General features: G+C 31.0%; 1 protein-coding gene across 1 annotated transcript; it reads left to right on the top strand.

Annotated features, from left to right (window-relative positions):
• Nucleotides 1-25,970: 25,970 nt before the first annotated feature.
• LOC114337702 (lysozyme-like) lies at nucleotides 25,971-38,048 on the top strand. The gene is made up of 2 exons (XM_028288215.2): nucleotides 25,971-26,283; nucleotides 37,623-38,048. Exons 1-2 carry the CDS (start codon nucleotides 26,057-26,059, stop codon nucleotides 37,834-37,836), a joined length of 441 nt encoding a protein of 146 aa, XP_028144016.1. The 5' UTR covers nucleotides 25,971-26,056; the 3' UTR covers nucleotides 37,837-38,048.
• The last annotated feature ends 34,041 nt before the right edge of the window (nucleotides 38,049-72,089 follow it).

Raw genomic sequence — 72,089 nt, forward strand, 5'->3', positions numbered from 1 at the left:
TCGCTTGTTTTTTACAATGTAGAAACTTGAAACTTTTACGGATTGTAGCTAATGATATGAACTATACATAATTTCACATTTTACGTTAATTGTTTACGTTATGCATCATAAATAAATAATAAAATTTAAAATTTTGAACGCTCATATATTTGTTTATACAGTAAGAGTATACAGTAAGAGCCACCTTACTAGACACATGGGCATGTACTTAATTGCTATGCTTATGGGCTAATCCGGTCCGTTCTCAGTTGTGACTTTCATCCCTGTCATGTTACTGTCAAGAAACTATTCAAAATAATTGTTTTTTCATACAAAAAAATATTTAATTAATAGTATTATTATTACTCTGCTTTTAAATAATTTTATTCAAACACCAAGAATATTACAATACTTTAAAACTTTTACAACTTTAACAAAATCACAACTATAAATGTCAAAATTAGATCAGCTGTATTTAATATAGCTGATCTATAGTTTGTCAACTTTATAATTTAATATTGAGTTTATATATATTTTCTGACGTTCTAAACGTCACTATACATAAAAGTAAACATTGCAACAAGTGAAGGATCCAGGACTGTAATAGCTCAATATTCCTATGTGTCTAGTACGGTGACGGCTACTGTATACAGTATTTCTCATGATCATCTTTCAGTGCGTCACAGTTTTTCGATTTCTTTCTAACGCATTAAATTGTATGTGACAAAAAAAAGGCACGTCGGTGATTACATTTCGTCGGTGACATTTTTATAACATTTATTCTAGCTATTCTAGTTGTCGATAGATGGCGCCATATTAAAAAAATATTTTTTTTTAATTAGATAATAATATTACAAATATAATCTGTATAATTTATCAGACTATACAAATAAAGAAAATACCATTTTATAAATGCAAGAAACACATTTGATTGGTTTTTATTCCAAATTGAAAATAAAATGTGACAACTGTCAGATTTAACTAAAATGGCATGTTAGAATAAATGTCATAAATGTGTATTATCACGAACTTACCCTTTTTCCTATCATTTGTTACGCACTGAAAAATGATCATGAAAAGGACAATACGTACTCGACACATGGCTAGGTACCTAATTGCTATGCTTATGAGCTAATCCGGTCCGTTCTCAGATGTGACTTTCATCCCTGTCATGTTACTGTCAAGAGATTATTCAAAATAATTGTTTTTAGATACAAAAAATACATGAGTTAATAGTATGATTACCCTGTTTTAAAATAACTTTATTCAAACACCAAGAATAGTATAATACTTTAAAACTTTTACACCTTTAACAAAATGACAACAGTAAACGTCAAAATAAGATCAGCTGAACTTAATAGAGCTGATCTATTATTTCTCAACTTTCTATGTTAATATGTGTTAATATTCAGTTTCTATACATTTTCTGGCGTTCTAAACGTCACTTGACATAAAAATAAACATTGCAACAAGTGAAGGGTCCAGGACTGTAATAGCCAAAGATCTTATACAGATAGATTTGGCCAACTCCGAAAAATAGCGTAACGCGGAGCAGTTCGGGTCGTTGGTCTATCTATCTCTCTCTACTGGCGCTTAGCTTTCTCTCTCTAGCATATGATGGCTGCCGCTTCTATGTAACTGTCTTTCCATTACTCCCACCTCTTGGTAGATATGCTCACACTCGCACGACAGACAAAGATAACTAGACCACTGTACTTGATATTGGCGTTAAACCCCGATGCATTGAGTGGCATATAACTAGCCAGATCTATTCTTGACATATCTCTGGTAACAGCTCAATGTTCCTATGTGTCTAGTATGGTGGCTCTTACTGTATATTAATCGGCGTTTATTCGTGTAAAATTTCAATACGATACGAAACAAAATTTGAACAAATACTCGAATTCAAAAAATTCGTGTTTTATCGTAGTCTTAGAAAAACCACCGGTAGAGACGATTTGTGCTACAATTAACATTAGAATTTTGCTTTTCTTCAATGCAAATGACTAAAAACTTGCAGACATATGCATTCGCGGAAACAATACACGAATAATCAATAAAACATTTTTTGTTTATTAATTGTTTAAATAAAAAAACAATTTTAACGGATAATGCTTAAATTCTCTTATTTTTTACAATGAAGAAACTTGAAACTTTTACAGATTGTAGCTAATTATATGAACTATACATAATTTCAATTTTACGTTAATTGTTTACGTTATGCCTCATAAATTAACAATAAAGTTTCAAATTTTTTGCCGATTCCGACTACTTTTCATGTTTGTTCATCGTTATGTTTTATACATATTTTAATAAATATGACGATATATTTTAATGTTTGAAAAGTGTAAGATTAAAAAGTAAAAAATAAAGAAAAATTGAAAAAAAATTTTTTATGAAACGCTTTTCTTTAGTTACGAGTGATTAAAATTAAACATATTATAAAAAACGCTGGACGGAAGGGCCGCCCGAGAACTTTATCGTACCGATCTATTATCGTTATGGTACTAGATACTGGAATTCTATAAAAATAACAAAGTTACTCGTTATTTTGATATTTTAGAAACACCTACTGTACTTAAAAGTATTTTATGGTTCTACGCATCATTAATTCCTGCATTTGAGAAAATGTTCGATGCCATATTTCGGGGACACACTATAGATGTGTAGATTATTGCATAAATCAATAGAATATTATAGTCATACTTTCATTTCAAATTAGTTCATTTTTCTGAGAAATTAATAGTTTACAATATTTGCATTTCATTCTATTTCGATTACGCCAGTCAATGCGCGAAATTAAGAACAAGATATTATCTCCAAATTCTATCCTACTGCATGGATTTTAATGAAATTTTGGGAGTAGCCCAATCTCCTAATTCAAAGTTTATCCTATATACTATGGCGCTTTTATCATGGAAGAAGTTCCCACCACTTCTCAGGGGTGAAATATTTTTTGGAGAAAAAGGAAGATTTTTAAGAAAATTTAAAAATTCATTCTATAATTTGATCACATTTTTTACAAAAACCATTCATTTTAAACTTCAACTTTTTGAAACCGTTCAACTTTTTGAAAGTAGAAATAACACTATATATATATTAAAAGGTTTTGTAGAAGGAAAACAATGCATTTCAATTATGGTGGATGGGGAGTTAAATGTATATACTTTTCATTTTTCCTTAAAGTACATTAGTCATATATTTTTTTGCACAATATCTCGCTTAGTTTGTAAGTTACCGACATTTAACGGTGCTCGTTTTAAAGGCCTTTTCAAACACTACAAAAGGTGTTGGTAGCATTATACACCTAAAACCTACCGTTCCTGTGTTATTTCAAGTTGAATACACCAATTTGAGCATGCACCAAAAAACAAACTATTTTCACCTACCATATCTCTTTTTGTATTATAAATCGAACATTTACGAAGGAACGAATCTCTTTATTATTTATAATCTAAAAAATGTTTTATATAGTGTTTTTAGTTCGATGCATAGTTTTTAAGGTATTCACAAAAAATCCGTCCGAAAAGGTGTAATTTTTCAATGAAAATGGCCAATTTTCAACTACGCATAACTCAAAAAGTATTGAGTTCTCAAAAAAAAAGTATAGACCAGTATTTGCTTAGAAATAGGTTCTTTAGCCACTTCCGTGCTTATTTTGACCAACAAATTTTCCACCCCCTTGAAGAAGTGGGAACCGCCCCAAGATAAAAGCGCCATAGTATATAGGGTAGATTTTGTTTCTTGAGCTATTCCCTACTTACTGTGAAAATATCAAGTACATCAATGTAGTAGGATGGCATTCGGAGCCAAATACCCTCATTGACTGCCCTACAATAATGCTCTGCTATGAACGCGTGAGAGAGGACACACATAAGATTATAGCAAAATTTCTATTTACCGTAACTTTTCGAGTTTTTGAGCTAAAGCAATGAATTTTATGTCATTGGAAAGGTAATTTTGCATTCTTTCAAATTATATTAAAATATACAGGGCATATCTAAAAAAATTAAGATTTTTTATTCATTTCCGGTTCAACCGGAAGCCATATTTTTGGTAAAATTTATTGTAATAATAGATAATAAAGTACCATATATGTCTGCAAAATTTCAAAGTTTAGTTTCTATTAAGAAGGAAGTTACGGGCACTCGAATATTTTTTTATAAAAAATTCATAATTCCCCTCCTATGGGGAGTTAAGATATATGACTAATGTCATTCAATTTACTGATAGGATATCAAAAATATGTCAAAAAATAAAAAAATTCCTTGGAGCCATTTTTGAGAAAATCTAGTTCAAATTTATGTCAAAATTTGACCCCTTAAATATAGGCAACCCGTAACTTTTTCTGAAAAACGATAACATCCTTCTTATAGCCCCATCTTTCAGCTATATAACGACTTTTTCAAATTAAACTTATCTTAAACAAGTTTTTAGATAGATAGGGAAATGTGTCGGGTGGGCGGTCGGCCATGTTGGCCGCCATTTTGAATTTGGAAATGTCAAATTCCGTATTTTTATTTACCTATCGATGAGTTTACTTTGAGTTGAATTTCATTCATTTCGATCAAAATTTGCAAAAATGGGCCCTAAATAACCCCCCTATTTCGGCCCCCCTTTGAGAGGTTTTTTTTAAAAGCTTAGTTTCTCGACAAAATTCTCTTAAACTTACTCATACCGAATTTCATCAAAATCGGTCCAGTAGTTTTTGCTGGGCGGTGGCGACATACGTACGTACATACGTACGTACGTACGTACGTACGTACGTACGTACATACTTCCGACATGTTTTTTTTATTTGCTTTTTAGACACAGGGGGACTCAAAACGTCGAAAAAAAGTGAAATCTGAAAAAAATTTTTTTGCACGATCCTATAACTTTATCTATTATACTATACTACGTATATAGTACGATAAAGTAAAAATCAACTAAAAAGCAAAAAATAAAAAAAATTGAAGAAATTTAACACATTCGTTAAAGAAAAGCGTGTTGCGAAAACCGTTTATTCGATGAAGACGTGCCACGCTTTTGTTTGACGAATGTGTTAGATTTTTACAATTTTTTTTATTTTTTGTTTTTCAATTGATTTTTTTATAATATGGTTAATTTTAGTCACCCGTAACTAAAGAAAACCGTTTGTTAAAAATAGTTTTTGCATATTTTTTTATACAAAATTTATTTTTTATATTTTTAGTTTAATAAAATCATTTTTAATAAAAATAATAATAAACAAATCGTGTTTAATTAATACCTTTTCGGTATCACTTCTTTAGATTTGATACTTTCAATATTTCGCCACTTGAATGGCCTTATTATTAGCTACCTTTATGTCAAGGTAAAATAATGGCCCGGGGTTTCCGAGCATCCAATAGATGTATGGGATTTTACACTTCAAAGCAGTCTCACTTGTCGTCTTTGGTATACCCCCATATTTTTAAGATGGACCTACATCGTGACGTGCCGGTTATGAGATATTAAGCCTTAATCAGTCATGTCTTGAAACTATTTTTAAGAATTTGCAACAGAATACATATGAAAATGAACAAATAGGTACGTGAGTAATACACAAAACACAAATGGGTATTAGGAATGGTATGAAGATTATTTGAAAAACCAAGGCAAATAAAAGAGGAAAAATATAAGGATTTAGAAGAGTTGTGCAATAAAGGCATTAGTCCTTTAGTCCTTTCCACGATCATATCTTCTATAAGTCGTTGCTCACCATCAATAAGAACAATCAATCAAATATGCAAAATGGTTGACATAATTATTAAAATTAATGTTTAAAAATGTTTTCAAAGTTTATGTTAAAAAAAAAACAAACGAAAGACTGTTTATTACGGTCGATTACCTTTCTTTTGTCATTTTATATAAAGTTATAAAATAAATTACTATTTTTCCAAAGGACATCGCACACATTTTATGGAAAATATAATGTCACTCAAATTCAATAAAATCTATACGAATAGATTCGTTTTAAATTAACGGTCAAATCTTATCATTGCGCCAACTCTATATTTTCAATAATAAGAGCAGAAATTGATATAAATAAATCTGAAATCAAATGGGTACGTACATAAGTTAGAGAGAGACAAAATATTTTAAAATACCCAAATTGTCGGTACTCCATAAATCAGCGGATTAGTTTCACTAATCTGCTTAGGCCCAGCAGGGTTTAAGCTCTTTTGAATAGCACCCAGAGCAATAGTGATTGTAACTGACACTTTTACTGACTCCAAAAATGTGATTTTGATAAACTTTAATTGCAATTTGCTCCGTAATTAATCATAATTAAGAGTTGGCACAATGTTAAGATTTGACCGTTAATTTAAAACGAATCTATTCGTACAAATTTTATTGAATTTGAGTGACATTATATTTTCCATAAGATGTGTGCGATGTCCTTTAGCCATACGGCTCACACTTTCTCTAAGGGGAAAATTAACTCATCCCAGATACCTATCTTATCAAAAGGATTGAGCCCTAGGTGACTTGGTATGCTGGAGTATCGCCAGAAATTATTATTATCCTAGATTTAGCCATACGGCTCACACTCCCTAAGGGGAAAATTGACTCATCCCAGATACCTACGCTATCAAAAGGATTGAGCTCTGGTGGGACCCTTTCCGTGTTGTCGAGCCCTAGGAAATATTACTTTTATTATTATTATTAGTAAAATATGTAAAATAATTAGCAAATTGGGTAAATCCACGAGGAAAAAGGTTTCCTGTAGTTGGCTGTATACCATATATTACAAAAACGAATAAAATCTTTTATAAAAGGTACCTATATTTGTTAAAATCCCTAAAAAGGGCTACATCACAGAACTATAATTTTCAGTGCTTACGTGATTCTAACATGCTAACCACCAAAATACAAAAATATGCGGGTAAAAACTCTTTACAATTGATCCGTCATGGAAACATAGATAAAATATGTGAACTTAAACATGGATGTATAAAATGTCCAATGTATTATGTTCCAGGTACCATTTGAGCCCAAAATTACTTAACACAAGTACTTGCCACCATATAGTCAACATGTGAACAAGTCAATTTTGGGCTCAAATGGTACCTGGAGCATAATACCTTGGATATTTTATACATCCATGATTAAGTTCATATATTTTATCTATATTTCCACGACGGATCAATTGTAAAGGGTTTTACATATTTTTATATTTAGGTGGTTAGCAAGTTAGAATCACGTGAGCACTGATGACTGATGACAATCGGTTATCCGATCGAAAACTAGTTCTGTGATGTAGCCCTTTTTAGGGATTTTAATAAATATACCTTTTATAAAGGATTTTATTCGTTTTCCTAATAACAGTCTTTTCAGTTAGGGACACAAAAATGTATCGTTGCTACTTGATCTAATTATTGTTAGTTTGAGAAAACAATTTATCCATTGTTTCATATGATTGTATTACCGTAAAGTAAAAATTTCTAAGATTAATAACTCGGAAAAAAAATTTGAGAATAGAGTAGTGTCATTACAAAATGCAAATCATTTTTTTAAAAGCTCTACTGAAACTCTATGACGAACTGCAGCACTTTACTCGGCAACTCCAAATGACTTTTAACAATTATGGATTAAAAATAAATCAGGAGAAACCTAAGTCCGTGGTAATTACGAAAGCACAAAATATTGGACATAAAATGAAAGAAATTAGGTGCGGTATATTAGTCTCACGGTCAAATTTTAATAGAATGAATAAGCTTTTTTGTAATCCTAATATTTACACATAATATTATACGTACCTATTTATGCGAAAAATGGACCACAAATGTCCAGATTATGAGACCGCTCTCATATGAAAAATGTTTCTGTCTGGATCCCTGTTCAAAAATGTAAATTTTATACAAATCTGAAGGGTACTGAGCGAAATTTTCGGGAGGAAATTTCTTAAACAAAGGACACTGCACACATGTTATGGAAAATATAATGTCACTCAAATGAAATAAAATTTACATGAATAGATGCGTCCGGAAATTTTAAGAATTTGATACCATTGCGCCAACTCTGAATTTTGCTTAATTAGGGCGTTAATTGTAATTAAAGTTTATCGAAGTCCATAAAACTGGCATGCATAAATAATATTAGTCTAGAGGCTATTGAAAACAGTCTATTCACTACTAGCTTAATCAGATTAGAGGCGGTACAACTAACCAAATTATACCTACTTTATTATCAATATCAATAGGAAAAGATGAGTGTAAGCCGCCTTAATCGCTCAGATAGATTTATGGAGTAAGCAAGTCACAAGATCTTTTTTCTCTCTTTGACACACGTACATTCCTATTTGATTTTAGATTTATTTTTATCAATTTATGCTCTTGTTAATCAAAATACAGAGTTGGCGCAATGGTATCAAATTATTGAAATTTCAGGACGCATCTATTCATGTAAATTTTATTTCATTTGAGTGAGTTATTATATCTTCCATAAGATGTGTGCGGTGTCCTTTCAACAATCACCTTGTTTGATCCAGTAAACATTTTTTTAAATTTTTGGGCTATTTTAAACAAAAAATTCCTCTTTTTTTAAAAGTTGACAGTTCTCGAGTTGTAATCTATTGTAACGGTACCAAAGTTATTTGAAATTTCGATCTAGTTTACATTTGTAACACTTTCGTTACACCCTATATGTCATAATTATTGAATTCATATTTGTTTTCAGAGATTGTTAAGTCTCTCAAATATATCGCTTTGGCGTGTGTAGGTATGATGTAGTTTGTTTCTCACAGTATTGAATCGATAAATTCTTATTTCCTCGATTCTCATGCGTGTCCGTATCTCTATTTTCTTAATTTATCTAACAATTGACAAAGGAATTTTGGTCATAATTCTTTGGTAAGTAGTCTTAAAGTCGGGGTTTTATTTATGTTAGAGCTAGAATTTTGATATAATAAATTCCATAGGCTCTGAGTGTGTTTATGTAATCCAACAAGTTTTCTTATAGCTGACTTAAGCATTTTCCATAAGAAAGGGCCTCAGTTGCGAATATGTCTAAGTCAGCGTTTTTTTTGTGAGAAGAATAGGCGGTACGAAATATTGAGATCTGCTTGTTTGTTTTTTTTTTTGTGATTGGTCGAGCTGTTTTGGTATACGCCAGAGCGTATTTGGTATTGCAACTTGAAGCGTAAGTTGCAACTTCTTATTGGCAAAGATTTAATTGATTGAGTGTTTTGAATCTGTAATTGGTCGTTGGATTGTCGATGGGAAAGATCGTGTGATGATTTTGGATAGGTCGTTTTGGTTAGAGTCTGAGGAGAGAAGATTGAGTTCCATCTGGGCCGTCTTCAAGTTCAGTCCTGTTAGGTCCGTCTTCAGGTTCAGTTCTGTTAGGTCCGTCTTCAAGTTCAGTTTTGTTTATAGTCGCCATGAAGTGAAGTTCCAGTTAGTTTCCAGTGAAGTTAAAATGTAGTTACAAGTTTTTCCGACCGGCTGGCTAAAGCTCTGAGAGTTTGGCTCAGCCCGGCGACACATGGCGGACAGAGTACGTGAACTCCGGCAATTTTAGCTGTTGTTAGGCTATTGTCGATATTTGTTTACCACTTTTGGTATCATTTTTTTACATGCAGTCAGATCCAGGAATTATGCAGAAGAAGTTTTCGTTTTGTGTTACTAGATTCAACACCCTAGTTAAAGCATGAAGTTTGCTTCCATTCTAATATTTTTTGATTCCGTTTCATAAACTATAAAACAAATCACTTTTAATATTTTTGTTCTAGTAGAACTAATTTGTTTGTGAGAATGCAGAATGCATACAATGCTGAATTTTTCTATAAAGATTTTTTTATGAACTATGGTTTCATCAATTATGTACTGTTGCTGTATCAATAATTTATAAAGTGACTTTATAGTGAAGTGAAATCGCGCCTTGGACTTAACAACCACCAGGAAGAACCAGGACAATGATTGTAACACAAGGTATAATTTTTTGTTATGTAGAACTTTTCTTTCATTTTTTTGTGTTTGGTAATCTCGATCTCAATTTGTAACACCATGAGATCACAGATTCATAAATTCACTTTTTGTTCTAATAAATAAGGTTTGATTTTCAAAACAAAAATTTATTATTCCTCTTTTCCTTCTCTCTTGTATCGTAAGAACAATAAAGAATTGGCTGAGTATAGTATAGAGTAGATAAGGTAAGTCACGATATATTTGTTTTCACGATATATTTGTTTTTACGATATATTTATTTTCACACCATATTTGTTTTCATATAAAAGTATTTTACATATTTTTTATTTGACTATGATTTTCTTTTATTTTGATTTATCTATCTTTCCTTGATTTCTATTTTTTGTATAATTTTTGGTTCCCCTTAAGTAACCAGTGGCGCCCAATATTTTATTTTTTAATTTGACACACCTATTTTGATTTTTCTATGTTTTTTTTCATTTCTAAGCTAATAAGAGTATACTGACAACATTCCTTAAAAACCCTCCCCACATCTCTTCCGATTCTGAGCTACGAGGCCATGTCCTTCATGATACACAAATGTCACCCTCTTTTGGGTCATGATACACTATTTATACCTGAAAAGTGTGAAAACTCGCATTTCCGAGGTTTGCCAACTTATAGGTAAATTATTAGTTTTGAAGTTAATAAGTACCTAAATTGAAGTTTAATCATTTTTAATTTCAACTTTCTGGCGAGTAATCGGGGCTTATTTAATAAATATCGTTATTTTAATTGTCTATATTATTTACTAGACTTTTAAGGAGCTCCGCCTGTAATATCATTAGGACAATCTATATAGAATAATATGTTTTAAGTTAATTTTAAATAACCTTATAAGATATGTATTAGTGAAGTGACATTGAACTCAGGTGAACCCATAAGACGTGTTGTTTTGAGTTAAAAATAAAATATAAAATAGACGACAAAACACGAGAGAATGAATTATATTATTGTACGTAGAATTGCGAAATGGTTTGGCTGATATAATGTTATTGTTTATAATACACTTCAAAGACTTGTAAATAAAGTATGTTGTAGCAGATGAAGCAGTAATTATTTAAATAAGGACTATAAGGGTTAATTGTATACCAACCCTTCAATTTTCCTTACATGGCGCTCCTGTAAATTAATTGGGAGAATCTTCTGAAAATGGGCGACAAAAATTGGAAACACAGACGGCGAAGATGGACAGGAAACCCAGTGAGCGACAGTGTAAAGACAAAGTGGAAATAAAATGTAAGTAAGAATATCTATCTTTATTAAAAATGCTTCCCTCGTTTTATATTATTATTGAACATTGAATATTTATCTTTGCTGATTTTTGAATAATTTATGAAGTATCGATTTTTTTTTAAGAATATCTATAAATTTTGAAATATGAAGTGATTTTTGAATTGAATATTTTTATCAAAGTTTATTATATATGCTATTATTGAATTTTTATTGAATTTTGAATTTTTATTGAATTTATTTGAAAAATCTCTATCCGATTTCGATTTTTAGTACGGTTATTTTTAAATATTGTATGGAATATCGAATTTTTTCCAAAAAAAATTCTATCGAATTTTGAGATTTGCACTGATTTTGAATATTTTTAACTTTTATGTTTTTTTTTATTGACGAATATGTATACTATTATTGAATTTTTATTAGCCATTTTGTTTTTATTATTGATATTTATTGATTCTATAGATACATTTTAATCGACTTTGTGTTAAATTTTGTATGATATGAACCTGAATTAATATTTTTTGAGTGATAAATGATATTTTTTTAATAAATAATGATTACTGATGACATACGATAAACATTGCTATAAGCAAGATATATATTTTTAACGAACCGACCTGATGCGTCGAGATAAGGAATTTGGAGAAGAACTATATAGATAAGAAGAATAACTAACAATATTATAAGCTAAATATTATGAGGCAACTAGAGACAATAAGAAACCCACTGCTCTTGTCAAATTAGGAAGGTACTAAGTGATTTATAGAAGCTTGAAAGCTTATTAGAGACCCACTCTGTGTTTTGAGAGTACCTATTTTATTCATGATTATTCGTTAATAAACAACGGCCTCAAAGCAAGGGATTGAGGTTGTGATATTTTTAGAAGAATTTGAACCGCATAAAATACCTATTTCGTGTTTTGAGTTAACTATACCACCTTAATGGTGCGTACAGATCAGGGCGAAAATTCGGGTTAATATTGGCGGAGAACTAAGACATCCGAGTGAAACCTCTTTTATTAAGGTAAAACGAAGGTATCGGAGCTAGTATATGAAGTGATGATTATGATGTTATATGAAATGATATATGAGATAAATGATATATGATTGTTATATGAAATATGTATATGAAGATGAATTATATACACTGTAGAAGTGCTATTATATGAAGAAAAATGAATTATATGAGTTGTAGTACCAGACAAGAAGAAGAAGAGAAAAAAAGATAATTTTTTTTATTAAAATATGTGGGAAAAATGAAAGAAGACACATAAAAATTGCAAGAAAAGAAGCAAAATTAAGAAGATACTAAGCAAATAAGTAGCTAATCATTGAATTGTGGTTAAGAATTAAAGTTGTAAATTTTTTTTCTCTAAAGTAACGTAAATTATAAATAACTTATTTTTAAACGTAGATAATGAATTCAGGTTAAATTTTCGCGGAAAATGGAAGTATTTGAATTAAGGATAGACAATATCTTACAATAAGTGTTAGTAGATAGTACGCAAAGGGACACAAAAAGTGAAGTTCTTAGAGAGATTACATTTTTATTATAGGTACATTATTTTAAAGTTAGTAAGACATATATATAAATAAATCAAAAGAAGACTGAAATAGGAATTATTAATAGAGTAAAAGATACATTTTTTTTACTTATTCAAGTAATATTAGCTTAGCTTAGGACTTTTAGTTAGATACGAGATTTTTAGTTAGGTAGATTAGATTATTCCCCTGCTTATAGGAGATGCATATAGGCACTAAAAGACTATATTAAAAATCCCGATAGGTTTAGTCACTGTTTTTATGTGGACACTGTTTTTTTTGTGAATGGAGAAAAGACTAAAAAGCAAGACGGAACAGAAAGTGAATTAGTGATAATAATAAACAATTTTTTTAGTATTAGGAAAAACCGGTTTAAAATAGGAAAAATAATATACATGTTTAGGGTATTAGGATAGTTAGGAAATTTAATTTTTGAAAATAGGTATTGAATAATAGGGTTGAAGTATTAGGTAGTTTTAAAGAGAGAGAAAGAAAGTTTTAAAGAAATATAAAGAGTAAATTTCAAATACAATTTTTATTTCCATTTCTTCAAATATGTGATAAACACTATTTTATGAGTATAAATGGCACTATATACTACTGTATTTGATATTTTTATACCTCTTTAATTTTTTCAAAAAAGATGGAGTTAGTACTGTTTGGCATGAAAATAATTACCATGTTCGGGAGATAATATAATGATAAGTTGACACACATAAATAAATAATCTGGAGATAATACGATACATGAAACAAAATTTAGTCAAGAACACAAAACTAAAAAAAAGAAACTCAAAGGATCATGAGTGTTGTTTACTTACAATTATTTTGGAAAATATTATAAATCCTCATCTACTTTATCAGAGTGAGATAAATTTTTATAAAAATTATGAAATTCCTTTGGCTTATCGTTAATCACAGGTAAGGCCGCAGGAAACACAACACGCCTAGGATTTCTGTTAAGATCAACAAGTTGAAATGTTTGAATGCCCGAACTAAAATTAGTTTTGAAGAAAGTAATCCTAAATTATCGCTACATACTTCATATTGGACAACATCTGACATACGAAAGTCTGTATTGTGCTGAGTTTTTTTTTTCTTATAATAAAAGGTGTTGGAACATTTGTTGTTGTAGTCTTAAAATTCTTGAAGTAATTTAGTTTTACTTCCATTTATTTCCCACAGAATACTGACTACCAGTATCACACCGCGGTTTTACATCGTTCCATGGAGTTAATACTTTTTACATGTGCAATGTGCAAGTGATATTAACTCCACTAATATTACTGATTATTTCATTCATAGGAAATTCTGACCAATAGAAAGCTACCGAAATCTGAATTAAATCGATAATTTTTGATAATTGCCCGTCGTTAAGTATATTACGTCAGATGCCCTTCGTTGCTACGAAAAAATACATTCAGTGACATTAATGACAATTAATGTTTTAAAAATTATAAAAGTGATGACTTTCAATCGTCAAATATTTATAAAAACTTTGTGTTTAATTGTACTAATTTGTACTTACATAAATAAATTACAATATAATTTGGTTTTGAACAGTTTTATTCATGAAATAATCGCAACAAATTGCACTCGAACTCTAAAATTAATATAGAATTTTAGAGCTCTTGTGCAATTACTACTGATAATACTTTTATTTTGCTGGGTATTAAGTGTACACGACTGTTTAGCTCGGAACTACGGAGAGACTTAATACACTGTAACGTTGCCTATCTTTGGAACCATATTAAATAGGATTTAATATCATATCGCATATGAAATATGTGAAGTCTGTTACGTAGAAAGTGAAATTGTACAATTTTTCAAAAAAAAAATGGAGTTAATACAGTTTAGCTCTGAGGTACAGATATGCTAATAATAAATTACAGAATATTAAGTAATGTGAAGCAGTATGGTAAATATGGTAAATATGTGCAGGTTATGAGGTAGCTCCCGTATGCAAAATGTTTCTAGTTCAAAATGAATGAAGTAAAGAAACACAGACGTACTCACAATTTTTTAATTACTTCGACGGCCGGCTTCGATCTCTACAATATACAGATCATCTTCAGGTCGGCGTTACAAGTGATTAAATGCTACAAATGTCTGGTTGTATGAAAACTGATAGAAAGCCCAAAACTTTAAAAAATATGTAAATGTTGATATTTCAGAACAGCCAAACAAATACATACGTATGCACGCACATGAGCAAACAGATACTCATAAGCACGCACACGCACACAGTTGCTTGTGGTTTATGACTATTTGTTAAATTACATTAAACTTTAAAAAAATTTAAATTTTTAAAATTTTTTTTGGATTTTTGATCTATTTACATGCCGTTACAAGGGATGAGTTGTAAGTTCATCAGTAACATATTTAAACGTCCAGATTATGCTAGTAGGTTAGCTAGGTGAAGGATTGGGTAGGCCGACATGCTTCGCAGGTCAAAACACAGTGAAATTGGAATGGATCCTAAAGGCAGATGTGTTATGTGAAACAGAGATAGATGTGTTAGCTATGAGAAAGACAACGCTTGGATGGAAAGTTCGTAGATGCAGCTAAGGTGCAGATTGACTGTGTGTACGCACTTGTACGATCGTAAAGGTCTTTGCTCTTAGATGTTTTTGAGCTATGGGCAAAGATCGAAGTAAGGAGTCGAAGGACTGAGGGGTGGAGGATTCTTCTCAGTCGAAGGACTGAGGGTTGTCAGTTCGTTTATATCAATGTAGGTGCCTAGCACTAGAAGCTTTAAATGTAGAGAAATATAGAAAATTTTATTAATTTGATACAGAATGGTCAAGTTAAAATATTGGTTAAAAACTGTTGATTATTAAAGTTGCTCTGAGAAAGGGGGTTGGAGGTTTGGGGTTTGTTTAAGCTATTGTATGATGATGTATAGTCAGAAATAATGAATTAATAATTACAGGGTGTAGGCACTTACATTGAGAAATTTAAAATAATAAATAAATTAACATAACACAAGACACAAAACAAACAGAATTTATCACAACTACATAGAAAAATGGATAAAATTTTTTGGTAAGGAGTAGTACTACATTTGTTAAATTCACTGTAATATATTTAATAATGTAATATATTTATATATAATGTAATATATTAATATATATAATGTAATATGTTTAATGAATACATTGTAATATATTTAAATAATTAATCATTACAGTGAATTCAACAAATGTAGTGCTACTCCTTACCAAACAATTTTATCAATTTATTTTCTATGTAGTTGTGATAAATCCTGTTTGTTTTGTGTCTTGTGTTATGTTAATTTATTTATTATTTTAAATTTCTCAATGTAAGTGCCTACACCCTGTAATTATTAATTCATTATTTCCGACCATACATCATCATACAATAGCTTAAACAAACCCCAAACCTCCAACCCCCTTTCTCAGAGCAACTTTAATAATCACCGGTTTTTAACCAATATTTTAACTTGACCATTCTGTATTAAATTAATAAAATTTCCTATATTTCTCTACATTTAAAGTTTCTAGTGTTAGGCACCTACATTGACATAAACGAACTGACACCCCTCAGTCCTTCGACTGAGAAGAATACAATCTTGCAACTGATTCCTATTTGTCAATCTCCTTACTTCGACCTTTGCCCATAGCTCAAAAACATCTAAGAGCAAAGACCTTTACAATCGTACAAGTGCGTACACACAGTCAATCTGCACTTTAGCTGCATCTACGAACTTTCCATCCAAGCGTTGTCTTTCTCATAGTTTGAGAGATGTTTGAATTTGACTTGAGTTTGACTTAATTTCAAGTCAACTCCAGTCAATCCTTCTGACAAATATTTCAAGTCAAGTCAAACTGGTCAATCGTACAGGTTTGAAAACTCAAACTGTTTGTCAAACTAGTTTGAAAGAGTTCGAAAAATAATTTATTTAGTAGATATATTTTTTTGTCGAGATAGACATGTTAGTTGCCAATTAAGATAAGAAAATGAATAATACAATGAGTGCCACATAAAAGTCAAAATTTTCAATGAGTTTTAATTTACAACTTTTAAATGTAGACATTTATTTTTTTTTTCGAATATTGAGAAAACTAACAAGTATTTTTGAAAAATTGAGACGCAGAATGAAATATTGCGTTATTACCGAGGGCCGAAAATCTCTTAGAATAAATAAAATTTTCTTTTGAATGAAATATTTGCATTTAAAAATAACATTAAATTTTCCTTTTTATGTTCACCCCCGTAACTTATTAAAATAAACATTATAGAAATTTTCAGGGATGTTCGTCCCTCAGAAATAATGTAATATGTCATGCTGCGTTTAATTTTTTTTTAAATTCTTATTAGTTTTCTCAGGATTTGAAAAAAAAATTAATACATTTAAAACACATTGAACATTTTAATAAGCGACAGTTATGCCTATGCCCTTAAGGGTAACAATAAAATAAGACTATTTGGTTTTTCAATGGACAGCTCAAAATAAAATGATTTGGAATTTTTATGACTTCCTTTTATTAAAAAAGCATTTATTTATATTAGGGCCAGTTCGAAAAAACATGTGGTACCAAGCTGCTAGTTCACTCGAAAATATGTACCACAATACAAAAGTTAGTATTGCTGTATATTCGTTGGTATTTCTTTAAAATTCAAAACTAACCATAGGGTTATTAAACCTGGATCCCGCGTACCAAAAAAGAGTTGATAAATATCAAGCTGAAAATTTGTTAATAATAGCTTAACGGTGTCTAGTCGGACAAACTTTGATGTACGGGAACACTGGAACAGGGGAAGTTTTAATTGTGGAACAGTTTAAAAATTTGGAACGTCAGATTACGAAAACGTCCCATGTATTTTGTCGGTCAGAACATCCAATTGATTTGTTACCCTTCCATTAAACTCTCATGCAAAATCAGACTGCTATTACTAACCAACATGATTCCTGATGTTCTTCGTGTTCCACTCATTAAAATGCCCAGTTGGTGATGAACACCAGTCTGATTTTTGCATGAGAGTTTAATGAAATGGTAACAAATTAATTGGGAGTTCTGTCCGACAAAATACATGGAACGTTTACGTAGTCTGACGTTCCAAATTTTTAATCTTTTCCACAATTAAAACTTCTTCTGTTCCAGTGTTCCCATACATCAAAGTTTGTGTGACTAGACACCGTTAAGCTATTAACAAATTTTCAGCTTGCTATTAATCAACTTTTTATTGGTACGAGGGATCCAGATCTTATATGGTTTTATATCTACATTTTAATTTTTTTTCGCATACAGGCTACAAATGTTGGGTTTAAATTAAAAAAAAAATTAATGTAATATGCATTAAGCTTTCTTAATAATTATCCTAACTGGAGCTTTTATTGGGTTTTATAATTTGTCTGCGGTTTAAATATCGTACCAACCAATACATTTCTATGTTTATTGAAATTTGTCAAAAAAAATTTTTTGACCTTGTTGGGAGAGGGGGGAGGGGGAGGTGTAAGGGGGGGATTTCCCTTACACCTCCCCCTCCCCCGTTGATCCGCCGCTGAACAAATAAAGGAGTAGGCGGTCTCATTTAAAATTGAAAATAAACACGTTGCGTAATATTCAAACTTTTCAAACTGTTTGAAGATGTTTGAATTCAAGTCCTTACCTACAGATATCGAAATCAAGTCAAGTCAAACTTTTTGATACAAAAAGTTTGATTTTCAAGTCAAGTCAAGTTTGTTGAGTAAAATCAAACTAGTTTTACTTGATGCATCTCTATTCAAGATTCAAGAGTAATTGGCTCTTACTTCAATTTAGACCCCTGTTTTTTAATTGTCAATTATGGGCGACCACTGCGCGGTGCGGCGACGGCTTAAAATTCGAGTGGATGCGTATAATTAAAAAACAACGGTCGACATTGAGGTAAGCTCAGATTTCAGATTACTCATTAGTATCTTTAAAACCAATGTTTATACTTCAATTTAGGCTCTTGGCAATCTCAAAAATAATAAATTAAATCTGAGTTTTCAACCCTCGAAAATGCGCATTTTCGCATTTTTTAGATTTAAATCCCTTTAGCTTTGTATAACCACCCCTTTTTATAACTCAGAAAATATCAACTTTTGAGATAAATGACAAGAGACCTTTCTTATTTAAAATGATCCAAAAAACCTAAATAATTTTTTTCGGATCCAAAAAGTGATTCTTGAACTTTGTTTAAAAAATTGTTTAAACAATTTCTGCTCAAGAATGTCGCCTGTCACCCTTCAGATTTCTTTAAAGAGGACATTTTTGAATAGGAATCCGCAAAGAAACCGAATCAAAAATTTCAGACGGAAGCGACCTCACAACATGGACTAAGTAGCCTAAAGTTTAAGTTATTTATTATCATTTATAGGGCAGTCAATGAGAGCAAGAACAGGTTATTACCTCCGAATTCTATCCTACTGCATGGATTTTAATGCAATTTTAGGAATAGCCTGAAAATATCTCCTTATTCAAAGTCTACCCTATGCCGATGTGTGCTTTTGTCTTGGGGGCGGTTCCCAACCCTTCTCGGGGGTGGAAAATTTTTTGGTTAAACAACTACGGAAGTTGCTAGAGAACTTTACTAAGCAAAAACTGTTCTATAATTTTTTTTTCGAAAACTAAATACTTTTTGAGTTATTCGTGGTTGAAAATTGGCCATTTTCATTGAAATATAACACCTTTTCAAACGGTTTTTTGCGAATACCTTAAAAACAATGCATCTAACTAAAAAAATTATATAAAACATTTTTGTAGCTCATAAAAAACAAAGAGATTTCTTCCTTCTTCAATCTTCTGGTTATAACACAAAAAGAGATATGGTAGTTAAAAAGAGTTTTTTTTTTGGTGCATGCTCAAATCAGTGTATCCAACTTGAAATAACAGAGAAACGGTCGATTTTAGGTGTATAATGCTACCAATACCTTTTATTGTGCTTGAAAAGTCCTTTCAAATAAGCAATATTAAATGTCGATTACATTCAAACTAAGCGAGATATGCTGCAAAAAATTGATGACTAACGAATTTTAAGAAAAAAATTGAGAAGTATATTTAACCCCTCATCCACAAGAATTTAAATGCATCGTTTTCCTTCCACAATACATTTTACTATAGTGTTATTTTTATGTTTAAAAAGTTGAGCGGGTTTAAAATGAATGATTTTTGAAAAAAAATAAGATCCAATTATAGAGCGCATATTTAAATTTTCTTAAAAATCTTTTTTTTTCCATGTTACTTAAAAATGATAAGAGATACTCTTATAAAAAAAAAACAAAATATTTACCTAGAAGAAACCTATATTTTTGTACTGCATCTTTTTTTGGCATCTTTTATCATTTTCGAGTTACATGGAGAAATAGGGGAAGATTTTTAAGTAAATTTAAAAATGCGCTCAATAATTTGATCTTATTTTTTTCAAAAACCATTTATTTTAAACCCGCTCAACTTTTTGAACATAAAAAGAACATTATAGTAAAATGTATTGTGGAAGAAAAACGATGCATTTAAATTGTTGTTGATGAGGGGTTAAATATACTTCTCATTTTTTTCTTAAAATACGTTAGTCATCAAATTTTTACAGTTTATCTCGCATAGTTTAAATGTAATCGACATTTAATATTGCTTATTTTAAAGGTATTTTCAAGCACAATAAAAGTTATTGGTGGCATTATACACCTAAAAGTGACCGTTTCTCTGTTATTTCAAGTTAAATACACTGATTTTAGCATGCACCAAGAAAACAAGTTTTTTTACTTACCATATCTCTTTTTGTGTTATAACTAGAATATTCATAAAGGAAAGAATCTCTTTGCTATTTTATAAGCTACAAAAATATTTAATATGGATTTTTTAGTTAGATACATAGTTTTTAAGGTATTCGCAGAAAACCGTTTGAAAAGGTGTTATGTTTCAATTAAAATGGCCAATTTTCAACAATGAATAACTCAAAAAATATTGAGTTTTCGAAAAAAATTATAGAACAGTTTTTGCTTAGTATTAGGTTTTCTAGCAACTTTCGTAGTTATTTAAGCAAAAAATGTTCCACCCCGAGAAGGGGTGGGAACCTCCCCCAAGACAAAAGCACACATCGGCATAGGGTAGACTTTGTTTCTTGGGCTATTCCCTACTTACTGTGAAAATATCACGTAAATCGATATAGTTGGATGGAATTCGGAGTCACATACCCTCATTGACTGCCCTATTAATAATATTCCACTAGATTTACATTCTACACGTCATAGTGGTATAGACACATACGTAGGTTTAGAAAGTCAAGTAGACGGTACAGGAAATTTGGTCAATTTATCATTTAGATGAGCGTTAAAAGTAAGTCACGAAATTAGAAAATTAGAAAAATTAGAAAATTAGAAAAATTAGTCACGAAATTAGAAAAGTAAATCTGATTTAATTTGTATAATAACATTACCTATAAAAAATAAATAAGATTTAATAATATTTTATGTCTTAAATGCATATCATATTGTCTTAAATATTACAAAAAAAACTCTACGTAAAATTTCATTTTCCTGGTATTCAAAATCCCAAATATTCTTCGAACTAACTGTTGCACTATTCAATGATGCTGCCTGCGTATAGATTTAAATAGATGCCTTTTTTAGATTTAAATCCCTTCAGCTTTGTATAACCACCCCTTTTTATAACTCAGAAAATATCAACTTTTGAGATAAATGACAAGAGACCTTTCTTATTTAAAATGATCCAAAAAACCTAAATAATTTTTTTTCGGAGCAAAAAAGTGATTTTTGAACTTTGTTTAAAGAATTGTTTAAACAATTTCTGCTCAAGAATTTCGCCTGTCACCGTTCAGATTTTTTAAAGGGACATTTTTGAATAGGAATCCGCAAAGAAACCGAATCAAAAATTTCAGACGGGAGCGGCCTCTCAACATGGACTAAGTAGCTTAAAATTTAAGTTACTTATTATCATTTAATAATATTCCACTAGATTTACATTGTAGACGTCATAGTGGTATAGACACATATGTACGTAGGCTTAGAAAGTCAAGCGGGCAGTACAGGAAATTTGGTCAATTTATCATTTAGATGAGCATTAAAAGCAGTGGCGTAACAAACTCCGTCGGGACCTCCCCGCACAATTGGAAATGGGGCCCTCTTTAAAAAGTTACTAAATACGACTTGTGTAACAAAAACGTGTATGTAATAGCCTAGTAAATGACCGTGAAAAACCAGCACCAAAGTGACCAAGTCAATACTTTTTAAATTATTTGCGAGTGAAAATGTTTATTGTTCAACAACAAAACTACGTTTTCAAGCGGTTTTTCGCAAATATCTCAAAAATAATTTGATCTAAAAAATATTCTTAGCAAAAATGTAGCTTATAAAAAAATGATTTTTATCGACCCAGTAACAAAGTTGTGACTTATAAAAAATTATTCTTATTCATCCTTCAAATTCCAATTCGAATACTTCAACGTGAAATAACCAAAAAATGAAGCACTTTTCGGGAAAAGCTCATTGCAACTTTTTTAGACAAAGCTTTATCTTTATTTTTTATAAAAGTTTCTAGCATCAAAACTAAGCAAGTTACACTCAAAATAAAGTTAACCCCTTGTTTTGGTAAATAATCGTGAAAGTCTCCCACTATTTAGCACTCCAAATTAAACTAATCATTACCGCTTTACAAATTACTTAACTTTTTTTATCTGATCTGTAAGTTTCACTGGTCCAAAGACCTTATTTTTGAACGAGTCACTAATCACGAGTGTATGGAAATTTTGAACAGCCATACCTTAAACAATTTTTGCGTTAATAAAAAAATAAAACCATAATATTTATAAAAGCAAAACCTACATTTCTTTACTATTTGAGATTTTTTGTATCTCTAATACTTTTTAAGTTATTTTGAAAAAGGGCATTTTTCCAAAATGAAAAACCCTTTCCTACTAGAAAACCATTTTTTTCAAAAATAAAAACTTTGAACCGGTTAAACTTACAGATCATGTAAACAATACATACAGTCGGAAAATGAAAGAATAGGGCTTTTCATTCAGAGTCATTTGTTTCGAGCTTCTGTCAAATGTCGTATAATCCGTGTATAACATTAATATATACGGATTATACAAAATATGACAGAAGCTCGAAACAAATGACAATCAATGAAAAGCACGCTATGAGCTTGTACGTAGAGGGGATATTTATAAAATCGCGAGCGCCAGTAGTGACAAGTCTGTAAACGTTTACCGGAAATTTGACACAAATGTCAAAGTGATTAATTTAAAATTAAAATTAAAAACATTAATTATAAAAAATATTAGTTCGCCAAAGCTGTGGTATATATTTTTACCTTAAATATACTTACGTTTTAAATACTGAAATTACGTTTTTTAATGTTCCGTAATATGTAGGTAATTATAAATTAATATTAGCGCCATCTACACGATATATGTGAAAGTAGCCGAAGTAAGAAATTAATATTTCATCAATAGAACGTCAAAATTATTAGCAAAATCTTTAAAAAATCTATTACAATTTAATTACTTTTTAGCGTTGTAAATATTAAGCGATAACAATTAAATAATAAATTTAAAAATTACCGGTGAAGGTTGAATAGTAATCCACTAGGATCGACACCAGCGAAGCTCAGAGCGTATACCCTGAACGATCACATCAATAACTTATTTTGTATTTTCTGTCTTTTTCTATAAATAACAAACGTTTGTTATAGAAATGATAGCATATACAAAATAAATGATTGATGTGATTGTTCATGGGTATTTCATTTTTCCGACTGTATATAAAGTAAATGGTAAAGCGCTAACTATTAATTTTATTTGAGGTGCTAAACAGGGGGAAATTTACACGATTTTTTTTAACAAAAAAAGTGGACTAACTTTATTTTGAGCTTAACTCGATTAGTTTTGATCCTAGATACTTTTATAAGAATGCAGCTTTTTTTAAACATTTAAACATTTTTTATTGAGTTTTCCCCGAAAAGTGCTTGTTTTGGTTATTTTACGTTGAAAATATTAGATTTGGAATTGGACGAATAAGAACAATTTTTCATGAGCCTTAACTTTGCTTTAACTGTGTCGATTGCCTTCATGAATAGACCATTATTTTTGTTTTTTATTAGCTACATTTTTGCTAAAAATATGTTTTTGATAATATTTTATTCGATAAAAATGTTTGAGTTATTTGCGAATGACCGCCTAAAAACGTGTTTTTTTTTGTTGAAAAATAAACAATTTCACTCGCAATAACTCAAAAAATATTCAACAAAAGTTGTAGTCCACTGTACACAGTCCTTTTTGGAAGATGATTACAAAAGTCTTAAAAATGATCTTAACAGTTTCGTTTGAGCGAGTCTACCACTCTCAGAAAAATTTCAGAGTTCAGGTTGGATGCGTTTCCGCGTCCCGCGTCATTAACATATTTCCGTTGTGGGACCAACGAAACGCGGCTTTAAATTTGTCGGACAAGAGACCGACAATCTTTAATAATTAAATGTGTATAAATACTTTAACTGAAAATTGACAGTTTTGTAATAACAAAACTACCGCACTAGAGTGATATCTTGCGGGTGTCGGACTTTAAGATTTTGTGATTACAAATCCATAATTTTCAATTTAAAGTAGGTACTTATATTTAAATAATAAAGATTGTCGATATCTTGTCCGACAAAATTACAGCAGCGTTTCGTAGTCCGACAACGTAAATATGTTAATGTCGCTGGACGCGGAAACGCGTCCAACATGCACTCTAAAATTGTTTAGAAAGTGGTAAACGAAGCAGTTAAAACCATTTTTAAGACTTTTGTAATCATCTTCCAAAACGGACAATGTACTGGACTATTGCTTATAATTAGTCAATTTAACCGTTTCCGGACTTATTTTAAACATATGTTTTCACTCCCGCAAGTGGAGGGTAAGTAGAACCAAAATCTAAATTGTCAAGCAAATCCGTCGTAAAACGGTCATTTACTGGGCTATAAGTGTATTCATACACTGTTTATGACAACTTACATTTTCCAAATTTGTTGGTATAGAATATAAAAGAACAAAAATTAATAAATGATTACAATATTTCATAGTATTATTGATGAGAGGAACAGTTTTCTTCGTGTACTACTATCAGCGAATATATCTACAATTTTATTAATACATATCTATCTGATGGACAACTTTATTTTCAATACTATGTACACTTGTACACTGCTTAAAAAACGTTGCGTATGTACTTATGCCTATAATAATTTAAAAATGACACATTTTTACATATCTTAGACGACAAGATGGTGCCCCTGACATATTGGGCCCCCCGCAAGCTTCAAGACTCAAACATGTAATCCATCTTCTGTATAATAGAATAGTTCCTGTAGACTAGATGGACAACTTACAGAATCTATAGACATTAGACATAGGCAACGGAATAAGGCAGGGGACTCATTGAGCCCAATTCTCTTCAATTTAATCATGAATGAAATCGCCAACAGCATCAACAAAGGAAGAGGATACAGAGTGGGAGACAAAGAAGTAAAAATACTCTGTTATGTTATGAAGACGAGGAAATATTGATAGCCCATGCTACGGGGGCCACTGTTACGCCTCTGGAAACTACTGCCGATAATTGTATTGAAATACTAAATGTAAAGAGAAAACCCATTTCTAGATTTATAAATATTGTTCTAAAATTCGGCAAATTGCAATTCTCAAATCTTTCAATGGTCATGTACAAAGCAGTTTAGTTAATTGCCGTTACCATCAAAATTCGTGAGACCGGAAAAGATTAAGTTTATAGATATGAGATGATTCACTTGCCGAACATGCCTATTTAGAAATTTACGTAAAATAATATACCAATAACAGATTGTTACATAATATCAGACGACAAGATGGGGTCCCAGATCGATTGCCCCCCCCCCACAAGCTCCATGCTGCGGGGGCCTCTGTTACGCCCCTGGTTAAAAGTATGTCACGAAATTATTAAATCTGATTTAATTTGTATAATAACATTACCTATAAAAAATAAATAAGATTTAATAATATGTCCTTAATGCATGTCATATTGTCTTAAATATTACAAAAAAAAATCTACGTAAAATTTCACTTTCCTGGTATTCAAAATCCCAAATATTCTTCGAACTAACTGTTGCACTATTCAATGATGCTGCCTGCGTATACAGTAGAGAGAGATACTACCGACGTAAATTACGTCATTTTAATCAGAACTCGCGTCTTCCCAACGGAAAAGGAAAAACCGCGATTACCGATGTATTATAAACAACATTCACAAAATTATCTCATTCGTAGTATAGGTTTTTAGTAAACCAGGTTAGTATTAAAAATTAAATCCAACAATATGAAATCTTTCGCGATATTTTTTTGCGTCGTAGTGATTTTTTGTGTCTCGCGAGCCAAAGTCTTCGATAAATGTGAGATAGTAACTAAGATGTCAAAGCATGGTGTTCCGTGGTCGAAAATACCCACTTTTGTTTGTCTTATAAAATGGGAATCGGGATTTGATTCAGGAAAGTTGGATTATAAGACTGGGAAGCATGGACTGTTTCAAATTAATGAGAAAGTTTGGTGAGTAGAACAATTTAAGATAGTGCATACAAAAATTTTCTATAAAGACACAAATCTTTATAGATACCTATATTTTGTTTAAGATTTTGTAGTTATAGGAATATAAAGAAAAAGTTTTAAAGACTTACCTAGAACAAAAGGAAGCACAAGAAATATACAAGTTACAAGTTTTGCATCAGTTTCACATATTATCTTGTTACTATTTTTGATTTTCATAGAGAGAAAGAGGTTCTGAAAATGCTAAATTAAAATTTTTTACGGGAATAAACTATAATTTATAGACTTTAATGAGAATTTAGTCAATTGAAACGTAACACTGGTCCTGTCAACTTCCTTGAATATCTTAAATCCAAAAAAATAGTAATATAGTAATAGTATATAATATGTAGGTACATCCAATCTGCAAGGCGAATCCACAGAGCCCCCCCTAAGAATTTAAAAAATGTGCTGAATATGTGAATGTGTTTCTTCGTCCTGAAATTTACTACTTTCGTTTAAGCAAGTGTTTTTGGTTATTACGGCCAAATATAATATTATGCAAATATGCCCTGGATAATGATTAAAATGGGCAATGAAAAGATGCATCAATATTTATGACAGAAACGAAAACCAAAAAGAGATTTCTTGGATTTTGGGTATTCAAGGAAGAAGGAAGTTGACAGGACAAGTAATACGCTTCAATTGATTGTTATAACCGATGGTTTACCATTTACTCATTTACAAAGAAAGGGGTCTACCCCAAAATCCCGACAGCAAAAATCCCGACACGCCAGAATCCCGACACGCCAAAATCCCGACAGGCCAGAATTACGACAAATTTAAAACCCTGTCTGATTTTCAAAACTATAATACATAGGATTCGTCTATTTTTGTTACGTTACAATATTATTTTAAACATGAAATTTATTTATATTATTTATATTTATATTTAGCTAATTATACTAATATCACCTACATACTTGGAAATAAATTAAACCTGATTAATTCGCGAAAAATTTTTCCATTATTGTTTCCACTAATTTTGAAAAAATATGAAAATTTTGAATTATCAACGTCCGTCCGTCTGTCTGTCCGTCCGCAAACACAACTCCTCCATCATTATACCAGGTAGAATGACATTTAAGATGTCAAATGGAAGTTTATAATCCAAGCATGATACTACGGGTGAGAAATTTGACCTATCCTGTCTGTCCGTCTGTCCGTCCGACCGCGAATATAACTTCTCCGTCATTATACCAGGTAGAATGGCAAATGAGGTGTCAAATGAAGGCTTAGATGGATACTATGTATTATAGTTTTGAAAATCTGACAGGATTTTTATTTGTCGGCATTCTGGCCTGTCGGGATTTTGGCTGTCGGGATTTTGGGCGACACCGCAAAGAAAGATACTCTTATTATTTCTGTACTCTTTTGTAATAAAACGTATACTGGCATCGTTTATATTTATGGTTCAAACAGTTCGCAAGAGAAATGATTATTTTCTTGTAGTACAATATTAATCTAGGTATGTTTCAAATGTTAAGTAGATTTTAAATGTAATAAAAAAATACATTTTATTTAATTTAAACATTGTATTCTGAAAGTGTCCTTTGCCAGAGAAGGAAATATATTATTAGCTATTATTTGATGTAAATTTTGTAAAAGCTGAATATCATAAGAAAACAGTTTCATCAACACAAATGTGTTGGTGAGTTCTTATTCTTACTATTTTTGCTTATTTCTTTCTTATTCCTTCTTTTTTAGAGAAATTGATTGTCTTATCTTCATTGAGCTTTTTTACTTTAATCATGGCTCTATTTCTTTCTGGGATCGCCCAAGCTACTACATTATAATGTTTTTTTGGTGCTTATTTCCGAGTAGTACATATTTAACAATTATTGTTTTTCTTATATTTATTCTATTAATGTGTTTAGTAGTTGTGTGCTTTGGTAATTCGTTACACTACTACCCTGTTATTTATGTGTTATATGACACATGACAAATGTGTCATACTTCCGTCTCTTTCTGTATCTAGGATAGCAGTTCAGTTATCCTACGAAGTATTTTGCAACTTTGTGCTCCCTCAATCCTTGTGGTTGATATAGTTTGACTGTATTACACCGGGTGTCGACTTATATTATCCCCCATTTTAACTGCCTATAACTTCTAAACGGCTCACAGAAATATGCGGTTTTCGCTGAAATGTTTTATTTTGGTAAAAGTTTTGTTTCAATGGATTCAATTTTTTATGTCGCTTTTAAAAAATAAATGACGGATTTTTGGAAAAAACGTTGACGTTTTTTAAATCAAACACCCAGTATATTTTTTTGAAAATTCAAAGAACGGCCTTGGGCTATCCAGCGATATAAAGTTTTTTAAAATCGGTCGTCAAATGACTGAGTAATTAATTTTTAAAATGAGAGATTAAGGGCCGGTTGTTCGAACGCTAATCAACAATGATCACTATCAAATGTTTAATTACTGTCACCAAAACTGTCAATGTCAACTTTTATTAGGTTGCTGAAAACATAATTGATTAAAATTATGAGATTAGTTAATCAATTAACATAACAATTATTAACATAATTGATTAAGTAATTTCATATTATGTTTTCAGGAACCCAAACAAAGTTGACATTGACAGTTGGTGAGAGTAATTAAATATTTGATAATGATCATTGTTGATTAGCTTTCGAACAACCGGCCCGTAATGTGGAAATCATATGACAGAATATCAATTGCTTAGTTATTTTAATCAATATGTTATTTAAAATTGCAAATTACATTGTTGTTTATGGGAATAATTATTAGCGCCAGTTACTTTCGTACTTCTCATGTTGCACAGTAAAATATTCGTTGTCGAAGTAATCCAAAACAGGAGTATGTTCGTGGAATGGCCCATAGTTATGTGTTTTCCACGTTGCATCTCTTATTTTAAAAATTAATTACTCAGTTATTTGACAACCGATTTTAAGAAACTGTATATCGTTGGATAGGTAAATGACCGTTCTTTTAATTTGCCCAAAAATATACTGGGTGTTCCATTTAAAAAATCTCAATAACGGTTTTTTCAAAAATCCTCCATTTTTTTTCGTAATTTAAAACGATATAAAAAATTGAATCCCATCAAACAAAACTTTTACTAAAATAAAACATATCAGTGAAAACCGTATATTTCTATCTTGAGCCGTTTAGAAGTTATAAGGCAGTTAAAATGAGGGAAAATATAAGTGGACACCCGGTATGGTGTCGGTTTATTTACCATTTTTGTTTGGACAAGTCGGTTTTGTACTGCCAGTATCACTGTTTGGCTTTCAGTAAAGACACTTACTTTTTCCCCTGTAGTTCTTATAGACGTCTGGTTGGGTAGCAACTAATATTTCAGCTGGCGCGGCATCTTAAATCTTCCATACCCTAAATTCTCTACTTGTACTTAAAAAAAAACGATAATTTTCCATAAATTCATCTACGGTGAGTTTACTAATTAGTTACATACGTATTGTCCTTTTCATGAGCATTTTTCATTGCGTAACAAATAAATGATAGGAAAAAGGTTAAGTCCGTGATAATACAGATTTATGACATTTATTCTAACATGACATTTTAGTTAAATCTGACAATTGTCACATTTTATTTTCAATTTGGAATAAAAACCAATCAAATGTGTTTCTTGCATTTATAAAATGGTATTTTCTTTGATTTGTATAGTCTTATAAATTATACAGATTATATTTGTAATATTCTTATCTAATTAAAAAAATATATTTTTTTTATTATGGCGCCATATATCGACAACTAGAATAACTAGAATAAATGTTGTAAATGTCTGTAATCTCGGGCGTGCCTTTTTTTCTGTCACATACAATTTAATGCGTTAGAAAGAAATCGAAAAACTGTGGCGCACTGAAAGCTGATCATGAGAAAAAGAATACGTATTCGGTTGTTGAGTAAACGAGAAGAAAATTAAATATTTATATTAATTAAAATGCCTAATGGAATTTAATAATCATAAAGAAGGGCGTTATCTATTACAGTGAAAATTAGAGCTTAATTTTTAATAGGTAATTTTTTACTGTGCGGCTGCCAAGGAATAAGATTTGCGGATGCTCAGGAATTAGATGATTAATTAATTATCTTGACACATTTTCCGAAAAGTACTACCTTTCTGTTCCAGTAAAAATCAATTCTGTTTTTTTTTCATTATTGTTAAACTTATAATAATTATTTACGCTTGATGAACCACAGGAAAAACCAATAAATCTGCATTAAATAATGTTAAGGGGACGGGTAGGTAGTTTCGGCTCTAATGCTATTTAAATGGGATTAATTTTTTTCAAATCCTGAGAAAACTAATATGTATTTTTGAAAATTTTTAACGCAGAATGAAAGATTGCGTTCTTACCGAAGGCCGAAAGTCCCTGAAACCTTCTGTAATGTTTATTTAAATAAGTTACAGGTGTGAAAAACTAAGAGAAAATGTAGTGTGATTTTTAATTTTAAATATCTCGTTCAAAAGAAACTTTCTATTTATTCTTAGGGACTCTATAATAATTTATTTTTTCATCTGCGTTTAAATTTTTTAAAAATATTTATTAGTCCTTTCAGGATTTGAAAAAAATGGAAACCTTATCCGTGGTGATATTTTCCAAATCGAACATTCGCTGTCTTTGTCATACAACGCACTGAGTCAAATAGAATATGATCACAAGGCAGTGACAATTTTAAATATTTGACATGGCATCAGGAATATTTTGAGTTGTTGATTAAATTATATTGATAGTGTATTTGATTAATAAAATGATTTAAGGCGTAAACTTAATAAAAAGTTAATTGTTTGTTATTTCGGGACGATCCAAGCAGAGAATTGACCAGGATATATTCTGTGATCCAAGTATTTTGTTGTTAAAGATGATCAAAATTGTAAGCATTCCATAGTAACAATATATTAATAACAAATCACTTTAACACATTTCCCCTTTTCTCAGTTCAGTATGTATTAGTTTTTATTGTACAGTATATAAATTCTTACAATCAGTGAATACATCATTCGTGCAAAAAATTATTATATTTATTACCTGAATTAATAATTTGCAATTATACAAGTAACAGTTATCCAAGAACATTTAAAAGCCATCTCTTTAAAGTTAATGATGACATTGTCAAGTAGTAATGTGTACATATCCATCACTACACGTAATTTGCCGTGTAAAGACAAAAAAAGTAGGGATAGCCGTAAAATATTGGCGAATTATGTACTGATGGCCTTAATACATTTTAACTGTAATTTATCACTTTTTGAATATTCGCAATTAAACACAAAATATGAACTGTCTGACGGGCGCGTCAATTAAATTTTCATAAGCGGGCGCGTCGCTGTATTTATAACGCATTAAAATTTTTCAGTTTTTAATCTTATCAGCGGAAGGTAATTGATGAAATAAAACAACGTTGTGTTTTTGAACGTTTTATTAATGAAAATTTATAAAAAAGGCCATAAAAATATTTTTTCTACGGCCGTGCTAAAAGAGCCACTTTCACGCACGCATTTTGTTTCTGAAAGTTGCACTTTCCCGCACGGCGTGCGTGAAAGTAAATTTTCCCCCACAACGTGCGGGAAAGTAAAATACGTTGTAATATGTCATTATAATATTTTATAATACATGCAATAAACTAATATTTAGGTATTATTTACTAATTTATTTCAAATTTATCTTATTGTGTTCATGTTTTAATGAAATTACCGCGATTATTTCATTTATAGGAGATTCTGACCAACAGAAAGCTACAGAAATAAAAATTAAACTGATTATTTTTTGATGATTTTAACTTCCAATCGTATAGTAAGATATTTGAGCACGTGTTTAATTCTGTCCAATCAGATTAAAATTATACTGAGAATTATCTACTGTAGAAAATTAATGATAGAATTTTTTTAAGTAGATTGTTTCTGTTTAATGGCAACCAGTTTCCTAGTTTTGACAACTGTCACATTTAAGAAAGTATCAATAATATACGTATTAAAAAATAATCTTACGAATATCACACGATAGTAAGAATAAATAAGAAACTAATGCTTCATTACTACTCAAATTTGTTGTCATTGGGCAATAGAGCCCGGCGGGCTCTCGTGTCTATTGCCAGACAACAAATTTTCGAAAAACTGTCACATTATTTTCAATTTATTCTTACTCTCTTGTGATATTATACCCGATTATTTTTTAATGATTTTAACTTCCAATCGTACAGTAAGATATTTGATCACGTGTTTAATTCTGTCCAATCATATTAAAATTATACTGAGAATTATCTACCGTAGAAAATTACCGATTGAATTTTTTTAAGTAGATTGTTTATATTTAGTGGCAAGCAGTTCCTAGTTTTGACAACTGTCACATTTAAGAAAATATCCACAATATACGTATTAAAAAATAACCTTACGAATATCACACGACAGTAAGAATAAATAAGAAACTAATGCTTCATTACTACTCAAATTTGTTGTCATTGGGCAATAGACACGAGAGCTCTGCGGGCTCTCGCGTCTATTGCCAGACAACAAATTTTCGAAAAACTGTCGCATTATTTTCAATTTATTCTCACTCTCTTGTGATATTATACCCGATAATTTTTGATGATTTCCCGTCGTCAAGAATTTTACGTCAGATGCCCTTCGTTGCTATGAAAAAATACATTCAGTAACATTAATGACAATTAATGTTTTAAAAATTATAAAAGTGATGACTTTCAACCGTCAAATATTTATAACAACTGTGTGCTTAATTGTACTAATTTGTACGTACATAAATAAATTACAATAACATTTTGGTTTTGAACAGTTTGATTCATGAAATAATCGCCACAAATTGCACTCGATCTCTAAAATTAATATATAATTTTAGACGTCTTGTGCAATTACTACTGATAATTCGATGAAATAAAATTATTTTGACATCATATTTAAAAGTCAGATCAGTAGACGATAATTACAATGGTTTTGAATCGTCGTCATGGAAACCAATATCGTCGTCGTGGTAAACCATTATATTGAAAGTTTGGTTTTGCCCCCTTTTCAAAGAATTAATTTGTGTATTTTCACTTCTAAATAAAAATTGATATAACTCTATTTTTGTGTGGCTTTTTTCCAAACGTACGGACCTAGAAAAAATACTGTTCCTAACTCATGCTGTTCCTAACCCGAACTCCGCTATCGCGTCGTTCGGGTCAACGGCAGTCTCGTGCGTGAAAGTATCACTTTCCGCAGTATTAATCTATTCTAAACTAACCATTCCAAACCGGTCAAATCACAAGGATCTTATCAGTTATACCTAAGTGAAGTTAATATCAAGTAAGAAGCTATTAATTTCTATTAGGATTGTAACGACGAGGGATTAATTTTCACATTTTAAAAAGAAAAAGGGAGAGAGCGACTTTATTTTCGTCATAAGTCAGTCAGCTCTTATGCAAAAAACTTTTATCAGAGCTTATTTAAAAGGTTTTTTACGAAATTTAAAAGATGTCCATTAAGTTTTCCAAAAAAATTGCACCACGTTCGAATTATTTGAGATCAAATGTTCTTTATTTCGAGATTCTTCGAAAATAACCATCCTTTAAAGAGCAATACCTCAGTCGTTATTGGGTTTACATAGGACTTTCAGACGCGAATTGCTTTGTTTTTTTATTATCTACAATTTTTTTAATGATTTTTTGTATAAAATTAAATTTTTTCAAGTCATCCATGAAAAACGGTTATAAAATGTGAGTTTTTCAATGAAAAATGCATAGTTTCAATCGCCAATAACTTGGAAAAGGTCAATTTTGAAAAAAAATATACAACAAAATTTACTCAGAATTGGTCACTCTATCGATTTCCATAGTTATTTTGATTAACAAATTTTTATCCCCTAAATGGGGTTGTTATCAGCACCAGGGCAAAAGCGCAGTTCGGCATAGGGTAGATTTTGACAACGGTTATAATTACTACCTAAATCCAAATTTTTAAGCAAATCAACTTTGGTTCTCAAAATTTCACGAGAATATTTATGGCTGTTGATTGGACTATTTTTATATAATTGTATTTTTTTATAATTTTTTAAATTACTTGTCTTAATTTTTCTATTTCTCTTTAGTTTGCCTGTGTATTTTTCATTAAATTGTATTATCCCTTTTTAATTTTTTCTTCTTTCAACGTGCTAGTAAAATGCGATGTGATCAATGAATAAAACAATAATTGTGTTCACTTACATCTTTCAAAATTATTATTATGGCATCTAACTATTTATCTTCCATCAAGATCCTTTACAGATATTCTTACAAAACGCTTTAATAATTTTCTATTATAGTTTTCTTATTATTTAAACTTTACGAATAGTATAAACTACAATTTTTTGATAAGAGCGTAGGCTCAAAATTTCAGACCAATGCTTTCTAAATGCATTCATTTTTTTTTCGAATCCTGAGAAAACTAATAAATATTTTTGAAACATTTAAACGCAGAATGGAAGATTGCATTATTACCGAGGTCCGAAAGTCCCTTACATAGAATAAACAAAACGTTTCTTTTGAATGAGACATTTGAAATTCAAAATCACACCAACTTTTCTCTTTTTTTTTGTCACCCCTGTAACTTATTAAAATAAACATTATATAAGTTTTCAGCGACTTTCTGCTCTCGGTAATAATTTAATATGTCATTCTGCGTTTAATGTTTCAAAAAGACTTATTAGTTTTCTCAAGATTAAAAAAAAATATGCGTTTAAAAATCATTGGCTGAAATTTTGCGCCTACGATCTTAATAAATATTGTTTCATAAAATAAAAATGTATACCATTGTTATTCAGTTGCAATGCGTAGGCAAAACAATTCTATTTTTCACTTAGATTAGGCAGCTCAGTCCAGCATTCCGAATCGACGATTTTCGACTCTTATTTGAGTCATCCTCGGAGAAGCGTAGGCCTGCTGCTCTCTGCTCGAACTGACCAAACCATGAAAGCTTATCCCCACATTGCAACTGACGTGTATGGATTAGGTGACTAGCGTCATCTGGCAATTGAAAGGTGAAGTTTTCAATCCTAATAGCAACATTAATAATATTGAAAAATATTAAAAATAATAAGATTTTTAAATTGAAAAATTTATTGGTCCATTTCCCTAGTAACACCTCCAAGGTTTCTAAAATTTGCAAGCCAGATGGAGGTTGCAGTGAAGACAAAGGGAGGTAATTCTAAAAAGTTGCAATTCACCACCCCCATCTGCAGCTTGGTAAAGTTCCAACAGAAAATGGACCTAGTTACTCTATAGGAATAATACTAATATAACATAAAATAAAAATGTATACCATTTTTATTCAGTTGCAATGCGAAGGCAAAACAATCTTATTTTTCACTTAGAATACGGAGCGCAGTCCAGCACTCTGAATCGACGATTTTCGACTCTTATTGGAGTCATCATCGGAGAGGCGTGTAACAAAAAAGAATTCTTCTGTTGGAGTGAAAATAAAGAGAATGATATACTCCAACAGAAGTAAGGAAGAGAAAGAACTACTGGGTAGTAAAATGAAACAAAAAATGTGTAGGTTGCTTCTACGTTGAGAAGCTGAAGTAACCAAAATACTATTTTTGCAGTAGTATTCGTAGAGGAAAAATGATAAGATGTAGAAATAGATGGACTGATTAAAGAAGTGTGAATAGACAGAGGCAAAATGAATGGAGTTAGGCTATCTAGATATGCAAGAGAACGACAACTTGACACTTAAGGATGGATATGGCCAATTTTGCATGCCTGTCGAAGACTGTCGCTCTAAGTAGATAGGGATGATGACTAAGAAAGGAAAATACTAAGATAAGAATAATGTTCTGAAAATGAATAAAGGTGAATAATTGCTAAAGAAGAACAATTGAACAAAACCAAACAAATCATGGGCGCAAAAAAAAGATCTTTGATCACTCTCCCAGGTATCTTACACTGCTGCCAGCCAAAACTATATTAACTCAGTAAATATAAATACAAGGAATAGTAACAATAAATGATATTATAACAAAATAAGTAAATATTTATTTAAAATAACCATTAGACCTTTAACAATCTCTGAGTTAAACAAAGTGCATATTATGTAACTCTAAAATGACAAAGTTATACTTTAACATGTTCTACAATATAACAACAATAATGTTATTTGTTACAAAATTTATATAAGTACCTCCTACTTACATATAAGGTACAGCTCACATGAGACTACCTACACCAAATGGTTATAGTACGCAACTAAATTAAAACCCGAAGAATATGACTAATAATATAATATAAAACAGCAGGCACTAGCCTGACCATGAGAAACTACAATAATCAGTTAAGCAAAATTAATGAATGAAAGTTATAGAAATGAAGTTAAGATAAATGCCTAAACGACGACCTGAATTAACCGAACAAATGGAATAAAGCGAATAAACAATATCTGGGAAACACGCAACTAATACAAACTAAATTTATAAAATTACATGAAATCGACCTAAATAAACAATAAAATATAAAAACCTAATGACGCCTACTTTACCAAGCTGCAGACGGAGGTTGTGAATTGCAACTTTTTAGAATTCCCTCCCTTTGTCTTCACTGCAGCATCCATCTGGCTTGCAAATTTTAGAAGCCTTGGAGGTGTTACCAGGGAAATGGAGCAATAAGTTTTTCAATTTAAAAATCTTTTAGTAATATTTTTAATATTTTTCAATATTATTAATGTTGCTATTAGGATTGAAAACTTTACCTTTCAATTGCCAGATGACGCTAGTCACCTAATCTATACACGTCAGTTGCAATGTGGGGATAAGCTTTTATGGTTTGGTCATTTTGAGCAGAGAGCAGCAGGCCTACGCCTCTCCGATGATGACTCCAATAAGAGTCGAAAATCGCCGATTCAGGGTGCTGGACTGCGCTCCCTGTTCTAAGTGAAAAATAGGATTGTTTTTCCTTCGCATTGCAACTGAATAAGAATGGTATACATTTTTATTTTATGTTATATTAGTATAACTGTTATAGAGTAACTAGATCCATTTTCTGTTGGAACTTTACCAAGCTGCAGACGGGGGTTGTGAATTTCAACTTTTTAGAATTCTCTCCCTTTGTCTTCACTGCAGCATCCATCTGGCTTGCAAATTTTAGAAGCCTTGGAGGTGTTATCAGGGAAATGGACCAATAAGTTTTTTTTTCAATTTAAAAATCTTTTAGTAATATTATTAATATTTTTGAATATTATTAATGTTGCTATTAAGATTGAACACTTCTAAATATTGTTTCATTTATTTACTTGTTTAAGTAGTTTTTTGGTATTTTAGAATGTACTATAAAAATTATTATTGCTTTTTTAGGTGCTCGCCATACACGAACCCAGGAAGAGAATGCAACACCACATGCAGTGATTTCAGAGACGATCATATTATGGATGACATAAATTGTGCTCTAAAGATATTCTCAGACACACTTGACCTTTCTGGGATAGGTTTCGATGCTTGGACATCATACTGGGATCATTGTGCAGCGGATGATAATATGGACTATGTCGAAGGATGTAAAACTGACTAAAAAATACTAGACTGTCAAATACCAACCAGTATGTTCCTTGTTATGTATGTGTGTAAATTAAATAAGTTTTAACATTGTTTAAAATGTTAGTATTATAACAAGTGCCAAAAAATTTCCTAAATTATTATAAGATAGTCTTATTTTATTATAAGTCTGATTATGTATTATTTTATTTATATTTAAAATTAATAAATTATTAAAATATACATAAATTTTTTTACATGTACTTATAACTGATTCTTTTTTCATCGGACATTACAAATTAGCCAATAAATTAGTTATCGAGATGGTAGCCATCTTAAGAGCTTTGAGAGATTGTAGAATCGACGACCGATATAGTCTTTACTATAATTAAATTGATTCAGTTAAGAGCGCTTGGTTTTAATATAGCCTACTACATAATTGTTTTTAAGAAAACAACTTTAAAGAAAAATAAAAAAATAGTTTTAAGGCATATGTTTTACTGACATAATAGTCTTAAGATCAAGTAGTTTTAATAATAGGTTTTATTAGTAATATTAGGAGAGTCTTTAAAACTACAATAAAACTAAAAGGTAACAAATTAGAATCTAATAAAACCAAACAGTTCGGAAGTTCTTCATAAAACTGATTAGATTTAAAGTGAATTGAGAATAAACCATTTTAAAAATACAATAAGACAAATTATCTATTAAGATTAATTAGTCTTATTTGATACTCTTATTAGATACTTTAAAACTAGTGACAAATGCTTAAGAGCTTTAAAGTTCTGACAGTATATCTACAAGGCAGCTTTAAAACCATTATCTTCCTATTTACCACAATAAAACCTTTACAAACCTTAAATAAAAATAAAATGTTTTTATTGTGCTACTTAAGGGATTATTTACTATATTTTGACCCCCCTGTAAACTGCTTTATTTACAGAATTAGAAAAAAATTTAAAATACAAAAGTTATTCTATTTTTAAATTATGATTTTTTGACATGTATATCATACTAGTGACGTCATCCATCTGGGCGTGATGACGTAATCGACTATTTTTTTTAAATGAGAATAGGGGTCGTGTGCCAGCTCATTTGAAAGGCTACTCAATTCTCTATTCAGTAATATAAACATTAAGATAATTATTTATATAGGGTGTCCAAAAAATTTTTTTAAATTAAAATAATTGACACAAAAAGAAAAATGCATGTAATTAATTTAATTTAAAATATCATCTACTGCTGTTAGAAAACAGAAATAAAGGTATATTGCACAAATAAATATTGCTTTTTTGCTTAAGAGCAAACAGTAGCGATCAGCCGTTAGCAACAAACGCGATCCAAAATTGCGGCTCTAATTTTGAATATTTTGTCGAGATATTTGGCACACATATTCGTAATATAATAAAAAATAGCGGTACAGAGCCCAATTTCAGAAATACATATATTAGTATTTGGAAATTACTCTATAACTAAATAAAATATTGAAAAAAGGAGCCTCTACCGCCATTAAGCAAGACAAAAAAATACACATTCTTCAAATAAACTTTTTTATCCCGTGCCTAGATTTTGTGTCAAATTGGAACTAATAAAAGTCAATTTTTTTATAAGAAGAAATCGAACGTCACTGACTTGGCAACATTTCGCGCCTATGTGTATAAAAATTTTTGTTTTTGATAGTATAAACGTCACTGTCAGTGTCGAATTACCGACGCACTGTTGCCTCACTTTTGAAACTTCGCAGAACTTTCGCCTTGGACCGCGTTTGTTGCTACCTGTTGATCGCTACTGTGTGCTCTTAAATTCAATGTTCAAACTGCCAAGATAAGAGGCTGATGGGTGGCAGGCAGCTTGAATAGTGAATTTAAGTGTAAAGTAATGTTTATTTGTTTAATAAACATTAATTTCTGTTTTCTGATAGCAGTAGAATATATTTTGAATTAAATAAATTACATACATTCTTCTTTTTGAGTCAATTAATTTAATTAAAAAAAAATGTTTTTGGACACGCAGTATAAATATTCATGATAATTATTATATTACTGAATAGGGAATTGAATAACCTTTCAAATGAGCTAGCACACGACCCCCATTCTTATTTAAAAAGATAGTCGATTACGTCATCATGCCTTTATTGATGACGTCACTAGTACGATATATAATGTCAAAAAGTCATAATTTAAAAATCAAATAACTTTTGTATCATATATTTTTTCCTAATTCTGTAAATAAAGCAGTTTACAGGGGGGTCAAAATATAGTGAATAATCCTGTACGCTACTAAATTATGTTAAATGAACGTTTTTGGCTACTACCAAAGGCGTATGACAGAGGACAGTGAATGATCGACCATTTCCAAATTCTACGCCACTGACGGAATTGCCGTTTTAGTACAATTTTTAGATTCTCCAATACTTTCCATGTAAACAATATACCCTTTATTCGTAACGGTAAAATCATTAGTTTTCAAGTAAGATATTTGAAATTAATAATGAAGGGGCACAATAGCTGTGCCGTTTCATTTTCCACTTCATATCTAGATTTACATCATCTATATCATATATCATCTACAAATGATTTTATCATTACGAATGGAGGGTAGGTATGTAATGTACATAATATAAAGTATTGGAGAATCGAAATATTGCGCTAAAATAGCAATTTCGCCAGAAACGTTTGTTTTTCATAATTTAGTAGGGTGTACAGTACCTACACTCTCTGCCAAGTATGACAAGGATATGTCAAATAGTTAGTTTTAAAGTTCCGGTTAAAAATAATTATTAAATTTTTAAATTAACACCCTGTAACTTAGTAACTAGCCACATTTCATTTAATTGATTTCTGTTAAATCGTAATATTTTGAGGTCTAGGATCTACAACTCAGAGATTAGACATTCTTAATGAATCACTCTGTATATCCAAGATTTCAGTATAATAAAAGACATAATATCGCCGGTTAGGAATAAGAATGACGTAACTGCAAAAAGCCAAATTTCTCTGAAGAGCAAAAAACCGATTTTTAAATATTTAAAATAGAGATTAAATGAGGAGTAATGGTCCAGGGGCATCGGTATGGCGTTTATTCTTACAATGATGACTTTTATTTTTATCCCTGCTGGTTAAAATGTCATTATCTTAATTTAATCCCCCCATTTTAAACCTTTTTACAGTTGCGTCATTCTTGATCTTAAAATTTTTCTATACAAAAAATCTATTTTTATAATATTAGTATGCCGTTTATTCTTAAAGCGATGGCTTTTATTTTCATCGCTATTGGTTTGGATTACTTTCTTTCTTTCTTTCTTTCTTTCTTTCTTTCTTTCTTTCTTTCTTTCTTTCTTTCTTTCTTTCTTTCTTTCTTTCTTTCTTTCTTTCTTTCTTTCTTTCTTTCTTTCTTTCTCCCCTTCCTTGTACCCTATCAAGGTGTCGGATTTGGGATCGCTATTTTAATTTACATTCACCCATCTCCTCCATTCTTTTATGTTTTCTGCCATTATTGTTAATTCCTCGAGTGATTTTCCTTTAACTTTTCCGGCCTCTACTATTTGCTGTATCCATTTGTTTCTTGGCCTGCCTCTTTTTCTTTTTACAATGTTCTTTGCTTCGTGAACTTGTCTCGTAGTTCTGTTGGGTTGCATCCTCATCAAATGCCCATACCAATTCATTTGTCTCTTTTTTATTTTATTCATTATTGGTTCTTGGTTGGCCATTCTTCTAAAAGTCTCGTTGCTTAATCTATCTCATTTTGTCTTTCCAACTATCCTTCTTAAATGTCTCATTTCCATTGCATTTATTCTGCTCTTATGGTTTTCCAGAATTGTCCAGTTTTCACTTGCATAGAGCACAGTCGGTATCACTTTTGTGTTATATATGTTTATTTTTGTCTCTTTTGCAAGTTCTCTTTTTCCCAGTATTGGGGCTAAGGCACAGTACAACTTGTTTGATTTCTTTGCTCTATTTGTTATTTCCCAGTCTATTTTTCCGTAGTTAGTAATGATACTTCCTTGGTATTCGTAAGTTGTAACTATTTCCAGTTCTGAGTTTTTGCATTTTATCTCACTTTTTTCCTCGTTTACTTCCATTTTTAGCTCTCCTATTTCCTCTACCCATATATCCATTAGTTTTGCATTTTGTTCTCGAAGTCTGCTATTAGTACTATGTCGTCCGCATATCTACATTAAGGACTCTATTGTTACTGGTTGTAATCTATGGTATCCTATTATTGTCTGTAGTTGGTTGGTTCTTGCTCTAGTTTTTCTTATTATTCATTCATTACGATTATGAATAGCAAAGGGCTGAGACTATCTCCTTGTTTAATACCTCTATTCCAATTAAATTTTTCTGATCGTTCACCTGTTATTTGTACTCTTCCTTTTACCTCTTTGTGTAAGTATTTTCTATGATTTTTATCAATCTGTTTGGTACATTTATTTTCCCCAAGAATTCCCCTATAATTTGTCGCTCTATCGTGTCAAATGCTGCTCTTAGGTCTATGAATGCTAATACCAGTTTTCCCCCCGTGTCTAAGCATCTTTCGATTAGGTTCCTGATGATATATGTGTTGTCATTTGTTTGTCTTCCTGGTCTAAAGGCCGCTTGTTCATCTGCCAATTTCATTTCTACTTCTTGCCTTAGTCTCGTCTCTATTATTTTCGTATACATTTTAACGCATACCGATAACAGGCTCTGTAGTTTTCGCGGTTTATAATATGTTCTCCTTTTTTGTATATTAGTACGATGATGTTATTCTGCCAGTCTCTGGGAATTGCTTGTTTTCCCCATGCCTCTTTATATAATGTCCATAGCCACTTTATTCCCTCTTCTCCCATGTATTTTACCATTTCCGGTTCAATTTCGTCATCTCCTAGCTATTTGTTCTGGGTTTATTTGAATTTGCATTGATCTATCTCTTACTGCATTTATCTCCTTTAGTTTTCCCCCATCTGGATTTAATTATCTTAATTTAAAAAAATGGTGCGTATTTCAACAACGACGCAACGACCCTGTGGTGGCTCAGCATATAGTTACAGTTATGTTGCTTTTGTATCATCTGTACACAGTATTTTAGAAGTTAATTACGCAATAAACAGGAATTGACAAAATTTGCATTTACGTCATTCTTGTTCTGGACCGGCGATATATAATTTTACGATAAAATAAATAAAATTTATTCAACTTTTTTTTTAAATATAATTCGTAGTGTCAACATCCTCACTTCTTCAGTAGCAATTAGAGTGAAGAGTAAAGTCAATCAAGGCCGATTACAAAAATACCAGGGTTTTCCTATTAGTACGATCGGACAAAAAAACCTGATTTCGTGGTATTCCCTTGGTAATGCACATAAAGTGGTGAATCGATATTCGATATATTTATTATACAGTCACCGGCAAAATTAACCGTTCGCCTTGTATTTCTTTCAATATCCAAGAAATTGTCAATCTTGGACCATATTTTATGAAAGATGCGGTAAAAACTACCTGTGAGAAAAAGAAAAAAAAATGAAATTATTGGAAACAGTCATTTAAGGCAAGCGTCCACAGACCCGCATCGTACGCAACGGATTTTAGTTTGCCTTGTACAAAAACTTATGTACCTGCGTCCACTGACCCGCATCGTACGGATCGCACCATCGGGAATGCCGAAGGGTTGCTTCGAGAGGCAACTTTTGCGATGCGTGCCGATAAATCATTCGGAATGCCGATCAGTGGACGCACCCCACGGAATTTCGCTTGAGCCAGTGGGAGCTAATATACGGCTATTTGCATTTTGACGATCGTCTTGTCCGTAATGAAACAAGTAACTCAGTTTTAACTGTTATTTTATATATATATATATATATATATATATATATATATATATATATATATATATATATATATATATATATATATATATATATAGGTATATTCAGAAAAAATAATACAGGCCATGATAAGTGGATTATGGGGATTAAAATATCATAAATTACTCACTTTTCATGATTATTAGTCTTTTTCAAGATACTTTGAGTATCTAACTATGAAAATTATTCTCGATAAGAAGAAACAAACACATTTTTCTATCACAGCAATGAACTTTTTAAAAAATATTATACTTGCTAATGATGTTTCTGAGAGAAGTGTAAAATTGATGCGAGACATTTTATTATCCCTCACAAAAGATGAAAAAGCAACCAAAGTGTGTTACAAGTAGTTGAAAACCAAAAAAAGTATTTAAGAGTACACAGTAACGATCAACAGGTAGCAACAAACGTGGTCCAAGATTGCAAAATTTTTGCGAACTTTCAAAAGTGAGGCAACAGTGCGTAGGTAATTCGACACTGACAGTGACGTTTATACTATCAAAAACAATAATTTTTATACACATAGGCGCGAAATGTTGCCAAGTCAGTGACGTTCGATTTCTTGTTATAAAAAAATTTATTTTTAGTAGTTCCAATGTGACCCAAAATCTAGGCATGGGATAGAAAAGTTTATTTGAAGAAAGTGTATTTTTTGTCTTTCTTAATGGCGGTACAGGCTCCTTTTTTCAATATTCTATTTAGTTATAGAGTAATTTCCACATACTAACATATTTTTGAAATTGGGCTCTGTACCGCCATTCTTTATTATATTACTGATCGCTACTGTTTGATCTTAACCGATTTCAGAAAGGCAACTTTAATTATTAATCTTTAAAGAAACTTTTACTGATATAGTTACTATTTTCCATTTAAATCAAATTGTAACAGCTTTGTGTATTCCTTTATATTCAAATGTATAATTACTTGGAAAAATGGGTGCTATTACGCGGTCTACCATCGTGTTTCTGCTATAGCTTGCGGTCTACCGAGAGAATTGGTGTTAAGCTGTAATATTACTATGCCGATAAAAAAATGTTTACAAATAATCTTTGAATCTATTTTTTAAAAATATGTAGAGTTTGTGTAAGGTTTTATAGGTCCACAGTTAATAATTTTCGAAATATTTAAAATGACATATGAGAGTTTTATCAGTATAGTGTCATTTTTAAATAATTTAATATCTTTGACATAGGTATATGTCAAATACAATACAGGACAATATAAAATACAATGTGATCACTATTTTCAAATATATTTTTTTCATTTTTTTAAGTAGTACATTTAATATTGTATATTAGTATTGCACTTTGTAGATAATATTACAGGCTTTCTTTTAATATCAGGTTGTATGTACCTAGCATGTTTCGTTTTGTAGATATTTAAATGTAGTTAATATGCATACATTAATTATTAAATTAAATAAACAACCAATTAATAAACAACCAATAAATATATAAACACCCAATTTTAAAGTCTACCTTAGTAATTTTTCTACCCTAGCATGTTTCGTTTTGTAGATATTTAAATGTAGTTAATATGCATAAATTAATTATTAAATTAAATAAACAACCAATTAATAAACAACCAATTAATAAACAACCAATAAATAAATAAACAACCAATTTTAAAGTCTACCTTAGTAATTTTTCTACCTTAGCGGGTAGTGGCATCGGCAATCCGATCGCTGCCGATACAGTGGACGCAGTATGAAAAATTAATCCGATGCGTACGATGCGTACGATGCGTCCGATGCGTACGATGCGTACGATGCGGACCTGTGGATGCTTGCCTTTAAGGGATGCTTATAGGGGAGTGGATATAGAACGAAAATATGCATTGTTTCGAAAAAATTCAAACCAGCTTATATTTTTCTAAAACTTTTTTTGTTAGTTTATATACATGAAAAGTTCTACTCACAGATTTAGCCGCTAATTGTTAATTAATTGCTTAAAAAATAACAATATAGTTTTGTATAAATCATTTTAAAAATATCATTGAATTCATCATTTTACTTTGATCAAATATGTTTCTATTTTGTTTTTGATTATGCTGAATCCGAATATGGAAACTTTTTTTGAGCTCATATACAGTATGCTAACTAGAAACCATATGGGGAAACTTTTTTATTGTTAATTTTACGAAAAAAAGGTATTCTTCATAAAATGCTCTACATAATCTAAAATTTAAAACTAAACCATCAGATATCAAATTTTGTCAATTTTATACGAGGTATGTCAAAAATATGAATTTCATTAAAGAGTAAAGTACCTATCTTTATATTTTAGAATATAAAACATTTTTATTATGAAAATCTGTTTGGAATTAAAATTTATGTTTTAATATGCAATTATTTAATATGCGGTTACGTGGAAGAGCGCTTCTTAGCTGGTGTTTCTAGGAACATCATCTAAGAGCGAACGTCGCCTTTTGCTTTATTATAATTATTACTGTTTGTCTAGTTTGGATTTTTTTGAAAAAAAAGCAATAAAGTCATTATTATTATTATTATTATTATTATTAATTACATCCTAACTGAAAAAATAATTGCAAATTTTTCTCAAATTATGGATACCCAACATCATTTTATTACGATAATTATGAAAAATATTTTATTATCAAGTTTACAAAAGAAAAGTTATTCTTTTTAAAATGTTCTGCCTCTTAAACTAATACGAGGTATTAGGTCTTAATCCCGCGTATGAAAAAAAGTTGATTAAAAGCAAGCTTAAAATTTGTTAATAGCTTAAGGGTGTCTAGTCGGACAAACTTTGATATGTGGGAACACTGGAACAGGGGAAGTTTTAATTGGGGAACAAGTTAAAAATTTGAAACGGTCAGACCACGAAAACGGCACATATATTTTGTCCGACAGAACAGACTTAAACTCTTCGAAAAGAGTTCGAAAACTGTCATGCAAAAATCAGACTGCTATTTATCACCAAATGGGATTTTAAAGAATGACAGGAATTATGACAGGTGATAAATAGCAGTCTGATTTTTGCATGAGAGTTTAATCTCTGTTTGGAGAGTTTAAGTCTGTTCTGCCGGACAAAATAAATGTGCCGTTTTCGTGGTGTGACCGTTCAAAATTTTTAACCTGTTCCACAATTAAAACTTCCCCTGTTTCAGTGTTCCCATATATCAAAGTTTGTCCGACTAGACACCCTTAAGCTATTAACAAATTTTAAGCTTGCTTTTAATCAACTTTTTTCATACGCGGGATTAAGACCTAATACCTCGTATAAATTTAAAAAAGTTTAAAAGGTAGAAAATTTTAAAAAGAATAACTTTTTTTTTGTAAAGTTGATAATAAAATATTTTTCATAATTATTGTAATAAAATGATATTGGGTATCCATAATTTGAGAAAAATTTGCAATTATTACTTGTTCCACAATTAAAACTGCCGCTGTTCCAGTGTTCCCATATATCAAAGTTTATTCGACTAGACACTCTTAAGCTATTAACAAATTTTCAGCTTGCTATTATTCAACTTTTTTTTTCATACGCGGGATCCAGACCTATATGTAAAAATAGGAATTTGGCTTAACAGTTAAATACCTTTGTAGTTCACAATGTTGTAATGAGAAGGATGTGCATATAACATCTACATTCATATCTGTGCATCGTTGTGTTAACACATGTATTACAAAAAGAGCTCCACATTTAATATCACTCATCTGAAATAGGGGAGTGCAATTAGAACGAAAATATGCATTGTTTCGGAAAAATTCAAACAAGCTTATATTTTTCTAAAACTTTTTTTGTTAGTTTATATACATATTAAAGTAAAAAGTTCTACTCGCAGATTTGGCCGCTAATTGTTTATTAATTGTTTAAACAATAACAATGATTTTGTATAAATAATTTAAAAAATATCGATAAATTCATTATTTTACTTTGATCAAATATGTCTCTATTTTGTTTTTGATTATGCTGAATCCGAATATGGCATTGCAATTTGAAAATTCTTATACAGAAGCTCTTATACAGTGTGTCTACGTAGCTCAGAACCACATGGAAAACTTTTTGATTATCAGTTTTACGAAAAAAAGTTATTCTTAATAAAATGCTCTGGATAGTCAGAAATCTAAAACTCATCAATCAGATATTAAATTTTATCAATTTTATACAAGTTATATCAAAAATATGAATTTCGTTAAAGAGTAAAGTACCTTAATATTCCAGAATATCAAAAAATGCTATTATGAAAAGTTGTTTGAAATTAGAAACTATGTCTAAATATATAATTACACCATTCTAATCGAAACAAAAATTAAATTTTTTCTCAAATTAAGGATACTTGTCATTATATTACAATTATGATAACTATTTTATTATCACTTTTACGAAAAAAAGTTATTCTTCATAAAATGCTGTCCCTGGTCTAAAATCTAAGATACAATCATCAGATATCAAACTTTTTTAATTTTATACGAGGTATGTAAAAATATGAATTTTTCTGAAGAGTTAAGTGCCTTTATTATTCACAATATTTTAATTAGAAGGATGTAATTGAACACTAAAACAAATTTTTTAATTCCAAACAACTTTTCTTTATATCAATTTTCGATATTGTGAAATGTAAAGGTACTTTACTCTTGAGTGATATTCATATTTTTTGACGTACCTCGTATAACATTAATTAAATTTGATATTTGATGATTGAATTTTAGATTATATACGATGCAGAGTATTTTATAAGGAATAACTTTTTTTCGTAAAACTGATAATAAAAAAGTTATCAATAGGTTCCAAGTTACGCATACATACTGTAGTGTACAAGACCTAAAAAGTTTTTTTTTGCTGAACAATTATTATTGTTGAAGCTTATTATGTATTTTAGGTAAGTTTTACAGAAAAAAGTTTTGATCACTTTGTATAAACATTTTTTTAGCTGGTAATTTTCTGATTTTGTATTACATTTTTGTTATCTTTCTTAATTTTCTTAAAAATAAATAGTTTATTTAATTTCTAAAGTAAAATAATTAAGTGCATTTTAAAGATCACATTATAAGCTTTAAAAAGACCACTTATAAAACTGTAATAGATCTGTTCAAACTTGAGTAATACTGTCTTAAAGTGGTGGTAATTCTATAAAACTACGAAGATTTCAAGAATTAAAATTTTTGCGACGTCATATCATTTGAATTAAATTTTTGAGATTTTTTTTGAATAAAACATCATTTAGTAAGGTGCTTGAAAGATTAGTTTTCCAAAATTGAGAGTTTTATAATAAAAGTTGTATTAGTTACACTTTAAATCATTTTTAAACAAAATTCATGTAAGGCTCACTTTCCGCCCACACCGTACTTATGCCCATACATTTTATTTATTTCTATTATAAGCATAAGATAGCCCAATTATTCTTCTTTCATCTCCAATTTGTAAAATTTTATTTGATCAATTAGTTAAATAATTACATTAAAATAACTCAACCGTGCACTTCGCCGTACGTTAGTTTACAGTGCGCTAATGTTTGTGAGAAGGGTGACTTTAGCGTTATAAATAAAAAATTATAGAAGATACAGATTTAATTTTAGAAAATTCTTTATATAAGGTTTTTTTTGTAAAATTTTCTGAGTGTTTCAATGGTTAAGTCAGTTTTTTTCTAAAATTTATATTTTCGGAGGTATTTAAAAAAACATCTAATTTTCGTAGTTCATTTGTTTAATAAAAAATAAAGCACCCACTTCTCGAGTAGAACTTTTTGATATGTTGTTTATTAAACGTTTCTCAATCAAATTACAAAAAGTTCTATCTTGTTTGATTTTTTCTGAAGTGAAAATCTATATGCACTCCCCTAAAACTCACGTTTCTTGAAAATTCGAGTATGAGAAAAATTTTAATGCAATAAAGACTTATTGGGATTTTTTGGGTTTTGTCCTAAGGAGTCAATTTTACAACCCATCCCAATATACGCTTTCCTTTAAAATAAGTTATAAAAGTAGAGTTATTTTATATTGAATGTAAAGACTGAAATAGTTTCGTAAACACTTATGACAACAGGTAAAAGGGGGAGAAGTGTACTTTTGAAGTGTGTAAAATTAATAATTCTTAGCTGAGCGCTTTCGGCTTATAAAGCCATCTTCGGAGCTAGGTCAAAAAGGTCAAAATACCACTATGAAGAGAGATGGGTTCCATTTATGATATTAAATATTTCTGTTTCTTATGTAGTTTTTTATTGGTTGGAAAAAACCTTGTCTGTCTGTTTAAAAAATTGTTCAATTTGCTGTTGGTTATTTTTGTATTCAGAAAAGTTAAACATCAAGAACGACCACAAAGGACTTTCACACGAAAATTACATTATATATAAAACGAATATTTGATCATGGTAAGGTCAAAAAACCTTACCATTTGAATACTGCGGTGTCAGATAGCAGAATGGTCGCCTCGCATGGAGGATTTTTAATGAAAAGGATGATTTTTCGGATGTGGTCGTTCCATTCTATTCGTCTGCTTTTCACCCAGTCATTAATGTTGTCCACCTTGCATCTTCTTCGTATATCTGCACTTCTAGCTCTATCCCACATCGTCTTACCATCGATTTTTCGCAATGTTTTCATCTCTGCTGTTTCTAGCATTCTTTTTGTCCTTTCTGTATCAGGTCGTGTTTCTGCCGCGTATGTCATTATTGGTCTAATGACTGTTTTGTAAATTCTGCCTTTCACTTCTTCGTAAAGAAACTGAAACAGAAAATTTTTCACACGGGAGAGGTTTCACAACATGGACTATACCTATAAGCAACCGATGAAAAATTGGAATTTCTTTTCTCTCATCTGGACCTATCAACGTCTTCTGAAAATAATTGTGTTTTATTGATATAATAAAGACCCGAAACGACATTTTTTTGTAATTGAGTCTGTTCAATTTGGGTGAAATTATAATCCTTGCGATAAACGGCTCATGAAAGATTAAATTTGGGGGTCTGTTTCCCTAGTGAGCTGAATATAATTGACTTTTCTTTTTTGGCATGGAGCATCGTTATATTGAGCTTTAGTCTCTTATTAATCCGATTTACAAAGTCACAGAGCTAAAAATTTACATTTGTGAAGCTTTAAAATTATTTGAGATAAAAATAAAAGAATAAAAATGGTTGTACATTTTTTTTGGGAAAACTTGAATAAAACTTTTTTGAAATCACTCAATAATTAGTAAATATTCAGGGCCGGATTTAAGGGGTGGCAGGTTGGGCAGCTGTTTGGGGCTCCCACAAAGCCTCAAACGCAAAAAATATCAGCAAATGCACATATAATTATTTTTGTTTTATACAAACACTTGTGCCGTCCACTCTCTAAATTTAGTTGCAAAAGCTGCAGCTGAGTGTTGTTCTGCTGCTACATCATTATCTGATTTGTTAAAAGAACTATATTATGTATTTTCACTTCCTCTATATATAGATACAACTTGTTAATCAAATATTTAAAAGCTGCATCTTTGAGCGACAGCAACGCAGACCGTGGCAGAAATATTATTGTTCCTAAAACAGTAAATACTACTAGATGGTTATCCAGAAGTGATACCGCAAAGTCACTAGTTAAAGATTATAATCAGACTAAAGTAGACTTATTCAAAATTTCAGAAGCAACAATTTAAGACTCGTAGGGACACAAATTGTTTGTTTAATCGAATGTGCTTACTTCAAACAGAAATATTTGCAATATTTTGGAATGAAATCTTAGAGAAAACAAACAGTCCAAGTCGTATTCTCCAAGATCTAAATATTGCACTTAATTCAGGAGTGGCAGTACTTAGACCACGTAAAGAATTTATACAGTCAAAACGTGACAATTTCAAAACATATGAGACGCGAGGCGCGATGGTAAGCGGAAGTCAAGACTATTCGACACATAGAAAATTACTACGGAATATTCGAGTGACTCCACTGGATTAGCGAACATCTCAAGAGACTGAAATGACAACATTAGAGAAATTTAGGACTTAAAATTTTATCGCTATTATAGATCACCTCATTACCTCTTTAAGTCAGAGGCTTTCTGCATATAAATGCATTCATTCCAATTGTGGATTTTTAAAACAGTTAGATATATTTTGGTCATGCATATATGTACAATATTTTGGCCATGTCATGCTGCACCCAGAGAGATAAAATATATTTCATTTAATAAAATACAAGACAAGGTAGACGGAAGAAGAGGGCAGGTCGAAGAAGAAGGTCATGGCTTAAAAACCTGAGGGAATGGTTTAACAGATCCTCTACATCCCTTTTCCGAGCTGCCGTGAACAAAATTACTATAGCCAATTTGATAATCAAGCACGGCACATGAAGAAGAAGACATCATTTAGCTTCAGAGCTATCAAAGTTCAGTGGCGTGGCTAGGGTGGGGCGGGGGGGGGGGCGGTCCGCCCCGGGTGTCACCCCTTCAGGGGTGACACCCGAGAGACATGATCACAAAAGAATAAATCGTTAATTTGTGACTTTACTCACGTGTCAATCTAAAGTTCGATCTTATTTTGTGAACACACGAAACCACAGTATAAAGAGGGATAGTAGAACTTCTCTCCGAAAAATTTGAAGTAAAATCGTAAAAAGAAGTAAAGAAGTAAGAAGTAAAAACGGCGCATTGCACCACTCTCGCATTGCTGGTCGCGTAGAAACGTACAGGTTAACAGGGAAAACCTGCATCCACCACTGGTGAATTACCAATTGCGTATACTGCCGGTAGTACTTCTTGAGATCAAAGTGCCTACATAGAAGAAATTTTACTGTTCCTCTTTATACTGTGACGAAACCAAGAGAAGTCGAGGTCAAAGAGGCATTTCTTGGATTTTTTCCGTTAAAAGTAAAAAAGTAGTTAATCTAAGTTGATCTAAGTAACGAAATTCTCAAGAAGCTTGAAATTGATGGTGTATTTTCTTCGGATCTATTGATCATTTAATTAATTTATATGGCCAGCACTCTTTTGCACAAAACACATCTTGTGTAATATTTTTCAGAACTACTGTAGAAGCAATTTTTAAGTTTTTTTATATGTTTCCATTAGCTCCTAGGAAGTGCTTATTAAACACAGCAAAACATCTGTTAAGCGACTTTCCACAACGCGTTGGAGTTCTCAGTCACTGCGCACTATGCTGGCTGCAGTTAAAGTATTGGCAGAACATTTTTATATTGTTGTTGCTTCAATTTACAAATTCTCTCATCAACAAGAAAATTTATACACCAGAGGTGCTGCACATAACCTCATGCCCGCTTTGTGTAATTAAAGGCATTGATCAATCATGACCAAAATAGGGGCACTTCGTCTTTATATTGAAGAAAAACGTAATCATATTATTATAAATAAAGTATTGCATAGATTTTGCCACGACAAAATATGAGGACGACGACATTTCCACCTAAAAACTAATTCGACGTAGAAAACGAATGGATGGTGAGTTAGCTACCTATATAGGACTTACACTTCGAGCAGAACTTTAAAAAGATATTACTATGTTGGAATGTTTTGACATTCAATGTTGAACTCGAAACCAGATCAGTCCATTAATATGGCTTCATTGTTCGAGGCTGTGCAGACACACACTGTGCTCTTACACGAACAGTTGAAATTAGCTGTTTCAACATTTTGTGACTTTTACCATGAAAAGGTATCAGAAGAAGACCTCCTGCTAGAAATACCAAGGCTCAGAAGACTTTTACAAGCGGCCAATATTACAGCATCTAAATGGTTAGCTGTAGACTTTTTAAAATTCATTGTGGAATGGGATTTTATGGAATCTCTCCCAAACTTAATGGTCACCTTAAAATTGTTTATGACCATTTTTGTATCGGTTGCTTCATGTCAGAGAAGTTTTGGGAAGCTAAAATCAATCAAGAATTTCTTGCGAGAAACAATGACGTCAACAAGGCTAAATAACCTAGGTTTATTAACTATCGAACGGAGCGGTCAATGTTAGGAGAATGGAGCGGTCAATATTAGTAATAACTCTGCGAGACAAAATCAACAACGAAGAAATCAGGAGAAGAACAAAGGTGACTGACGTCATCGAAAGGATAGCCAGGTTGAAGTGGAGATGGACAGGACACATAGCCAGAACGACAGATTGGCGATGGACGAAGAGGTTACGGGAATGGAGGCCAAGAGAAGATAAGAGAAGCGTCGGTCGACCGCCTACAAGATGGACTGACTACTTAAGAAAGCTAAAAAAACTGGACCAGAGCGGCGCTGGATATATGGGGTTGGAAATGAGGGAGGAGGTATATGTTCAGCAGTGGACTTTTGAGGCTGGATAATGATTAACTATCGAACATGAAGCAACACAAAACAAAAATATAGAAAATGTAATTTCAGAGTTTGTCGCTAATAAAGCTAAAAAAATATTTTAATTCATTCACATAATGTAAATCAAAAAAGTAAATAAACTGTTATATAGAACTGCCGGGAACTAGATAGTGGTAGCACAAGATAGGGAGACATGGAGAAACTTAAAAGAGGCCTATGTTCAGCAGTGGACGATAGTGGTTAGAGGATGATGATGATGAGCAGCTATTTACTGCAGTTTCGTTAACCATAATTCTTAATTTTTTCATTATTCAAAACATAGGTTTATCGGATTTTCGTTGATTTTAACAATCTTTATTTTTAGGATTTGGGGTGACACCATGGATTACCGCCCCGGATGTCACCCACGCTAGCTACGCCACTGGGTACAATCTGTAGTAATGATTTAGATTAAATCCTAGGTGTCGAACTAATACACTTTGTAGAATTTTTCAAAGAGGATATCTGCTCATTAGATATAAGCAAAGAACTTTACATTTACCGATTGCTAGAAGAAAAGAATGCGAATGATTCGTTTCCAAATGTTGAGGTGATACTTCATTTATATTTCCGATACCAACTAACTGTAATGGGGAGAGTTAATATGGCTTTTCATCGATTGTCATTTGTTTTAAGCTTCTGTCATATGTCGTATAATCCGTGTATATTAATATTATACACAGATTATACAACATACATGACAGAAGCTCGAAACAAATGACTGTCAATGAAAAGCCCTACTCTCAAAACTTAAGTTAATTAAAAATTGACTTCGGTCTATGATGGGCCAAGAGCGTTTGAATCATCTCTCTATAATGAGCATTGAACACGATGTCTTAAAGCAATAAGAAATGTCCGACATAGTCAAGGAATGTTTAAGTAAAAAATCTCGAAAAGTAACCGGACTTTAACTCTACATCCTACTATGCTTGTTTCTAATATTTTACTGTAACAAATTTTATTTTAAATTTTTCTGAATTTCAAAATATAGTAGGAGAGGGCCCCCACAACAATTCTGCGCAGGGGTCTCCACTGCCTTAAATCCGGCTACGTAAATAATTAAAATATCTTAAGCAACAAATAGATGGATATGTCAACCTCTTCTGCTCTCAACAATTATTGGCAAAGAGAAAAGAAGATTGTGAGCAGGACAGGGTCGCAGAAAATATCAGAAACTCGACGTAGTAGAGGAAAAATCTGGTCGCCAGTAGTAAAAATGTTTCAAATTAAATTAAGAGATATTTTCGAAGTAAGGTTAACGCAAAAAACCCAAATATGAGAGCTACTCAGAAGAATAAGTTTAGGTTGTAGTGCATTCGAAAAAATGAGAGACGTATTTAAAACAAATATCCCAATCCATTTAAAATGGAAAGTTTTTATCCGATGCGTTCTACAAGTTTTCGCATACGGAGCAGAAACCTTATATTAATTTTCACAAAAACATAAGCGGAAACATTGAAAAGGACACAACGAATGATGGAGAGATCCATGCTTGGAATAAGCTTAAGAAATAGAGTGAGAAACGAGGAAGCTCGAAGATGAACCGGAGAGGAACCTAACGACACCCCTATCGAACAAGGTTGTAACTCATTTTTATCGATTTTACAGGAGAGGCAAAAAACGAAAACATGTATTTTTAAAAATTTGTAGCGAAATGATTAGACTCCTATACACTTATTTGATATGATATAATATCATATCGGTGAAATGTAAAAGGATAACATTCCAAAAACTGAACTTTTGGGAAACTAAAATAAACGTTTTATCTCTTTTAACTATTTTTAACAGCATAAAACTATTCATTACTTTTTTGTGGTATGGGGTAAGAAGAAGATATTTATGTAACAATTAGGTTTTATATGTACAGTACTATGTGAGTAATTACTATTTTACTTACTGGAATGCTATCCTTTTGGAAGTCAACAAAAAAATCAACGTTATTTTGTTACTAAAAACTTATTTATTTACATCTAAATGCTGTTACACAGTTTATTCATCGTCACTTAAATCACTAATAATATTTTTATCATTCCCCTCCATAGGAATCGATTGGTCCCAACTTAGGATCTGTTAGTAGAAAGGTTAATGTTCTTCTGGTATGTAATGCATAATCTTTCTGACATCGACGAGTTTGTTAGCTTTCACTGACAACATTGAGTGATATGCTTGATCTGTGGAAAGCTCCACTCTTCCTTCTTTATACAACTTGAAGTTTCCAACCACGAAAGAATCAATAAACGGTCGAGCGCCAACATATCCATATTTCTCACTGGTATACTGAAAGTGCTTGAATTTACTGATGTTAAAATCTTGTGTCTTGTCATGACGTTTTGTAGTTTTCTTGAATATTGAAGGCCACCATTGCACAGTGGTGAATTTTGCCGAAAACCTGGCCAAAATGCAAAAATTTAAGTTTATATATTCCGAGAAATTTGATATGAATCTTGCTCGGTAGGTTTCTGAGGATCATAAACGGCCATTGAGGGTAGAACAATACAAGCATATCACATATTTTTATTAGTGTAAAGTTGGGATTGAATGAAAGCGGACCGAATAAAATTAAAGTGTTTTATACAATTGAGGCATTGTTAGGTTTTCGTTTAAAGTTATAGACGTATATTATTTTGTTATTTTATAGTGGATGCTATTTCTGGAGGTAAGTGGAATATTTCAATATACTTTTGAGATTCTTTTTCCTAACATAAATTTTATTTACAACATATTTACAAAATGATGGCAAGAATGTTCAATCGTTTTCGGTTAAACAAGCTTTAAAATGGGAAAAGTAAAAAAGTCAGCTTTGGTCAGCAAAGATTTTTTGCTTAATAAATAACTCAAGATGTATATAAATAATATTCCTCAAGAAATCATATGCAACAAGTTGCAAACTTAGCGGAGTTCTTCTTTTTAAAAAACTGTAACATGCTGGAGAATTTCTACATTAAGAGACTTTAACTTTAATGTTATGGTCAGTTAATAAAGTAAGAACAAAATATGAAGCAGCCGATCCAGTAAATTTACAGTTTTTTTTTACACAAGAACCGCCGTTTTTTGTTTTTTTTTTGCTTTCTTCTTTTTTTTAATCTTTAAGTCCTTTTACCTTTATGTCTTTTTGTTTTCTTATTTTTATATTTATTAATAATTTTGGTCGTGTGAGTCCAAAAAATTTTGCCTTTTTTAAAAATAAAATGCATAAACGATACTAACTTTATATTAAGAAGCCAAAAATAGGTAGGTCAACTCTTAATACATTTTAATTGTTTTGTAAATAGATCCAATTAATTATAATTATTACCTACCAATGTGTGGCTTCTTAACACAAAGTTTCGTTTATGCATTTTATTTTTAAAAAGTTAAAATTTTTGGCTCACACGACCAAAATTATTAAAAAATATAAAAGTAAGGAAGCAAAACAGGATTATACAAAAGAGTAAAAGGGCTTAAAGGTTGAGAAAAAGAAGAAGAAAGCAAAAAAATAACAAAAAACGGCGGCTCTTGTGTAAAAAAAACTGTAAATTTACTGGATCAGATGCTTCATATTTTTTTTTGCACCTTTTTTTATATCGGCCAATAGCTCTGTCATTTTTAGTGACCGTTATTGACAGGTTTTACTGTACTAGAAATTTTGGAGCTTTCACTTTAGCTCCTTGAATGATTGTATTTTATTGTGCTGGTTTAGAAATACGGTCATGTTTGCGAATAGCACATCACATCAAATTTTTTGCTGTGGCAAAGTCGCGATCACTGGGTAAGAAACTGTGACCGCGAACTGGGAAATAATGGTGGATTGTGTTAAATATTCCTGTCATTGTTACTGCTAAGAACATTCTTATCATGGTGTGGTTGCGGTTTTGACAACCGCAAGCGTCACTAAAAACATGTAACTGTTTCACTTCAGGGGGTATTTTGTCTGTAATGTACTTATATACCATCGTACAAACCTCATTAGTCCCCTTTCCCTGAACCCTCATGATAGGTATAAAATACTACTTTATTAGTTGTTAGATTATGGACAATTAAAGACACACAACCATAGTTTACGCAGGTAAAACATTCCTTGCACAGGTGATGCAGGCAACTGTACATTTTGCATAAAGTCAAAACTAATTGCCATAATATCTGTTCTGTTCTCTTCTTTTATGTATAATAATATCAGCCGCAGCTGATAACTTTGCATTTTGGTTAAGAGAAGATTTCATTTTCACCGAGAGTTCTTAGCAGATTAAACAGACGTCAACTTGAGGCCTACCGAATTTAAAATCTAAGTTTTCTTTATAGTATTTTAAAAAGAACTTATATTTGACATCATTTGATGAAATTTCGGGATATTTGTCTAAAAACATATCCATTATGTAAATATCGAATATTACCCTTTTAAATGTCAATGCTGAAAATAATTTGATTTAGGTCAAAAGAGATAACATTCCAGGAATGTTATCCTTTTAGATTTCACTTCAGGAAATGTAGCTTAATATGCGCTATTTAATGTGATGGAATGTTATCTGTCTTTGACTAAGTCTGTAGAGCTTGGAAAAGTAAAGAAACTGCTATCTTAACTAAATTTGGCAAAAAATGGAATATTATCCTTTTATATCTCACCGATTTTATTTATAACATAATAACCCAAGTAGCACAATAAAAACATTTTAGTTTTATTTAAGGTTTATAAAGGTTTTATTGTGGTAAATAAGAAGATAATGGTTTGAAATTTACCTTGTAGATATACTCCCAGAACTTTAAAACTGTCAAGCATTTGTCACTAGTTTTAAAGTATCTAATAAGAATATCAAATAAGACTTATTAATCTTAATAGATAATTTTTCTTATTGTAGTTTTAAAATGGCTTATTCTCAGTTCACTTTAAAACTAATCAGTTTTATGAAGAACTTCCGGACTGTTTGGTTTTATTAGATTCTACTTTGTTACCTTTTAGTTTTATTTCAGTTTTAAAGATTCTCCTAATATGACTAATAAAACCTATTATTAAAACTACTTGATCTCAAGACTATTATGTGAATAAAACATATGCCTTAAAACTAGTTTTTTAGTTTTCTTTAAAGTTGCTTTCTTAAAAGCAATTAGTAGGCTATATTAAAACCAAACGCTCTTAACTGAATCAATTTGGTTATCGTAAAGACTAAACTATGCTTCTTGTTAGAAACAATAAAACTAAACTCATCTCCCCTTCTTTCATGTCCAAAATGGTCGGCAATTTGTTTTAGAGCGAAACGGTGGTGTTGTGTGTTGAAAAAAGTGGAAGTACAATTAGTATAGAAGAAATAAGTCGCAAGTACTTAAAATATAAACACTTAAAATATAACACATTAAAAGAAAAATACAACACACACAGCACTACGACGCCTCGATTTTAGGTCAGATTCACATTAAAACCGAGTGGCATTATTAACAGCAGCATTAAAACTAAACGGTTTTAATTCCAAGGCAACCTTGCTTTTATGTAGAATATATGCTCTTGGAAAGGTATAAAATAAAACCATTTGATCTTAACAATTCTGTGTCGATAGACCAAATAGTTTTATTTGGATTTCGGCCATATTGCTCTTTGGAGGTGCTGAAAGCCAGCCATGATAGATTACAATATAAGGCTTACATAAAAATTATAAATAATCGACTTAAAGACATAAATTTGATTCATTTTAACATTAAAACATTAAAATTGTAGATAAAATTATTTTTGTTCCAAATTAATATTTTTCGGGTTTAAATTTTTTTATAATTTTTTTTAATCGCCAAAAGTAAGAAATTTTATTGCGCGTGAGTTATTTAGACCTATTTTTGTTAACATTATCAATAAAGTTGGGTGCGCAAGTGTTTTTCTACCTTGGCAGTCCGAAATAACCAAGTACTTTCTATTATTTTATGGTTTATAAATACGTATCTACATATCACAACACATGTAAAAATTTGTTCGTCTATATCGAGTATATGGGTTTAAAGAATCATTTAATATGGTAAATTGTCTTTAAAAGTCTCCATTTAAGAAACCTTTTTAAGTTTGCTATAAAACTATCTGCACTTAAAGTGTCTTTTAACATGGTTTTAAAAGCACCTTCACAGCAGCTTTAAAACCAGTTGCTTAAGAAAACAAAGATTTAAGAAGGTTTTTATTTTTGGTTTTATTTACCTCTTTCAGAGTGGTCTCTTTTATGCTAAAAGCGGCTTTATTGCAACCTTAAGGTTTACTTAAAAACCAAATGGTTTTAATGTTAGTTTTATTCTACAGTTTTAAAGCATCTTTAAAAGACTTAATAAACCAGTTTGGTGCTACTTGGGAAGGGATTACTGTTAAATGTGTGTTTTGTAATTATATTAACTATTGAAAGTAAAATCTTGAGTTTGATTGAGATACAACCTTGAGTTTAAACATGAGTATTCGTAGAAAAAGGTTGTAACTCGCATAACAACCATTTTACACTCTCTGTGTTAATTATTTTTCCCAACTATTACAAGGTTGTATGTTTTGAGTTATTTGCAATATAGCTAGGAGAAAATTAGTTTTTATGGTATATTTAAACAAAATATCAACTCACTGTTTACCCAACTTCAATTGGAAATTATAAATTTTACAATAACAATAATATTATATCACTATGAAAAAAACATGTCATAAAATATCTCAAATTTTTCGCATTTTTATTGCGTATCTGTAAATATTTAATTTTAAACCATTTTACTTTATTACTTTACTCTTTTATTAATTAATATACACTTCAAAAATAACATGTATGTCCTTAAATAGGTTAAAATTTAGAATTTGCTTCTGATTTATTTCAGTTACGGATTTAGGCTTGCCTGATGCTTTGGCATATCGTATCATGGTTATTCATTGGTGTGGAGCATATATGATTTAATGTTATTTCCGTTTTTCTATAAGGGCATGTATTGAATCACCCTCGTTATGTGAATGTGCTATTTCAAAAAATATATGTGTAATGTTAATATTAAACTTTTTCACTACATAGAAATACGTAGCAAAAACTATTCTATATTTATTTTGTCCACCACAACTATTAAAAAGGAAAAAAACAGTCCGTAAATACTTTTTTACTTTTATTTCGATAAGTTGACTTATGAGGTGCACCATATGTTTAAATACTTTATAAATTAAACATACGTTCAAGAGTATTAGCCAAACTATTGAGAATTAAACTATGTCATTTATATTGACGTGTGCGCAATTTTTCGCTGAATTCGCCTGTGTTAAAATCTGAAAAGAGGTCTTGAGTTACAACCTTGTTGGATAGGGGGTGTCAATAATATGATTGAACGTTTTACAAGGCAAAAATGGAGTTGTGCGGGACATGTTGCAGGAATGAAAGTCACAAGATGGCAAAAAATGCTTGAGTAGAGAGAACTGACAGACAAGCGAAGCCAACGAAGAGCACAATGCAATGGAGCGACGGCCATATCGTCCGTCTCACCTTAACTTTACAGTATAAGGAACATAGGCAATGCAGTTCTTGTGAGAGTTTTTAGCGCGGTTATGCCGATTTTATCAAAAATAATTTGTAATAGAATATTAGAAAGATTAAATTAAACCTGTTTTAGAAAGGAAATCTACAATTTTAAGTTCATATGCTGTTAGGAACTTTTTGACTTTTTGAAGTTATACTTCTTTACCGGCGATAGAGGGTAAATTTTTATATGGGAAAACCTAGCGACCGGGCGCATGCGCATTATAACTTTGTTCTGATTGGATGTTCAAATGACATGTCAAAAATTATTCAATATGGCGGATGTGGCACAGCTGTAAGATTATATATGGTTGTTGCGTTTTAAAATTTGTGTGAAAAGAAACAACAAACAAAAGTTAGTTAATAGTTATACTGCCTTTTTAAATAGTTTTCATATACCTATATTTTTGGACTATTTTGGACAAGGAAAACTCATTCTAATTTGGTAAGTAGTTATTATTATAATCATATTGTAATTATACATTTGGATTAGGTTGAAATACATACATTTATTTTCTCAAGAATGCGGATTTTAGAGAGAAATCCCAAATTAGGTTCGATTTTTATTTTTAAATTATGATTTTTTGGCGTAGATTTATTTATCTAGTAGGTATGTAATGCTTTGATTTACATACTTAATTTGATTACCAACAAAAGTTCTACCAATCTTCATCTAATATATTGTTTTCTTACTGTTTTGTTATATTTTTATATTTTCTTCCACAAAATTTAAAATACATAATTTAATTTCCAAAACAACTACGAGGTCATCACTATAAATTGAAAAAGGAACCTTTTAAAACTACTGTAAGGCAAAACTTTTTGGTACATCGTGTTTTTGATAAATGGAACAGTTTAAGTGATGACATCGTAGGGGCTATTAGCTTAAACAGTTTCAAAAACAGATTTGATGAGAACTAACTGGACATTGTATGTGTAATGTTAGCAATTTTTGTTAAAATAGTTGTAAAATATAAGGATATATTTTATGTTTTTTTTATGAGAAAAAAATTTGCTATTGTTGTAACAACTTTTATGAAAACCAATTCTTCTGAATATTTACTTTAATTTAATTTTTATTTTGTAAGAATTTGTTTTATGTTATATTATTTAGTTTAAGACCTACAATTATTTTTGTACTTTGAACCATATAAGCTCTGCTTTGGCTCGATATTATTGTATAATAATAATAATAATAAAATAATAATAACTGTCAAACAGTAAAACGTTCAGTTACCTTATTTTCCCAGCTGTTATATCTATGATTTTTCCACGTGATAAATAATGTGGGATTGGACGAGTGAGTCTACGCTTCGATTACGAGTCAAAGCGGCACGAAATTCACGGGTTCAATTCCCGATGCAAGTTTTATTTTTTTATTTTTTTATGCATGTTATGATTGTAAGTATATTTGTTATATAATTTTTTTTTCAGAAAATGCGTATTTAAAATTTTTGCCAACAATTATTATCGTTTAGAAATCATTTTTTCTTTGTGGCATTTTTCAATGTGTTTGTGTGCGTTTTATTCTTTTACTTTTTTAAATTTTTGGTATTGTCTTAAAAATCACATAATATGTAGTAGAAGTATAACTTCTTACGTGCGTACAAAGTACACACACATTCTTTTTTTTGTTATGTGACAGTTTCGTAGAAGCTGAAAAGAAAATAAAAAAGAAGATTCATTTTAGCATGGCTGATAAACAATATAGAAATAATTGAATTTTTACCAAGTTGTCAGAATAAACGTCAAAAAGTAAATATAGTTTTCTTGGGTCTACCCCAAAATCCCGACAGCCAAAATCCCGACAGCCAAAATCCCGACGGCCAAAATCCCGACACGCCAGAATCCCGACAGGCCAAAATCCCGACATGCCAGAGTCCCGACAGGTTTTATAAGTTCCTTTTTAACATATACATTACATTTATTTCTGTTTTTTTGTTTATCCATCTGTTTTTTATTTTTTTGTTACTAAACCAAAGTATTTACCATTTAATATGAAATAATTTTCTAAATAAATTTTCTAATATGGGTATATGAACTAAATTATTTTTTTTGCCAATATATAGTCCAATATAATATGTATAATCCTATCCTGAATTCAAGTATACTTTCCTATAATTGATATTATCATGTCATTTACAACCTTCCATTTCAGTAAGTAGAGAGAGCTCTATAAAATTAAGTGTTTAATAATGTTTTCTTCTAAAATACATAATAATTAGTAACCGTACTTATTAGTAGGTAATTAATTATTCAATTTAAATACTCTATAATATGATTTCGTATTGCATTTCAAAAGTAAAAAATCAATATTCAAAATGTAGTGGTCTGGATTTTTACTTATGCGAGGATTGTTGCATGTCGATATTTTGGCCTGTCGAGATTCTGGCGTGTCGGTGTTTTGACCGACGAGATTTTGGCTGTCGGGATTTTGGGCGCCACCGAGTTTTCTTATTAGGATCGGTACGTATTTTCGGCTGCAATGCTATTCAAATGGGTATTCATTTTTTTCGAATCCTGAGAAAACTAATATATATTTTTGAAAAATTTAGACGCAGAATGAAAGATTACGTTATTACCGAGGGCCGAAAGTCCCTGAGAACTTCTATAATGTTTATTTTAATAAGTTACAGGGGTGAAAAACTAAGAGAAAATGTAGTGTGATTGCACCCTTCTCGTGGTGGTCCTGTTGAAACTAAGCTTAGCGGATCTAGACTACATACATTGTGGATAAACAATCCCTGCGGTAATATGCAGATAGATAAGGTTATACCTGGAGAATAGGATAGTAATATCAACTCTAGTTAAAGCAACCATCAAAGCAAGAGTAGGTGGAGGCTGTCCACAAGGAGAAGTTCTGGCACCTCTACTTTGAGCAACCTTGGTAGATGATCTCAAAAATCTCTCCACAGAAGACTTTTTGTTTAGGATACACTTACGATATATCAATCGTCATCAGGGGCAGGTTTGCTCAGCTGGTGTCTGGGAGAATGTAAGCAGCCCCAAATATAGTTGACGACCGGTGTAAATAAGAGATACTGATAGTCAGTGCTCAGAAAACAAATCGCCAACTGCACCCAAAGGACAGCACTAGAAGTCTTAAAACTACCGGTGCTGGGAGGAACAGAGATTTCATTTGCCAAGAAAAAACAAAATACCTTGGGGTTTATACTGATCATAGGCTGAAATGGAATACTCACATCCTGAAAATCACACAGAAAGCTACTATGACCTTGGGCAAATGTAGCAGAATGTGCGGTGAGAATTGGGGCTTATTGGACATTTTAAAAAGGACTAAAGAATGTAATCTAGAATTAGACCACAATAGATCTAAAAAGGTAGCAGTGGAATAGGCTAAACGGCCACCTCTTTAAATCCATTTAAATCTATCTACTTAATATTGTTTTTGTAATTTTAATACTATTTTAAAACTTTAGTTCATCAAAGTTTCATCAAAGTATAAATTAAACAGTGTAACAGAGCAGACGAACGGCAATTTCAGTTATTTAATAATACGAGAATGTATAAAACCGTATAAAACTCTATGCTTTCCCATAAGTCTCCGTACAAGTTTGTCGGGCGCTGACGTCATGCGCGCACCGTTTAAAAGTTGTTCTCGAAGTGGCTTTATCTCTGGTTGCCGTAGTATCATGCCATCTCCGCTACGGAGAGAGAATTACAAATTTGTGTTATCATACTATATGTTTATTATTCGAATCTAATCACCAGCTTAGTACCCACCCTTACTCTTTAACGTAAATATGACTACAAGAAGTATTATTCTAAGACGTTTTCGTCATTGTTGTTGTTAGAGGAGATAAGATGATTAATGCTCTCTATGAAGGCGAGCCCTAACAATTTTGCCTTATTGTGGGGTTTAAGTGCCAAAAATTTTCCGCAAGTAAACGTGGATTATAAAGGAAACGTGTATTATAAAGATTATGTCAGTATATATCGATACATTTTTGGCAAAGTAACGTAAGTGACATTTTTGGCGAATCATGTTTTTCCATTAAACAAACGCTCTTATTGTTTAGAAGGTACTGCCGGAGTGTTGTAAGCCTAGACATATTATGTTTGAATTAATTCTAGGCTTATTACACTTTGGCAGTACCTTCTAAACAATAATAGCTTTAGTTTAATGGAAAAACATAAAATGTCACTTACGTTACTTTGCCAAAAATGTATCGATATTTTCGCGGCTATTATCCTCAAATTGTGTGCGAAGTGGTTCATTGTAAATAGTAGGAGGTAACAAAAACCAATGTTTATTTTGGTGTATTTTTTAAAATGAAGCTGAAAAATATACTTTCAGATAGTTCTCAAAATATTATGTTTGCACCCCCTCTGTGGCTCAGTGGTAAGAGCGCCTACATTTGGATCGAAAGATCCGAATGGTCGTTAGTTCGAATCTCAGCAGGGTCAGATATTTTTCGTTTATTAAAAATTAATACATGAAAATAGTTTGTGTTCTTGTGGGATCGGTACTCACCGGAGGGACCGCAGAGGTTCGGATACAATTAGCGTCTTTTTGCAAAAGCAATGACGTCGACTTTGCAAAGTAACAATATACGTACTCAACACACACTCTGCATGACACTAGGTACCTAACTGCAAAAATTCACTGTACCTACCAGGCCAATGGCCATTAGCTGTCAAGGCATTAGTTAAATAAAAAAAATATTGTAATGAAACAAAGACTTACTCACAATCATTTAATTATACTTTGACGACCGGTTTCGATAGTTTTCGGTAGTTTTCAAAGTATAATTAAATGATTGTGAGTAAGTCTTTGTTTCATTACTACATTTAATATGGACTCACATATGCAACCCATTCAATATTTAAAAAAAAATATTATGATTGGTCAACATTGTACAGAGCGACAGAATAAAATTATATTTAGGATGGAATGTAAACTAAAATTTTCCTCGGCTGATAAGGTAAAGCTAAGTTCTCACACAAAAATTCAAAAATAAATATAACATAATTTAACTTGTTTACAATTTTCAGATTTCATTATAGTGCAGTCATTAAAGCGTAAATAGGTTTTTACCTCCGAAATTTTTTACTATAAACCGATTTACATGAGATTTTGGAATTAGGCTTATCTTACCCTTAACTTCAAAAGTGATATTGACCCGAACTCCGTTTTTTATTTTTAAGGGGTGAAAACAACCCCTTAATGGAAAAATTGACATTGAGCCATTTGATCGCCAGAAAACGTGTTTAATAATAAAGAGTGACATTGTGAAGTGTGCTGTAACACAATAACCTCATGTTAAACTCATTTTCATCCCCTTGAAAACCGTACAACCCTTGCAAACAACCCCTAAATCGAAAAAAATTACAAAAAATTAATTTAGTATGACATAAAATAATTAAATATAGAGTAAATTATATTTTACGTTCTCTATCTTAATTATCCTATTGTTATCCCCATTTCAACCCTCTAAAACAACCCTTAAATAGAAAAAATTTACAAAAAATTAATTTGGTTTGACAAGAAGATTTAAATGTAGAGTAAATAATATTTTACGTTCTCTATCTTAATTATTTAATTGTTAAAACATTTCAACACTTAAAATCAACCCCTCGATTAAAAATTGTATAAAAAATGTCTTTTGATAAACTAAAAAGGATTTTAATATCGTTCCATGTTCTCGAAAAGGCTATGCTGGAAAATCATATGCTCAAGTTCTTTAACCCTTAAAACTACCCCTAAATTAAAACATTGAATATGTATGATTTAGTTTTTGGCCCATAACTACTTCAATTCTGAAGCTATCACAACTTATAAAAAACCATTTTGAAGGTAATTAAAAGAGCTAAAACTTTTGTCAGTATAATATGTAGTGAAAAACCTTTTATTTTGAAACGGTGAAGGGTCAAAGGGCTCGAGAGAGACTGTGGTGGCGCTACCGCGCGCTCTTTAATTAATCTATCTTTGTCAATTTTTGTGTGATAGGAAAAACAAACAAACCAAAATTTTTGTCAAAAAACCCTATTTTTTATTATTACATTTTTTTACGCATCTTTCATTATTTTTGAGATATTAAGAAAAGAAGTGGGTTTTTTTAAAAATTCGAAATATTTTTTTCTTAAAATCGTGATTTTTTCAAAAAATATGTGATCAAAAGGAGCGAAACTGCTAGAATCCATCAAACTCTTTATATATTAAAGTTGATTCTAGACGGAATACGATTAATAATTTTGATTTTGGTGGAAATGGCACTTATGAAATTCATTGATTCAAAAAAAAAACGATTAGATGTTCCTCTTTTTTTCATTACAGCTCACTCATTTTACGTACAAAAGACTTTTAACAGTGCTCATTTAAAGATTATTTTAAGCACTATAAAATCATTTCTCGTTTGCATGCATTAAATTTATTCGCTCTCCGCTAGATGGCATTGAATACATAGACTCAATTTCACACAAAATAAAAATCGGCTTTGATCTTCAATATCTCGCTTAGTATTGTACTTTTTAAACACTTTTTAAAAATCCAATTTGTTCATTTTTTACCTGCTATAATTTTGTTCATTATAATATCCTTAAAATGCATATTTTTGGAGATATTTGCAAAAAAACTGTTGAAAATCGTGAGAAAAATCCGAATTTTCAATTGCCAATAACTTGAAAACTGTTGGGATTTTGAAAAAAGTTTATACGAAATTTTTTGCTTAAAATTAGGTCTTCTATCGACATATAAGGTTCTTTTGAAAAAAAAAATCCACCACTGAAAAGGGGTGGCAACCACCCCCAGGGTGAAAACGGAGTTCGGGTCAATATCACTTTTGAAGTTAAGGGTAGGATAACCCTAATTCCAAAATTTCATGTAAATCGGTTCATAGTAAAAAATTCTGAGCTAAAAAGCTTCAATGACTGCACTATTAGAAGAAAAATTTATTCAAAGAAATATTATAATATAAAACTGGTTTTAAGTTATTTTTTAATGTATGTATACAGAACAGTTATTTGTCGTACCATTCGGTTCATAATGTTCCACGACGACTTCCGATTCCCAATCGCCATGTAACACATGTCTTTTTTCAAGCCTCTTTCTCTCAGCTATTCCTAGATCTTCATCTTTCCCGCCGTCGTCGCCGTCCTTTTGGTGCCCATCGTAGTACTTGCTTGTGTAATCTTTTGTCTTTTATCAGTTGTACGTAGCCAAACCATCTTAGTTGGTTTATTTTATATTGTACTTGCTTTATTATATTTCTTATTTTATCTGTTCTTGATCTACCCTCCAGCTGCTCTTCTCCAGAAGTCCATATCAGTTGTTCGGAGCATACTTTCGGATTTTTCTTTAAGTGGTCAACCTTCGCTGCTATACGTTATAATGCTCTTAACAGTGCTGTTATAGATGTCATATGTCATATAGACAGGGCCGCGTTTAGGTCAATTGACGCCCTAGGCAATTCTCTAGTAGTCGCCCTTCAAACATGTACCATTTTTGCGAAAAAAATTGCAGAAATTTTTATTTAAATAAGAATACATTATAAATGGATTTAAACTAGGATGTTTATATATCTATAACAGAAAAAATTGTCATTCCAGTTCGATCACATCAGATCACAATATCAAAATTAGGGAAAATATCTTTCAATTCACTTATTGCAGTCACTGAAGGTTTTCACCTCCGATTCCGTTGAACCTCCATCGATTTTGATGAAAATTGCTGAATAGTAATAGGATACCCCAAAGAATAAAGGTGACATGATGCCAACTTGCGATTTTAACGCGGTGGTGGATGCCATCCCTTCTCGGGGTGAAAATTATTTTTTTAATTATACCCTAAATCAGTAGAGACAAATTCTAAGCAAAATTTTTTATATGTATAAGTTATTAATATAAATCAATACTTTTTGAGTTATTTAAGATCAAAGATTTTATTTTTTCGTAAAAGAATGCATGTTTTAAAGCTGTTTTCCACGTATAACTCAAAAACTGTAAGCTTTTACAAAAAAATTATTATTACCAAAATTGAAGATAATAAAAATAACTCCTCACTGAAAGAACTAAACTAATGTTAATTCAAAGTGAGTTATGCGTAATTGAATGTATATTTTTTTCGACGAGTACTCAAATCTAAGTATTCAAGCTTAAATAACGGGAAAACGAAGTACCTATCAAATGAGTTCCAGTAGATTAATAGAAACCTTTAGAACTTTTTACGAAAAAGTGAAAAATAAAACAGACGCCATTTCCACAAAAATTAAAATTTATTTGCATATTTTTGAAAAAAAGATATAACTAAAAAAATCAGAATTTTCAAAATTATCGTAATTTTCATTTTCTTTTGATAATAACTCCACAAATACTCAATATACGCAAAAAGTGATGTTTATGTATAACCAGATTTTAGTTTTTTCTGCATAAAATATTTTACCTTTTTAATATTTCTACAGGGTAAAAAATAACCGAGATAGAAACGTTTAAACTTGAATTTTGCTGCGAGAACCATGTAACCGGGGCCATTTAACCTTTTATTTTTTAAAAAAAGTAAGGCGTCTAAAAGATTAAATTCAACGTGGTTTAATAGCCTTTAAAATTAACTTTCAAATAGTTTTAAGACAAACCTGATATCGTAAAAATTAAGGGAGTTATTTTAAAAAATCATTAACTTTTTTGGAATTTGGAAAAATATTTGGTGCATAAATTTTAGTGCTATCAACTTGTTCAGGGACTCATTTGATAGATATTTCTAAGTACTTTGACAAATGTTTAATAAGGTTATGTTATAAAATGCATAATTTTTCCGTTATTTAATCTTGAATACTTAGATTTGGGTACTCATCAAAAAAAATTTACATTCAATTAGGTACCTATAACTCACTTTTAGTTACCATTAAAAGATTTTTCCAGTAAGGGGTTTATTTCATTCTTCATTAGCTTTAATTTTGTTAATAATAACTTTTTTGTAAAACCTTACAGTTTTTGAGGTATTTATGAAAAAGCGGTTAAAACATGCATTTTTCTCACGAAAAATTAAAATCTTTGAACTTTAATAACCCAAAAAGTTTTGATTTATTTTAATAACTATGTAACAAATTTTGCTTAGAATTTGTCCCTCTATCGAATTCTGGGGATATTTTTAATAAAATAATTTTCAACCCTGAGAAGGCGTGGCATCCACCCCCCCCCCCACCGCAATTTGACACCATGTCAACATGTTCCTTGAGATATCCTCTAACCACTCACCAATTTTCATGCAAATCGATGGAGGTTCAACGAAATCGGAGGTAATAGCTCATATCCACCTTCAGTGACTGCACTAACTCTTCTTTAAATATTAAGATATGCCAATTGGTGATTTTATTGTCGTATCCAAATGACCCTTTACTCTTTACGTGAATGTATTCAATTATGAATGATTTATCTTAGTCGTCTTTATTTTGTATCAGATTTTCAGCTTCTTTAATAATTTCTTCATTGCTTAATTTTGGCAAATCTACGAAAACGTTGATAAATAAGTCGATAAGATTCCAAACGTCTATTTAGGTCTCTTATCAGAGTGTCGATTATTTATAATATAGAATGTGTGGATTTTCATCTCATCACTAGCTGAAAAGTTTAGTACATCATCGGCCCCCTCGTCAAATTGAATTTTTCTTTTTCTCTTTTTTATTTCTTTATATGCTCTATTTGAGCACAATTTTTTGGCTTCCTTGCGGTAAAGTAATTTGAAAGAGCTTCATACTCTTTAATGACAGAAGCCAGATCCATAATTTTTATATACAAATATTTTTGTACAGTATTTTTGCCGCCCTCAAATAATGTGCCGCCCTAGGCAACTGCCTATATTGCCTAATGGATAAAGCAGCCCTGCATATAGATGTTAATATTTTGGAGATGCTTTCGTCTCATAGGATTGTGTTCAATATTCCGATAGCATTCCTTCCTTGTGTGCAACTTTCTTGTATATTCTTGTCCAATGTTCCATCTTGTGTAATTTTAAGCCCCAAGTATTTATATTCCTGACAGCGATTAATAGTTATTTCATTTTCCAACGCTAGATACTGCTGTATACCTCCGAAGAACATATATTCCGGTTTTTTGGTATTCACTTCTAAATCCCAGTTCCGGTACTCTTCTATGATTTTGTGGGTCATATATTCAATATCGTGATAATTCTGGGCCACGAGTATCTGATCATCCGCAAAACATATAGTGTACAGTAGGGTGCATCGAAAAAGGCGAAAACAATTTTTTTGCGATGGAAAAGTAATACCTCACAAAAGTTGCCCAATCAACTGTTAAGTATTTTGGTAAAAATTTTTTGAAATTGGAAAATATCTTCTGCCCCCCCCCAAGACAATTAAAAATTTTGAAGAAATGTTAACAGACGAAAAAAATTTTTATTTCGAAACGAAAATGTAATAGCTTACAAAAGTTGCCTAACACACTATTTAGTATTTTAGTAAAATTGCGTTGGAATAAAAAAATATTTTCTGCCCCCCAACGGCAACTAAAAATTAGAAAACATACATTAATATGCAAATTTCTTTTGTAAGGGAAATGTAATACCTTACAGAACTTGAATAAATAAATTCGGTTTAAATTGGAAAATACTTTCTGGTTTCACAAGGCAACTAAAAATTTTACTTAAGAAAAGTATACTAAAACATTCTTTTTATAACAAAATAGCCTAACTTATCCGTCTCCCTGACGTCACCCAAGTTT

The sequence above is a fragment of the Diabrotica virgifera genome, chromosome 1 (genome assembly GCF_917563875.1).
Source record: "Diabrotica virgifera virgifera chromosome 1, PGI_DIABVI_V3a".
NCBI lineage: Eukaryota > Metazoa > Arthropoda > Insecta > Coleoptera > Chrysomelidae > Diabrotica > Diabrotica virgifera.

What these genes read in the sequence shown, in the direction of transcription:
- LOC114337702 (XM_028288215.2), top strand. Translation starts at nt 26,057, where the DNA reads ATGAAATCTTTCGCGATATTTTTTTGCGTCGTAGTGATTTTTTGTGTC. An exon ending in CAAATTAATGAGAAAGTTTG is followed by an intron (nt 26,284 to 37,622) that starts GTGAGTAGAACA and finishes TTGCTTTTTTAG; the next exon opens with GTGCTCGCCATACACGAACC.